The following is a 72,089-nucleotide window of genomic DNA, read 5'->3' on the forward strand; positions in this document are numbered from 1 at the left end:
ACAAATGAAAACACTTTTCCAAAAGCATATGCTCTTTAAAAGAAATTCTATCAGATATTCAAGTGGAAGGAAAGATGCTACAAGTTGAGAGTCTGAGATGGTAGAAGGAATGAAAAGCATGGAAGGCAAAAACAAACTAAAAAAGACATAGAAAGAGCCAAATACATGGATAAATTCTGATCAAATGCTGTCTACTTAGGGATTCCCTTCTAGCTCAGCTGGTAAAGACTCTGCCTGCAATGAAGGAGACCCTGGTTCAAGTCCTGAGTCGGGAAGATCTGCTGGAGAAGGGATGGGCTACCCACTCCAGTATTCTCGGGCTTCCCTAGTGGCTCAGCTGGTAAAGAATCTGCCTGCAGCAGGGGAGACCTGAGTTTGATTCCGGGGTTGGGAAGATCTCCTGGAAAAGCGAAAGGCTACCCACTCCAGTTTTCTGGCCTGGAGAATTCCATGGACTATATAGTAGCAGAGAGTCAGATATGACTGAGCCACTTTCACTTCACTTAACACGATAATAGTAGTAATGTGTTGTGAGTTAGAAAATGAAAATTTTCTTTTTCACTTTCAATAAACTGACCATGGACATGCCCACTACCCCTGCTTTGTCCCTGCAAATGAACAGCATAGAGGTGATGGAAAAACAAAAGAGAAGAAACCTGGATCCAATTTAGTGACTATTTAGTCTGTGTTTAGTGACTTGTATGGTATAGACCTCTTACTACAGACTGGTATGAGAGAAAAAGTGACTTCCAATGTCTTCAAATCATTGTATTATTTTAAGTAGACTGTGCTCAATTCTAAATTTAATGTTTATGTTCTAATCATTTAATTTTGATCACCCATTACTGACATATAATACTGCTTATTAATATTTTCTTCTTCCTTCCTACTTTATGGTAAGAACACTTAACTTGAGAGGTATCTTCTTTAAGTGCACAACACAGTATTGTTAATTATAGCCACACTGTTGTAAAATGCTTCTCTAGAATTTATTACAAAACTGAAACTTTAAACTCATTGAATGGCAACTTTCCATTTCCCCTTCCCCACTGCCTCTGGTAACAACCACTCTACCTTCTGCTGTGATGAATCTGACTACTTTAGCTGTAACTTATAAAAACAGAATCATGCAGCATCTGTCCTTCAGTGACTGACATTTCATTTAGCATAATGCCCTCCATACTTAGTCATGATGTAGCATTCTGCAGAATTTCCTTCTCTTTTGAGGCTGAATGATATTCCATTGCATGTATGTACCACAATATATTATAAATATTTTATAGAAGCCAGAAAATGTATATACCTAGTAGCATAAACTCATTTTTAAAAAATAAATAGGAGGTCTACAAACATGCAATAAATATTAATAAATAAATAAGGATTCAGATAGCTTTATCAATAATCAATAATTTTGAACTAGTGGACATATTTAAAGCATTATCACCAAAAAATGGTGCAATACACATAATGTTCAAGTGTATGTAGAAAATGAATATCTTAGCACTTCCAGTTAAAATTGTTAATTTTAAAATTTCCTTTTATTTCTTTCCTTTACCTTGTCACTGTTTGTATATTTTGAAATTATGTATTGCTATATTTTACTGTTTAGCATTTTTATACTATACACATGTCCATTCTATAAAATATTCATCCCCTGAAAATACACTATCTCAAATGGGCTAATAGTCATTTCAAGTCAGCTGAATCTTTAAGTGAATTAAGTAAGATTAAACTGAGTTTCTGTTATTCTTCTTGATTCTCAACAAAGTGTGAATGACCACTTCATGATTATTGTTTATCTGTGCTGTATCTTATTTTTCCCCTTCTCTCAATCCTCATCCTCTGCCACAATAATATAACAGCTATAGAATTTATACCACTTGCACTGGTATCCAATCTCTGACTTTAGCATCTTGATTGAACCATCAAGATGGTTCAATTAGTCTCTAACCATCAATTAGCCTCTCATTCATGTATCCATTTCAGCTGCAGGGTCCCTTTCACAAGAGGTTCAAGAGTTCCAGTTGGCTTAGAGTCAGGGCTTAAACTTAGAATCAGGGCTTAAACTGGCAAGCCTCCATCAGTTAACAACAGGGAAATCAGGTTTTATTATTTACCTCATTACTTTTCTTAATCTAAAGATTGTTAATTATGCTTAAAACATATATTAAAACACTGAACCTCATATTTAAATTTTTTAAGATATGTCAGTTTTCATTCCAATCCCAAAGAAAGGCAATGCCAAAGAATGCTCAAACTACTGCACAATTGCACGCATCTCACACACTAGTAAAGTAATGCTTAAAATTCTCCAAGCCAGGCTTCAGCAATACGTGAACTGTGAACTTCCAGATGTTCAAGCTGGTTTTAGAAAAGGCAGAGGGACCAGAGATCAAATTGCCAACATCCTCTGGATCATGGAAAAAGCAAGAGAGTTCCAAAAAAACATCTATTTCTGCTTTATTGACTATGCCAAAGCCTTTGACTGTGTGGATCACAATAAACTGTGGAAAATTCTGAAAGAGACAGAAATACCAGACCACCTGACCTGCCTCTTGAGAAACCTATATGCAGGTCAGGAAGCACCAGTTAGAACTGGACATGGAACAACCGACTGGTTCCAAATAGGAAAAGGAGTACGTCAAGGCTGTATATTGTCACCCTGCTTATTTAACTTATATGCAGAGTACATCATGAGAAATGCTGGGCTGGAAGAAGCACAAGCTGGAATCAAGATTGCCAGGAGAAATATCAATAACCTCAGATATGCAGATGACACCACCCTTATGGCAGAAAGTGAGGAGGAACTAAAAAGCCTCTGATGAAAGTGAAAGTGGAGAGTGAAAAAGTTGGCTTAAAGCTCAACATCCAGAAAATGAAGATCATGTCTTCTGGTCCCATCACTTCATGAGAAATAGATGGGGAAACAGTGGAAACAGCATCAGACTTTTTTTTTTTTTTTTGGCTCCAAAATCATTATAGATGGTGATTGCAGCCATGAAATTAAAAGACGCTTACTCCTTGGAAGAAAAGTTATGACCAACCTAGATAGCATATTAAAAAGCAGAGACATTACTTTGCCAACAAAGGTCCATCTAGTCAAGGCTATGGTTTTTCCAGTGCTCATGTATGGATGTGAGAGTTGGACTGTGAAGAAAGCTGAGCACTGAAGAATTGATGCTTTTGAACTGTGGTGTTGGAGAAGACTCTTGAGAGTCCCTTAGACTCTCATGATCAAGGAGATCCAACCAGTCCATTCTGAAGATCAGCCCTGGGTGTTCTTTGGAAGGAATGATGCTAAAGCTGAAACTCCAGTACTTTGGCCACCTCATGCAAAGTCTCATTGGAAAAGACTCTGATGCTGGGAAGGATTGAGGGCAGGAGGAAAAGGGGACAACAGAGGATGAGATGGCTGGATGGCATCACCGACTTGAAGGATGTGAACTCCAGGATATGGTGATGGACAGGGAGGCCTGGCGTGCTGCAATTCATGGGGTCGCAAAGAGTTGAACATGACTGAGCGACTGAACTGAACTGAACTGAAAGGTCAAAATGTTATTACAGAGCTATGTGTATAACTGGTAGGGATATAAAATGATATATGAGAAGATATCCTGGAAACTTTTGAGAAACTGGCATGACAAGTACATGCCATGCCTCATTGTCTTGTCAAACTTCTCACACTTGCTTCTATGGTCAAACTTCAACTATTGAGGCAGACTAGCTAAGATATCGGAGAAGGCAATGGCATCCCACTGCAGTACTGTTGCCTGGAAGATCCATGGATGGAGGAGCCTGATAGGCTGCAGTCCATGGGGTCGCAGAGTCGGACATGACTGAGCGACTTCACTTTCACTTTTCACTTTCATGCATTGGAGAAGGAAATGGCAACCCACTCCAGTATTCTTGCCTGGAGAATCCCAGGGATGGGAGAGCCTGGTGGGCTGCCGTCTCTGGGGTCGCACAGAGTCGGACACGACTGAAGTGACTTAACAGCAGCAGCAGCAGCAGCAGCTAAGATATCAGACTCTAAAAATAATTTATCCATCCATGATATCCATGATAACTGGGATTGGTTTTAGGTTTAAAGGTGAGTCACATAAGAAATATAGATATGCTGATGAGATTTCAAAGAGATTCACTGATTAAAAAGAAGGAAGTCATAGATCATTGACATTCACCAAGTATTAACGAATTGTTATAATACAGCTATAGAATCATCTAGTTCTACAGGAATAATTCCTTCTACAACCACAGAAAGACTTTTTTCCTTTGACAAATTCATTCAAGCTGAGAAACCGTTTGAATTAATAGAGAATGTATTCCTCCTCCAGATCATGACTAAATATGAAATGGGAAGTGAGGAATAAATTGTACATGTTGAATTTCTTATTGACTTGGTTAAAAGCTTTATAAATTTTTAAATTTATGTTAACATTTTAACTAGCATAATTAAACACTTAAAAATACATGTTCCTGTTTTAAGGTAATTTTATTTTTTATTAAATATATTTAAAATAATTTATATGTTAATTATATTACTTTCATTTCTGCCCAGGAAGAATTAACTTGCTGTCCCATCACAATCATTTAGAAACACAGATAAAATATTTGAACAACTGTTTTCAGGCATAACAACAGACAACAAAGGAAACTGATTCCTCAGTGAAGGGAAACAAGCTAAACAGTCTCCAAGACTATCCCTGGCTTACTGCCTGGAGGAATTCTCCAGGCTGCAGTGCCCACATGGGCAATTCAGAGCCCAGCAAGTCTTCTTGAGTTAGGAAACACAGATCAGAGTTCAGGGAAGTTTCAAGACAGAATAGTAAACAGAAGAAGCTACACAAAGAGCTCTGGAGACCTGCTGAGAGGTCCCTTCTAGTCTTTGCCTGAATACTGATCCATGCAAGTGTTGGATAAAACTTCACAAGGCCTCAGGAAGAACCACTAGAAATTAGTAGGCTCAGCAGTTCCCACAGCTAAAACAAGGTGGAGGATAGCTGGCATCTCACTAGCCAGGCAAATAGTGAATTAAAAAGCAGAGACATCACTTTACTGACAAAGGTCCATATAGTCAAAACTATAGATATGAGGGTTGGACCATAAAGAAGGCTGAGTGCCAAAGGACTGATGCTTTTGAGCTGTGGTGCTGGAAAAGATTATTGAGAGTCCCTTGGACTGCAAGGAGATTAAACCAGTGAATCCTAAAGGAAATCAACCCCAAATGTTCATTGAAAGGACTGCTGCTGAAGCTGAAGCTCCAATACTTTGGCTACTTGACGTAAAGAGCCAACTCACTGGGAAGACCCTGATGCTGGGAAAGAGTGAAGGCCAAAGGAGAAGGGAGTGGCAGAGGCTAAGGTGGTAAGATAGTATCACGAACTCAATGGACATGAATTTGAGTAAACTCTGGGAGAGAGTAGAGGACAGAGGAGCCTGGCATGCTACAGTCCATGGGGTTGCAAAGAGTCAGACACAACTTAGTGATTAAACAACAACATCAGTCAGAAGAGAGAGACTTCATTGTATGTGAGGCCTAAGGTAGAGTCCTGAGGAAGTTCCCTTACTATTGGGGTTATTGTCCTTTGAGTAAAGACTACCCTGGGGACTTCCCTGGTCCAGTTGTTAAGAATCTGCTTTGCAATGCAGGGGACATGTGTTCGATTCCTGGTGGGGAAACTGAAATCCCACGTGTCTCAGAGCAACTAAACTCACATGTGAAAACTACTGAGCCTGAGCTCTCTGGAGCTGGTGCCATAGCTAGAGAGTTGATATACCACAATGAAACATTGTGCATGATGCAACGAAGACCGGATGCAACCAAATAAATAAATATTTTTTAAAACTACTCTGTAACTATTATAAGTGATGGACAGGGAAGCCTGGTGTGCTGCAGTCCATGGGGTTGCAAAGAGTCAGACATGATTGAGCGACTGAACTGAATTATTATGCAGCTTAAAAAGAAAGCTTCAAAAAGACAGAACTAATTCCAAGTTACATGCAGTCATATACCAGAACAAAGTCCAACACTCTTGAAAGACATTCAACAAGATTACCCATTCAACAAGGTAAATATCACTAATGGTCATCATCCAATAAAAAATTACTAGGGTTATTGAAGTCCTTCCATATAGAAATGTGAGGCAATAGAAATGGAGCCCCCAACCACCCTTGCCTGCACTAAGAGATGTTAATCAATCATAAAATTACTTTAAAAAAATAACTAAGCTTATTTAAAAAGCAAGAAAATACAACCTTTATTCAGGAGAAAAGTCAATAGACAGAAATAGACCCAGAAATGATAGAAATAATGCAATCAGCAGATAAAGCCCTTAGGACTGACTTTTTAAATCTTATAAACAAGTGCAAAGATGTCAAAATATGGGAGGGAAAAGCAATAAAATACCAGTTATTTGGAGTTTTTTATTGTTGTGATTACAGTACAACCTACCAAAAATGTCCAGAATAGCCTTGTAAATTAGATATCATTATTCAATCTACTCACATTCTCCTACAAAAACATCTCTTTGATTCCCCATTACCTTCAAAATAAAACCCAAATTATAGGGTATTGTGTCTGAAAGAATGCTCTAGATCAGGAGTCATCAACCTTTTCTGTTAAGGACCAGAGAGTAGTGATTTTGGCTTTGCAAACCATATAATATCTGTTGTAACAACTCAACTCTGTTCTCACAGTGTGAAAATAAGCATAAACAATATGTAAACAGATGGGTATGGCTAGATTTGACCATCTGGGTGCCCTTTGTTGGCCCATGTTCAAGTGTGTCCAATACAAAAGCTACTAGCCACACATGGCTATTTCAATTGAAATTCAAATTACTTAAAATTAAACTAAGCAAAATTAAAACTCCATTTCCTTAACTGACATGTGGCAAATGTGGACAGAACAGATTTAGAACATTTTCATCATCACAGAGTTCTATTGGACAACGCTACTCTAGAAACTCCACGCATAAGAATTATTTGGTGTGCATTGTAAAGGCAAATTTCACCTCTCTAGACATGCTGAACTACATTCTTTCTGTCCCTGAAGGTATAATCCATATTTCTGCAGAATGAATCATTGTTGTTCCATTACTAAGTTGTGTCTGACTCTTTGCAACCCCATGGACTGTAGCACACCAGGGTTCCTTGTCCTTCACCATCTCCCAGAGTTTGCTAAAATTCATGTCCATTAAGTCAGTGATGCTATCTCACCATCTCATCCTCTGCTACCCTCTTCTCCTTTTACCTGCAATCTTTCCCAGCATCACAGTCTTTTCCAATGAGTCAGCTTTTTGCATTGGGTGGTCAAAGGATTAGAGCTTCAGCGTCAGTCTTTCCAAAGAATATTCAGGATTAATTTCCTTCAGGATTGACTGGTTTTATTTCCTTGCTATCCAGGGGACTCTCAAGACTCTTTTCAGCACAATTCGAAGGCATCAATTTTTTGGCACTCAGCCTTCTTTATGGTCCAACTCTCACAACCATAACTACTGGAAAAACAATAGCATTGATTATACAGACCTTTGTCAACAAAGTGATGTCTTTGTTTTTTAATATGCTGTCTAGGTTTGTCATAGTTTTCCTTCCAAGGAGTGAGCATCTTTTAATTTCATGGCAGCAGTCACTGTCCACAATGATGAGTCATATGTACTCAATATGGAGAACTTCCATATGAAAGGATGAAGTCCTTAACATAATCTCACTACAGGCTTAAAGTTTTAATTCTAACTATTTTTACGCCTTTTGATTATTCCTCTTGTATTCTGGCCTATTATTTTTACCAAATCAGCTATGTCACACATTAAAACTGAACCACATGAGTTAGCATGAATTATTACAGTAATGAGACAAATAGAAGAAAGACTTATTACTCTGAAGAAACCTGATCAATGACCTCTTACAAAATGCATGTAAAATTCTCTTCTTTTCTAAATTAAACTAACAGAAAAAAAATCTGTCTCAAGTTGAGCAAATATGGTAGACCCTGCTTTCTCCACTTAAGCCCTCTCCTTCTTTGGGTGTGTCCTTTAGTAAGTGAACAAATAATCCTACTCAGTATAAATTTGAAAGGTATGTGTGTTAGTCACTCAGTCGTGTCTGACTCTTTGCAACCCCACAGATTGTAGCCTGGCAGGCTCCTCTGTCCATGGGATTCTCCAGGCAAGAATCCTGGAGTGGTTTGCCATTTCTTCTCCAGAGGATCTTCCCGACCCAGGGATTGAACCTTGGTCTCCTGCATTGCAGGCAGATTCTTTACCATTTGAGCTACAGGGAAGTCCTTAATTTGAAAGGTAGTATGTGCAGAGTGTGGGATCTGCAGCCAGACTGCTTGGTTTGGATCCCCACTCTACCATTTACCCAGTGTGGACTTGAGCAAGTCACTCAACCTCTCTGTGCCTTGATTTTCTCATTTATCAACAGTAAAAACTGTTGCAACTACTACATCCTATGAAGATGATATGTTAATATATGTAAGAAACTTAGAACAGTTTCTGATATATAAAAGGTGTCTTATGAGTTAGCTACTACTATTTTCATTGTATTGGCATTAAGGTAAATTTTATAACACCAATAACATCAAACTGAACACACAGGACTCATCATAAACTGGACTCTTTTAGCCTGTATGCACGTCATGGATAGTAGAAATAACACTATTGTGAGAGTTCCCCATACAGGAAATACGTATTAACACAAATGTAAGCAAATGTTGAAGCCTAAAAGTATTACCAAAAATAGGTATCTCTTTTATGCTTGCATTAAAGCCACTTCCTACTTTTATCATGCTTCCTATTATTTTTTATTTTTAACAACTTGAAAATACTCTGATGGAATTTTATTAAGCTTGAATCCACATGTATGCATTTATGTGTCCACATTATTTTTGAACAGAAACTAAAGCAAAAGAAAAAGTGTGACATCTTACAAGTAAACTGGGGATGTTTATCCTTTCCACATGTTATCAGTTCTCTGTTGGCATGATAATACTACATAATAAAATCCCGCAAAACCTCAGGAGTATACAAAAATAAATAGTTATTTTTATTCATCACCCTTTTAATTGCCTTGAAATTATGCTGTACTGGGTAGGGCACAGCTACTGGTCAGGAGTCAACTTTGGATTTCATAGGCAGCTTCGTGAACTTGATTGGGCTCTTCCACATGTCTGGGGCCTCAATGGGACAACTGGGAATATTCAGCTTTATCCTATGTGTCTTATGATCCATCAGGCTACCCAGGCACTTATCTATGATGGAGGCAGAAAAGCAAGAGACAGCAAGCTTAATCTCGAAAACTTCTGTATTTTCTGTCATAGCATCCCATTTTAGCCAAGCCCAGAGTCAGTGTAGGAGGAACTACAAAGATATAGGACAAACAGCATGATAGAGGGACGCCGTTAACTGGGGCCGTGCAGTCCTCTACCACACTTTTCATAAATCTTAGCACTTCCTTTTCTTGGACTAAACTCATTTTCATTGTTTCATAATCACTAGAGTTTTTTATTTGACAAATGTTTCTCTCTTGAAATGCAGTACCCTTGTATCATTGAGCTGCCTGTGTCTATTTTTAAATAATTTAAATTCTAGTGTCTGCTATTAATAGTAACTGAGAGATTTCGGTTTTCCTACATTCTCACTCAATTCTACATGAAGTGGATTAACCTCTAATTAAACATGCCCCTTTCCAATTATTAAATTGTCTTTCCTCAAGAAAACCTGAGAGTATCATTGACAATCCAAAATAATCAAAGATTATATGATTTTTCAGTAATTGTCCAAGTAATTAAAAGTCAATTTGGCATTTTCCTAGGGTCTAAAAGTATTTTCTAATATAATAGTGAGTTTATCTGCCACCTTCATCTTTAAAACTATACTGTAACATCTCATTAGTTTATGAATCCTTACAATGAAACAAGAATACTCCATTTTTATTAGCTATTCCTATTGGATTATATGGGCTTCCCAGGTGGTGCAGTGGTAAAGAATCTGCTCGCCAATGCAGAAGATGCAAGTGACACGGATTTGATCCCAAGGCCAGGAAGATCCCGTGGAGAAGGAAATGGCAACCCACTCCAATATTCTTGTCTGGAAAATCCCATAAAGAGAGGAAGCCTGGCAGGCTACAGTCCATGCGGTTGCAAGCTGTAGTCATAACTGGGTGACTAAACACACTGGTATATGATTATACATAAAGCATTTGAGGCATGCTTTTGGCATAGAGAGAAAAAACCTTCAAAGTTTCCTTTTTTTTTTTCTATTCTAAGCAAATATCCATCAAGTATCCGTAAATACTATATTAGAGACTCTAAACACAAAAATTCATCTAAGGCAAATCATTGTTTTGTTTTCTGCATTCAAAGACTCTGAGTCTAAATGATGAATTGAGTAGAGAAAAGAGAATATTAGAAGTGATATTTATCATAATATTTTCAAATCTTTAATTATCATCACAGGGCAATTTTCTTATCTTGGAAATTTCTGCCCAGGCTCAACACATTCAGTCACTCAAACCACAGAGTGAATGATGCTGTGCCTGGGGAGATGCTGGTACAACACAGTTATCTGTGAATCAGAAGTTTCATTAGAGTGCAGCTTAAATTTTATTCAATTCACTGAAATATGCTTCCATTATGTCTTTGTTTCTGCTCAACACATTAACATTATACACACAAAGACTTACAAGTTTCTTTAAACTGGATGTGAATCCTCATAGTCTCCCTAAAATTTTATCCTCTGTTTTCCTGATTAGGTTATACATTTTAGTTGAAAGGCCTCAATAGTCCTCTAAAGCAATGTCTCTCAATCTTTAACATACATATCCATCACTTAGGGTTACATTTTACAAATGCAACTTCTGATTCAGTCAGTCTCAGATAAGACATGAAATTCTGCACTCTACAAATCTCCCAAGTGGTGTTGACTCTGCAGTTCCATGAACCCCACTTGGAGTAGCAAGTACTAGTCTTTAGGGCTTTTATCCCCCTATGGAGGCATTTCTCCTTCTCCCAAGATGATTCAGCCACTCTCAAACCCTTTTACTGTGTCATTTGAAGGAGTCTAAATATGAGATCTACGAATTCTCTCCATTCTAAACCCTCACTGAGTGTGTCTTTAATCTTCTTATAAAACATTTAGAATAATGCTTGATACATCTTTACTACTCCATAAATGTGAGTTGTTTTGTTAACTGAAAGCTGACCATTCCTTAAACACGTTGCTCTTAAGCAGAAACTTTTACTTTCATGATACATACACCTTGGTCACGAGAGATTTCGTTGCTCTTTTTGCTCCTCGTGGCCACTTTCAATTTCTCTTTTTTTGTCCTCCATCAAAAACAAGTGAATAAACAAAACAAACAACAAAAAAAGACAGCTCTCTGAAGCCTGTACCATCTAACTCTACTATCCAGTACTCTGCCTTGAAGTTTTCATCAGACAACATCCTCTCATTCCCCTAGCTCTCAACCACTACACCTGGTATCACCCTCAGTCACTTTCACATCTATGTGGATGAATCAGATGATACTCTGACCTCAGTTTCTGGAGTTTTGCACTTAAAACAGTATTACCCTTCACTCCTCTTCAAGCACCCATTCCATGAACAGATCTTAGCTCTTTTCATCCCCACCTTCAAAGCATCCATGTCAAACACCCTTACTATGTCCACTATAAACAGTACTTCTACCTCACCTGTTCAAAAACCCTCTGGCCACAATTCTTTGACCTCACTGCAACCTCTTGTTCATTGCAATGTTGTATACATAAAATAATTGTGCGTATATATATATATATACACACACATACACGTATACATATATTCAGTGAAGTTTTATATATAATAAAATTACATATATTTCATATAATGAAAATTTTTTGTACTCTTGCTTCAAGTAATTCTATTTTTCAGATCTATCTGTTCCTTCTAAGTAACACAAATAGTGATACAGAATCTATCAGAGTCAAGAACAAATGTGACCTACCTGAGGTTGAAACTTGAGCTCTATAGATGTGACTCTTATATCATTTATAAACAATTGTATCCTTAATTATGTATTTTTTAAGGGAAAGTGACCACAGATTTCAAATTCACAAAATGGTCAGGTTACAAGGAAAACATGTCAGGCAGGAAAAGCTACCTTTTCAGGAGAGTGAAGAGATGAGATTCTCTTGAAAGCAGGTGTCTTCCTAAATTCCTTTCCAATCCTAAATTTCACAGTAGATAGGCCCACTGAATTCAGTCTCTGTGCTATGAAAAGCCTTTACCTGAGTAAATACCTGGGGCCCAAAAGATGTAAGAAAAATGCAGCTTTCTTTGTTGCTTTCTTTTTCTCCTTTGCTATCATCTCCTTTATTGTAGACATAAATGGAAGCAAATGAACTCTCTATGAAGATAGGGTATGCATGGCTTCTTTTTGAAACTTTGGTTTCTTTTAAGGATGAAATTATTTCATAGACACTGAGAATACATTAAGCACATAGAAAGCACAGCACAATTTCATGAAAATGCAGACATGTATAATTTATAAATCATCAATTTTGTGTCATGATTCAAAATTCTAATCTTTTTATGAGCGCATGTCTTGGAAGAGATCTCTGATGATAAAAACTAGAGGAATTAAAGCCCTATTTTTGGTTTATCTTGACATAATAGGCATAGGTGCTGACATAAGAGGCACCTATTGAAATCATTTCCAAGTGAATACACTTTTCTGTACAGGTAAAACAATGTCCAATATTTGCTTACCTTCATTTGTTTCCTCTTGTAGGGAGCAAGGGCTCTTGATTAAAAAGCACATATCTGTTTAAATAATTCTCACCAAATTATGCAGGACTTCATTTTATATCTAAGAGGAGTTCAAACTTAAATACTAAGAGGAAATTGTTCCTTTAAAGAGAGAGATTATTTTAAAAAAACAGACATGATTATAGAACCTGATGGAGGAGCTTCTTCTTTTATACACAATTGGTCAATAATTTGTATTTAATGCCTCCAAAATTACTTTTTGCCTTCAGGAAAAATAGGACAGACATTCTTTTCTCAATTCTCTAATTTTGAGGTTAAAAAAATAAAACATGCAGGCTGTCATATGTGAGTCACTACTGTCAAACCAAAACTTAACACAAAATGGGAATTATCATTGGTTAGCCAATACTGGGATATCATTATTTTAGGTAAAGTAAGTGTGAATTCAGGCAAGTTACAGAACAATATAAATAATATTTTTATTAAGTCCAAGATTTTAGAAACATTTGCTTTACTTAGTTTTCCAAGCAGTCATAAAAACAATTTAGAGACTGGGCTTTAAAGTGAAAGGACCTAAGTTCAAATTCTAAAGGATAATGGGACCAATAATTTATCTTGAACTATGAGCTCCTCCAAACTCCAAATTCATATCCAACTGTCTACTCCACAACTTAACTTGGATATCTAACAGGCATCTCAGACTCAACATGTCAAAAGTCAAATAACTGGTATTTTTCCCCCAAATCTGCTCCTCCTGCAGTCTTCTCCATCTCAGTAAATAATACCTCCAGCCTTTTAGTAACTCAAGACAAAAACTAGAACAATTAAAATTACCCTCTTTTTTTCTTACATATAGCCTTCAGACAATAGACTACATAAGCCTTACACTCAAATACACACAGAATCTGACCAATTCAATTATCTCTACCATTCCCATGGTGATTGCAGGAATCATCATCTTATGCCCAAGTTATTGCAACAGGCTCTGAACTCCTTTCTCTCTGCTTCTACCTTTAGTTTCTTCAGTTATTCTCCATATACCATAGCAGCCAGAGCGATCCTAGCATATATAAATTAAATCACCCAATGGCTGCCGATCACATTCACTCCCTACAATGGCCTTCAAAGATCTTCTCCCTCCCTTCCTATTGCAAAGGAAATGGGGCTCACCAAAAAGTCTACTGCTCCACTACATTCCTCAAACTCCCTAGAATTAAGTGAGGCCAAAATATAGGACAGTTATGATACAATACTCTACCTGCCTACTTCACTTCTGTAACAATCAAGGTGTCTACACATTCCAAATATCACCACTATAAAATGATAAGGGGGCATCAGCTTAGATCCATAAGAAATGACATGGAATACAGTCCTCATCAACCCAAGATGGACACAGCATAAAATAAACTTTCATTTCATTACTCCAATAGGATTTGAAGTTAAAGATGCTATGGAAACGTAGCCTAGCGATGATTTCATTCATTCACTTTGTAGCCACATCAGCCTCCATGCCATTCTCTGAATATATTGAATACACTTCCTACTCGGGGACTGGCTAATCTACCTACTTGCAATGTTCTTTCTCTAAGTCTCAAGCTCTTTACTCAGTGCAGGATTATTCAGGTTTTCCATTTCTTCTTGAGTCAGTTTCAGTAGTCTGCATCTTTCTATGAATCTATCCACTTCATCTAAGTTATCTAATTTGCTGATAAAAACTGTTTATAGTACTCCCTTAGAATCCTTGGCACTCTGTCAAATTGTACACTTGAAATGTGTGTGTGCTAAGTCACTTCAGTCATGTCTGACTCTTTGTAACCCACCAGGCTCCTCTATCCATGGAATTCTCCAGGCAAGAATACTGGAGGGGTTGCCATGCCCTCCTCCAGGGAATCTTCCCAACCCAGGGATTAAAACCTACATCTCTTATGTCTTCTGCATTGACAGGCTGGTTCTTTACCACTAGTACACCTGGGAGGCCCACACTTGAAATAGTTAAATATAAATATCATGCCATGTAAATTTTACCACAATTAAAAATATATATGAAGGAGATATTGCTAGTCACATAAATCTGCCAATGACTGATTCATAGGAAGACAATCTACAAGTTCCTGGGGAGGAAGAGCATAGGGTAAGAGCTAAGGATACTACTTTAGGCCAAGGAATTCAAGAGCATCTGATAGTTTAGATAATTTCAGCTTTGATATTCCATCTGTCCTCTCCAGTTTTTCATAGTTTTGAGGGTGATAAGAACTGGTCCAAGTTATAACTGATCCTTTATTTATTAAACTACTTACAAATCATCTAAATCCTTCCTTGGCTTAAGGGAATATTGAAGCATGTTAGGCAAAATTTTAGAAGAATCCCTCTGAACTCATCTGAATTATGCTACAAATATGTTGCCTCTATCCACAGCGTCTTTTTCCCATAGTAATTCTAGAACCACAGCTAATTCTCCAGCTATTTTTTAAATCATATATAGTATGTATATTATCCATAAAATCTAGATCAGCTATCACTTGATTGTGTGAGGACGAATTGTCTGGAACTTTTACAAAAATATTTATGCAGAACATTGTATCTGGCAGTCCCATTTGCAGAGTAAATCTCTAGTACATGTACAAGCAGTGAATCATGGAGAAGGAAAAAAGTGTTCTGATAATGATCCCAAGGTAGTAGAGACATGGGAAAGGCTTAGAATTGTTATAAATTCACACTACTTGAGTGGTTTCAATACTCTAAGGGGACTGATGGTCCATGATAGTAGGAATAATAACAGAATACAACCAAATCAACAAGAAACTATAGTGTTGTTCAGTCATATTTCTAGGTCATGCTCCTTGTGAATTCAGGACAGGAAATGGTTGGGTACTAATATTTCCCCTGAAGTAGTGTCACTGGACATCTTTTGGAGAGCTGACCTTTTGTTTCTTAACTAATAGGGCACATTGACTCTTCCAATGAATCTTTCCTTTCAATGTCTTATAAGTGTCCTTATTTACGAGTCCTTAAGTCTTAGATAATAAAAAACTTTTGTTCTTAATTTTATCTCAGAGGCTGTAGTTTTATCTAAAGAGCTCAAAGTTTATTTTTATTTCCACATTGTTTGCTTTATTGTTATTCTTCATAAGTGTCTGCCACACTTAGAGATTTTCTAAATTGGCAATTTTCAATTCCAATGTATTTCTTTTTATTATTTCAGTCTTAGCCCATTGAAGAAATGAGAGGACGAAGCTTATTTTATTTTAGCTGTACAAGATACCTACAATTGCTTTTGAAAATTTCTTGAAGTCTATTTTAAACTCACCTATTTATTTTTCTTGATTTTATTTATAATTTATCATTTTTTACACCATCACTCAAGGAAAAGTCTTCTATAATGGCCTTTGTTTTGTATTTTCTTTTTTTTTTATTCTTTCAAAGTCAATTTTTCAATTATACACAGTTTGATTACTTAGATCCTCTCCTGGCCTTTCCCTCCTTGCTTCTTTTAACTGCTTCCCCCTGACTGAGAAGTTAGAAATGAACTAAATAATTGGTACAAATCTACTGTCCCAAATTTGATAGTTAGAAGTGTTTTTTAAAATGCTGAATTCTGCAATAAATACTTATTTTCTGTATTTCTGATGCTTAGAATAAATCTTTCACTATAGCTCATAATGCAACTTTAAACCAGTATTTAAGTTCAATGTCTATACAGCTACCTTCTTGTTTAGCAAAGCAATTATTCCATTCTTGAAAACCAGATAGTTATACAGCCCAGGCCCAATCACCCTCAACAAATCATACTGCTGATGTTAGAATTTTTGAGAAGTACCAAGTTTGGGGACTGACTGATTTTCAGATGTTTAAAGGGTTAATACCATCTATTAAAACATCAGTACTCAGGTTAGAGTGGTGCTTAGTTGTCACTCGGGTTGGGTTTAATAGAGTAAGTATGTTTAGGACTGGCTGATTTTCAGAAGCAAAGGTTGGCTTTCCAAAGTATACTTACTGATCCAAGTTGTTTTTGATCAGCTGAGCTGGTTTAAAACTTGTCTGATGCAATGAATGATCAGTCATTTGCAAGTGCTGTGAAAACTCACTATCTTACCCACCAGAATAGAAGCCCCTTGAGAGTATGTTTTCCTTACTGTTATATCCCAAAACTGGCACAGTGCCTGCCGTGTAATATTACTTACATTTGATGAATGAACGAATAAATGAATGAATCTAACCTAAGTTTTGTCATTTACTTATTCAATGAACTTCTGCCAATTGCATGATCTCATATGACTTCTGTTTCCTCTGAAAGAGGGTTAATTTTATTTACTTTACAGAATTGTTGTGAGGATTAAATCAGGTTGACATTTAATACACCTGGTCAAGTGTGCCTAATTGGGCTTTCTGGGTGCCTCGGATGGTAAATAATCTGCCTCCGGTGGGGAAGACCCAGGTTCAATCCCTGGTTGGGAAGATACCCTGGAGAAGGGAATGGCAACCCACGCCAGTATTCTTGCCTGGAGAATTCCATGGACAGTGGAGTCTGGTGAGCTATAGCCCACGGGGTTGCAAAGAGTCGGACACAATTGAGTAACTAACACACACACACAAGGTGCCCATTTATGTAGAAAGAATTCAATAAGCAGTGATAGTTATGTGGTAGTCTCTGTCTTTCTGGCTGCTGTTAGATAGCAGTGGGTGGTGGCAGTTTAGTCACCAAGTTGTGTCTGACTCTTGTGACCTCATGGACTGTAGCCTGCCAAGCTCTTCTGTCCATGGGATTTACCAGTCAAGAATACTGGAGTGGGTTGCCATTTCCTTCTCCAGGGGATCTTCCTGACCCAGGAATTGAACCCATGTCTCCGGCATTGCAGGTAGATTCTTTACCAACTGAGCTACAAGGGAAGGGTGAAATATATGAAATAATTTACTTTTGTCATCCTGCTTCCTAGTATCCTTACTTCATCTTGACATCCCATAACCAGAAACATGCTCCAGTCATTCTAACACCTCCTTATCCTTAAGTATTCAAAATACATCTTTTTTATGTCCCATTATCCTGGAGTCATAACTTAGCTCTTTTAAGAGCTAATAGTAGCTGATAATGCTATAAATTGATTTCCTTCAGAGGGCATCTCTCCTTGCCAAAACTCAAATTAATGACTAATGAACTTAAGAAGCTAAGGCAGCCTAGAGAAGCTTTTCAGTGTTGTCTACCACTCCTGAATTTACCGTCAGTAAGATGGGGAAGGAAGTGCTAATCCACTCCAGTACTCTTGCCTGGGAAATCCCATGGACAGAGGAGCCTGGTGGGCTACAGTCCCTGGTGGGGTCTGAGCGTCTGAGCACACATGCAAGATGGGGATGCCCAGAGTCTGCTCCAGGATGTCTGTCCCCTTTTCCACAGCGCCTCTCTCATGATGAGGAGTGTACTAGGCTCTCAGGCCAATCTGGGTTTGAGAGGAGAGGCTTATCTATGCAGAGATACATATTTGGAAGTCAGGTAAAACTAGTTCTCAAAAGCATCCCCAACCATCAGACCAGGTGTCACTCACCTGCCTAAGAGCAACCTAAATGACGCAGAAGCCAGACTAAGTCGTTTTGGGCACCACTGAGAACTGAGATAAGGCACTAAATTATTCCTTCAAGAAGTCTTTTATGATAAGATGTGATATAGTCAAAGAGTAAAACAAGGGTGGCAGTGATTATTGCCACATTTGTTTTCAAATGAGAGTAGTTCAAATTATTATAGTGTGCACGCTTGTGTGCTAAGCTGCATCAGTTCTGTCCGAATCCTTGCAACCCTATGGACTGTAGCCCGCCAGGCTCCTGAGTCTATGAGATTTCCCAGGCAAGAATACTGGAGTGAGTTGCCAGGCCCTCTTCCAGGGGAATCTTCCTGTCCCAGGAATTGAACCTGAGTCTCTTGTGTTTCCTGCATTAGCAAGCAAGCTCTTTCCCACTTGTGCCACCTGAGAAGCCCCCAAATTGGTATAGACTGAGGGGGAAAAAACAAAGTCATCTAAGAGTTTCCAAAAACCGATCAAGTAAACAACTGATTAAGCAAAATCTCAAAAAGGTAAGCATACTCTATTTAAAGAAATGGAAAGAAATGGCAATCATAATCAGGAATCACTAGAGATAATAATCTGTTAGATGAGCAGATTCCACAATGAATAGTTCCTTAATTTAATGCCATCTCAAATTTTTCATCCATGATATTCACAACCACTCAAAACCACTATGGATTTAAGAACACCCTCTAGTTTCTTCTCTTATGCTTCTAATAGTAATAATAAAACTGAAATTCTATAACTATGTATTACGTTAAGTGCTTTGCATTCATTGACTCATTTTTTCACCACAATAACACTATATGAAACATTATCTATAGAAGAAAATATCAAGGTTCTCAGAGGTAAATAGCTTGTTCAAGAGACACAGGTGGAAAGTGAAGTGATTGGGAATCAGTTGTAAGTATATAATCCAAAGACCCATACTCTTAAGCACTTTTCTACAAGAAACAAGTAGGGGTGAGTATCTGCCACTTATTCACTTTTTCTCATATTATTTCTTTTCAGAAGCTCTCTCCCAGTGTGTTTGATTATGGTGGGACTGACTATATGAGATGTCTTTTCTCTGCCGAAGCATCAGGCACGTGGCACATGACCTAAGCTGGCCAATCAGGCCCCTTAAGGTGGGATATGACTCAAGCTGAGCCAGTCTGACAGCTCTCAAGGACCACTCAGCTGGCATATGAAGGAAAACTATGTTCTTCCCTGGAGGCTTCTAAGATAGTGGTATTGGGGTTATAAGCTTTCCATTATATAAAGTCTATCTGAGATCAATCATCATAATTTACAACTCCATGCCTGAGGCTATCTTCCTCAGGACTTGAAAAGCCAATCATTTCTCTAATGTGTTGTGTTTAAGCCATTTAACTTAGGCTCCTGATACCTACAACTGAAATATCCCTAATAAAATAATGCACTGGAAAAAATAGAATATGAGGTCAAATTAAGATTCATGTTCCCATCTCCCTGAATTCCTATATCCTGGTATAGGACAAATATATCCTTGACTGGAAAAATTTCTTTGAATCTCAAAATCCTTGTCTAAAAACAGAAATAATAATATTGTATAAGAGAAAAGGCTTTTAAGGATAGTCTGTGCTCAAATCCTGACTCCAGCCTTATTTGCTGTGTGACCTTGTACAATTTATTTGCAACCTTTCTCCCTTTGTTCCTTCCTCCCAGCTTGCCTTCTTCCAGTTTGTATTCCTAAAAGAACCTAAGGATATGTACAACAATAATTCATTTGACAAATATTCATTGAAAACTTTTTATATGCCAGAAACTGAGCTACTTTCCAGGAATTCAAAAAGAACAAAATAGACACAATCTCAGCATTCGTAGGAAGAAGACAGATATTAAATAATAGTCATAGGCAGAGATGCAGTTTATCTGGCAGCTGAGGTTTTCATCTTTCAGCTCCTAATGAGTTGCCTTGAACTGACCCTCCCACTCACTCGCCTGCCATGATCACAACTGACGAAGTTCTTCCACCCTTTCTATGCGGGAAAGGGAAGAAACACTATCCTGGCTTCTTGGGGACCGGTTTTCTTATCTGCCCTTAATTCATGCACCACAATGATCCCTATATTGAACTGGACCACCTTATTCAGGTTTTACAACAAAATCATCTAACTCAAGCATTTGCAGGATTGACGGTCACTACCGAAGGTTTCAGATGAATCCCAAAAAGGGTCCCTTTGAATAGTGCACAACCTTCATCCAGTCTCAACACCTCATCCAGTGTCCCTTATTTTCCTCCTATTTTCATTCCATTATGGAGTAGAATTTATGGATTATAGAACTGAAAGTATGATAATTCAGCAGAAGTTCCAAATTCTTCTTCCTCTATCTCATGGGACAGATTTTCCCTTCTGCTGCAATCCTTAAGAGGCTTGCTTCAACTCCAAATGCATAATGAAGTATTCTCCCCCGTATAATTCTCTTCCTAAGGAGACTGCTGTGGCTACCTAATAAAGTAACAGGATATTTTTCCACCTTGTGTCATTGTTATATATTTTTAATAGTAACAAAAGATGAGAAAGAAATATGGAGTAGTATGAGAGTGTAAAACAAGTAATGAGAACCAATCCAATGGGTCAGGAAGTTGTTTCCTGGACTATCTGGAGAATGAATAGAAGTTAAACATCAACAGGAGAGGAGAGCATTCTTGAGAAAGGAAGTAATACATTTAGATTTTTTTAGTAAAAAAGAAAGAAAATTAGGGTGAAAGGTTAAGAAGGATAAGAAAATAAAGATGAACCCAGCTTTGCTGTCAAGAAAACAGTCAAGAAAATACATGCAATGAAGTCCTATGTAATTGACAGAGGTGAGTTACAAGTTCTAAAATGACTTTTCTACCAACCAATACAGGGAGGAAAACATTACCAATGGTATAACTGAATTTGCATAAAATAAAAACACACCAAGACATATTGCTGTTAGCACATGGCTAATGACTGATTAATAATGTGAAGATATACTTTGAAGGCTTCCTTGTCTCCTTTCATTCAATCATCACAAGAAGTCTCGATAGTAGTTGTTACTATTACCTGATTTCAGAGGTGAGGTTTAGAAAGGCTACATGAGCTGTGCATGGTTGCTTAACTGCTAAATGACAGGGCCAAGATTCCAATGAAGGCCATCACTTGGCCCCAGAGGCCCTCTCTTAACCACCATGTACACTGAACTCAGGTCCTCTGTGTTCTCTGCTCTCTTAGGACAATGCTGAATGACAGGACTTTAATTAATTTGCAGCTCATGAACAGCGACTCTTCCTTGACATCACTGAGTCACTGCTTGGTGTATATAAAACACTAGAAAAGTTCCCTGAATTCACAACGTTTGTTTTCCATTTGGTTGAACCAGGCTCCTCTTCACTGTAGATGTGCACAGAGAATTCTGTGATGTGTTTTTCATGTTGTTTTCTCAGTTATTGAAGCCATGAGAATTTGAACTTTGATGTGTTAAACATTTATGGTTTATGTGGAGGAGTCCTGGTTCAACATATAATGTCTTTTTAATAATGGTATTGACCATACCAGATAATAAGTTTTTAATCACTATTATGAATAAAAATTATAAAATTGCTCAGTTTTAAGAGACTTAATAGAAAAGACAACTCAGGTTTATATGGCTAAATACACAGAATATGGCAATTGTATTCAATTCATTCCTACTTGCATGCTACCTTTTTGAAGATTCCTGAAAAGAAATAGAAAAGTGACAAATTAAAACATTTAAATATTTTTAAGTGGTCAGTAATGTAAGGAGCTCAACATAAATTATCATCAGCCACTTGAATATGGATTCACACACTCAGTCCTCTGACAAGGTCTATATGATATGGCATGATATGGTATGATATGTTAGATAACAATCCTAGTCATTTCAGTCATTCATACACCTTGTGGGGGGCTTTGCAAGATTAATTCAGATATAGTCACCAAAAACTATGGAAAGCAAAGGACCACACATTCAACTTCTACAGGCCCTGCCCTACACCCAGGGGCTTCCCCTTCTTCTCGTTCTTTTTCTGTACTTGAAGTGCTTCTTCCTCTCATCAAGTTATTCTCCCTTCCCCGTGTAGAGTGCCTTGTGAAGAAAGCATTATAAGGCTAGATTGCCAACACACTGAATTTTTAAACCCTCTAAACAGGACATTAGTTCATAGCTTGAATGTTTTGAAATCTGATCAACATGCCGTTTCTCAATACATTAAGCAAAGCAAGCAGAATTAGTCTGCTTTATGTCAGGTGCTTAGCACAAATCCCTTAATAATGTGCTTGAGTGCAGAAGCCATTAATAAATGCATAATTCTCTAAGACAGGCTTGATTAATTAAGTCATATGTGTATCCTTCTAATTAAAAAAAGAACATTAGGCAGATGAGTGGAAATTCTGCGTACAAAATTCAAAGGCTTCCTCTGAATGCCTTTTGCCTTTCTCTTCAAGATGAAAGGAACGCTGCTGGTTATTGTAGCTGCCAACAAACAGTTATAGTGCGGGCACAAAGCACCCAGAACTCTGTGTCTTATTAAAAACAATTTGGTATTCATCTGCCAATTTGTAACTCAGTTCTCAATCAGGGGCCTGTCTGATTAAGTCAGGCAATTCAAATTTGAGGGGGCAGCTGGTGCTCCTATGCAAATAAACAGATGAGGAAGGAACGGGACCAATGAATCAACAAGCAGATGGTAAAAAGCCAAGGCCTGCAAAGAGCACTTGAGTTTCTTTTCCTCTCTGCTTCCCATCACCCTACATCTCACAGAATTTATATTCCAAGGAATTATAAAGATCATCACTTAGTTTGATGATCAATATAGAACAGTTTCTGTTTCCCTGTTTCATGCCGATCCCTTTAGCATGAAGGATTTACAGAAAGAAAATGTTGGTCAATGGATGCCATATTAAATGGTTGTCTGCTTCAATAAATTCCTCATTTTTTTCTTTAAACAATTAATCAATTAGCTACCCAATAGAACTAAGACTGTCATGTGTACTCATCTTTATTTCTGGCTAAGCATTTCCATGCAAAGCTGCCTGCTCTTCAAAGGAGGAAGAAAATCTTGCTCCCAGGCTGTGAGAGTCCTGGCAAGCAAGGCCCAAAGAGTGGCCCATGTCCTGAACCTGCTCATCACATCCGTCCTTCACTTCTTCATGACTGGGTCTGGGTGCATAGTTATACCCATTCTCGATCTTTTCTCTACAACTGGTTCAGATATTACTCATTTGTCCTTGTCTGAACTGGATCTCTTTAGGAAATGTCCACAGAGTCTATCTTTATTTCAGGACATCTCAAATGTCAGATACAGCTTTTAGCAGTTGTAGCATGCTGTCCAAGGTCTCAACAGAAACACCTTCATTAATTATGCCATTTATCTGCCAGAATCTTTTCTTTGGCCTGTTTTCTTTATTGTGATATTAAAGACAGCCAAATCATGTCATTTGTGGGGACAACAGGATGAGAACAGATATAGTTGAAAGTTGTTAAAAAAATTTGAAACAAGCCTGATATTCTTCATGACACATCTTTAAAATGTAGCATACTAGTTCTTCCCATGACTTGCTATAAACACTGAGAGATTGCTTTTAGCACTTTGACAGCTGAGAAGACTTTCTTTAGAATACGGTATCAAGTGACTGGTTTTATTGAGGGAGAAGAACTTTTCCATTTTTACAGGCAAATATTAACACAGGATCAATTCTGGACTTCAAGGACTGCTGAACTCAAAGATATATTTCTTGGTTATAATATATAAATCACAATATTTTAAAAATATTTTATGCTAAATATTTTTGACCTGGGTTTTTTAAATGCATTTCCTTTCTGCTTGGTTAAATAGAAAGGTTTTTCCATAGTCATATCATATTGTCTTGGAGTTCTGAATAGCATGATACTGACTGCTTTGGATTAGCTTTATATCAGATAGTGATTAGCCATGTTCTCTTGCATCAAGTAAGGCAAAGCCTAGGTCCATGCTTCTTTCATCATTAACTATGAAAAGACCCATGTAAGACATCCAATAGGCACATGAAAAGATATTCAACATCATCAATCATCAGAGTAGTGCAAATCAGAACCACAACGAGATATTACCTTACACCTGTCAGAATGGCTATCATCAAAGAGAACACAAATAACAAATGTTGGTAAGGATGTGGAGAAAAGGGAACCCTTTTGGTGGGAATGTAAACTGGTACAGCCACTGTGGAAAAGAGTTATGGAGGTTACCCAAAAAACTAAAAATAGAACTATGATGGTGGTGGTTTATGATCCAGCAATTCCACTCCTGGATATGTATCTGAAGAACATGAAAACACGAATTTGAAAAGATATATGCACCCCAATGCTCACAGCAGCATTATTTACAATAGTCAATATATGGAAGCAACCTAAGCGACCATCAACATATGAATGGATTTTTTAAAAGATGGTATAAAAAAGAGATGTGGTATATTTATACAATGGAATACTACTCAGTCATAGAAAGAGAATGGAAATTTTCCATTTCTAACAACATGGGAGGGATTGGGGGCAGGAGGAGAAGGGGACGACCGAGGATGAGATGGCTGGATGGCATCACGGACTCGATGGAGGTGAGTCTGAGTGAACTCCGGGAGTTGGTGATGGACAGGGAGGCCTGGCGTGCTGCAATTCATGGGGTCGCAAAGAGTCGGACACGACTGAGCCATTGAACTGAACTGAACAACATGGATGGACTTGGAGGGTATTATGTTTAATGAGATAAGTCAGAGAAAAACAAATACTGTATGATGTCACTTATATGTAGAATCTAAAACACTGTGAATATAACAAAAAAGAACAGATATAGAGAATAAGCTAGTAGTTACTAGCAGGGAGAGGAAAGGGGGCAGGGCAACATAGAAATAGGGAAGATTAAGAGTTGCAGACTACTATCTATAAAATCATTATGCTACCAGAATATAGTATATGGCACAGGGAATACAGCCAACATTTTATAATAACTATAAGTGGTATATAACCTTTAAAATTGTGAATCACTGTGTTGTATACTTGAAACAGATAATGTTGCAAATCAGCTATGTGCGTGCTCAGTCATGTCCAACTCTTTGTGATCCTGTGGACTGTAGCCCGCCAGGGTCTCCTGTCCATGGAATTTTCCAGACAAGAATACTGGAGTGAGTTGCCATTACCTACTCCAGGAGATCTTCCTGAGACTCAGGGATCAAACCTGAGACTCCTGTGTCTCCTACACTGGCAGGCAGACTCTGTACAATTTGAGCCACCTGGGAGGCCCCATGTCAGTTATACTTCAATTTTAAAAAATTTAAGAAAGCAAGACTCCTGTAAGCTAATATTACTTGTGAAAATGTCGTGAACAATGCTATGTAACATCTTTTTTCCTTGAAGAAAAAAAATCACTAAAGACCAAGGATAAAAATCCAACCTATAGAAATCTATGGCCAATGTACACACTTAAGTGTTAAAAAAGATGTTAGGAATGTCCACAAATACAGTCATTATGCACATACGTAGCAACATTCCAGGCAGATTTCTTACCATCTGAGCCACCAGGCAAGCCCTGCTTTGTCACTTTTGTGCCTGGAGACAGTCGGGTTTTTTTTAATTTTATCATGCTAATACAGCACTTCTTTAATATGTGGTTTGGTATATTTAACTAGCTGGAGAAGGAAATGACAACCCACTCCAGTATTCTTACTTGGAGAATTCCATGGACAGAAGAGTCTGGCAGGCTACAGTCCATGGGGCTGCAGAAAGTCAGACATGATTGAGCCACTGAGCATGATCATTAATTAGGTTTGAAAATTTGTCAACCATCATCTATTCAAATACTGCTTTGTCCAGTTTCCCCTTTTCTTTAAGACTCTGATTATAAATATATTAGATCTATTTTCTATGTTTCTGGCTGCTTTATGTATTTTCCATGTTTTTGTCACTCATTACCTCCTTCCGGATACTTCCTTCTGATCCACTTTCCAGTTTATGAACTTTCTCTTCATCTGAGTCTAGTATGTTTAGTACCCCCATCCACTGAATCCATAAATTTCACTTTAAAACTTTAAGTTCCAGAATTTCCATATAGTTTTTCAGTTTCCTTCTTTCTGCAAAAATTATGTCTTGTTTTGTATCTTCTTAAACATAATAAGAATTGCTGTTGTTGTTGTTGTTTAACTGCTAAGTCATGTCCAACTCCTTTGCAACCTCATGGACTGTACCCCACCAGACTCCTTCTGTCCATGGGATTTCCCTGGCAAGAATACTGAAGTGGATTGCCATTTCCTTCTCCAGGGGGTCTTTCCAATCCAGGGATAAACTCACATCTCCTGTACTGGGGAGGGGAGAGGTTTCTTTACCGCTGATCCAGCAGGAAAGCCCTTCATAACAACAGTTAAACTATTATCCAGTATCTAGAGCCTTGGTGGATTCATTTACACGGTCTGCTTTTTTCTGCCATGTTTTATTGTTTTCTTGTCATTTTAAGTATCTAGTTACTTTTTACTGTTTGCCAAACTCTGGACTTGAAAAATTGTTTTTAGAAATAATTTTAAATATAGAACATGTTATCTTCCTCCAGAAAGGTTTTAAAATCAACTTTGGTGTGCAGCGAGGGGAACTAGCAACATGGGTTCACTTCATTTTAATTTGAGAAATTGAAATGATGTACAGCTGAGCTGCAGATTTAAAAAGTCATGAGTTTTCCCAGTTTCCATTATTCTTAGGATTTGTCTATTTAAATTCCTAATCCAAAATATTAGGAGTTCACCTGTGACCCACCTCACCACTGGTGACTGAGGACTCCAGTTTCTGCCCCTGTCATTTGACACTGTCAAGACAATGTCAAGTCTCTCAGCTACACCCTGAAGAACAAGCAAATGGCCCTAGGAGGAGAGCAGTCACAAATTCCTCCTGGGCTTCTGAACTCTATATCCTAGCCCAGTATATTCTTTGCTCTTTCAAGGTTTTGTTTTTCCCTTTTCCTACAAGCAGACTTTTAAAAAAAATCTTCTGTCCAATTTTTCCAGTTGTCCTAGTTGGAAGAACTGGCCCACTAATTTAGCTTTGTCCTAACGCTGGCATTTGTGACTTCCTTCTCTTTATGTCACTGCCCCAACAAGCCTGACATGACAAACTCAGTTAAAAACTGATGATATTACAGGTTCTTTTTCCCACAAACCATTACAACACACACACACACACACACACATACACACACACACACACCCTAACAAGCCACATTATACCAACTTGCCATCTAAAAAAAAAGTGGTAGTACCAATGAAATTTGAAGTTTTGGATAAAATAAACAGTTCCCAGCCTACACTCACAACTTTAAATGAGTCTAGGTCCTCATGGAAATACGTACTGGAACATAGAAAAGGCAGCCTAGGCATTGGCCTTATCTCCAAAATTCCTCCAGACAATCACTCTATGCCTATTCTCTCACTGTACTTTTTCTCATGCCATCTCTGCCTTCAACTTCACCCGTTTATGTCTCTTTCTTGCCTCCAATTTCTTAACCAACCCCCGTAATTGAGAACTCCCTTGAACCCACAACAGCACCTTTGCCAGTATAAAACCTCTGGCGTTTTGTCCAGCTATATGGTCTTGGATAAGAATTACTTCACAGGTAAAACTCTTAACTGGCTCCATTAGACAGGCTTATGAAGTCATCGATCCCCATACAATGTTGCTCAAGGGAACAGGAGAGAAACATTTCTATACAATTTCCAAATTACTTAGTGTTCAAATAATGCAATGTTTAAACTCAAAATTACCATTTGCTTCAAATTATCTAAGATGTTTTAAACACTTTTATCCATATGATCTTAGAGATTAATAAAAGAATCCAAAAATATAGATAGCAGAGCAAATTGAGGAAGAACTTAAGTCAAATAAAATTACAAATCCTTCAGATCTTGAGAGACAAAGAAAGAAACAAATTTGGTTGATTCCATGAAAAAGGAGTCAGAAAATATTTCCATATCCAGCACAGACTGGGTATATTTTCTCAGTAGTGTATAATTTTGATCTTTAAGTTATGTGATTAAAGCTAGAGATATTGGTTTAAAAAAAAAAAAAACACAGCTGCCCTAAACTTACTTCAGGCTTTTGTTTATTTTCCCATAATTCAGTTTGGAAACAAAGCAATTTAAAAAAAAAGAAATGGAGCAAGCAATAACAATGAATAACTGTCACTTTCTCTCTCAGTAGTTTGAATGCCAAGGTTCCTCCCTTAAGGAAATCTGAGTTACAAATTTCTAAATATAGAGGTTTCTAATGGAGACAGCAACAGGGCAAAAGGCACCACTATAATTTGATAAGGACTCATTTAGTCAAGCCTATCATTTTAAATAGAATAAAATGTTTTAAACTTATTTGTTTAGAAATGATTTATTTAGACTACCACTGACGCCAGGAAGATTAAAGATAGCAGGGCTAGTTGTTTAGTTCAAGATCTCTCAAAAAAGAGGTGATAAATTTCTGATATAGATCTTACAATTGCTGCTGACGGAAGAATTAGATCCATATCATAATTCAATTGCTTTATCAGCCCGCCAGTAACTTCCCAGTTGCCTAGAATGTCCTCGTGGTGACTTCATAGTCACTAAAGATGCAACAATTATGTAGATAAATTCCAGGACCACCCCTCTGAGAAACTGCCCCTCTCCCTGCATTTTTGAAAGTTCTGGTAATTCATAACCTCATATTAATGTCAGGGTTCTCTGAAGAGCAATTATATAAATATTTTTAATTGCACTGTCCTCTTAAGCACACAAACCACAATTTGTCTTAAGCAGGTCAAGGTCGCCGGTTATCTCCACCAAAGTTTTAACATGATGTGGTAATCTTAAAGTTCTTCAGTTAAAACATTTGAGCAAGTTTAGGAGTTTCAAAAGGTCTCCTGCTGTTCCCATGAAATACAGAGTGTACTCATCTCTCATGGGCATTTTGTTTTTCCTTGTTGCCTGTGTTGGCTAACTCCATGGGATAATTTGCAAATTATATCAAAGGTATGGATTTAATTGTACAGGGAAACAATAGCCCGAGTGCTTATCCTTGCTTTATATATGCATACTTCCCCATACAAGGAAACCTGGGATGATAGTCTAAATTAAGTGAAATCCTCTGCTCTGTGTGAATAAGTACCTTCATTTTCCTCTTTCAAAAAAAAGAAAGGGTCTGTTTCAGTGCTTAGCCCTCATGAAAGAGGGCAAGAAATAGACAAAGGGTAAACTAAAAGGTGCCATACCTAGGACAATATCCTGAATGGTATATAAGGAATATAAAGAAGACTATCAGGAGATGTACATGGAAGTATAGAGTCCACTGCTCTAGCAAAGCAGGGAAAATTTTAAGGTAGTAGGAGACCTTTTTAACACCTTCCTTTTCAAAAAAGCTGGGATGTGTATAAATTCTCTTCTACTGCCACTGAAGAAAAGAGAGAACATAACAAGAGATACCATTAATTAACTAATAATTTCAAAGCTTAGGTTGGAGAGCAGATTTTACCAAATATATTAGCATTGTACTGGTCTGTTTAAAAGTGGGGCTAAAGATAGCCAGGGCTTTCAAAATATTATTAAAACTCTGTATTTGATCTATGAACTTTGAGCAATTATAGATATAGAGGCAGAAAATATGTGCTAATTAACATAAAACCTCTGATTCAAAGTCACGTTCACTCCAGCAGAGGCTGTCATAGAATAAGTCCCACACATCACATCAGATCAGCCAACAATACAGGAGAAAAGGAAATAGGAATCTGAGAACGATTATGACAGAGACATTCTCTTATCACTAGCTAATAATCTTATAAATTATCTAGGGAAACAGGAGTGATTTTTACAGTGTATCCAAATACTATATATATATATACCCAGAGAATTTGTCAACAGTACCCTTTATATAGTTATATTAAATACAAATATATATATATACCCTCTTAAGCTAACAATGCATTAAATTCACACAACACATGTTATTATTTAAATTATATCATTCTCTTTAAAATGCTTTCATTGTCTACATAAAGCCTCATATCAGAAGAAGCTGGCCAAGTCTTTTCAAATATGACCATTTTGGATATTCTCATTTGTCACTCTGATCCACTCTTCATTTACCCCCACCCTGCTTTCTGGCCTAGGAACCTGACTCCCATGGAGAGTAACACCATGATCTCTTGCCCTCTAGCTTCCAATTAGGTTCACTAGATGGGAAGTAACAGTATGGAGGGTGAGAGGAAAGAGGTTTGGGGGTATTTATTCCTCCAGCCACTTCCATGCCAGGCCTTGGGTTGGCAGCAGCTTGGGTCCGCTGCTGATGGTGAAAATTCATGCTAATTCTAGTTGGGCACTGCTCTTCTACAGCTGTAGAAGATTGGGAACCACATTCTTCGTTTCCCTTTCTGGCCTGCATTTGGTAAGGGCTCTCTAATCTTGCTACCTTGGGGAATGTCACCATTGCTTGCGGGCTCCCTGAACCCTGCCTGTGTGTCTACAAAGTCCTTTCATTGATCTTTTCCTTGTCTTACCCATTTGAGTGTGACATAACCCAGCTAATCTATGAAGTGAATGAAAACCAACTCAGAAAACATCGTCTTCACTTAAAGTGCTCCAATCCGAAAATATATCACATCTGCAGCATGTCCAGGTTCAACAAAATCAGCGGGGTCAACTCTTTACAAAATACGGTAACAGTGGGGTTTTTTGAGGTATAACTGATATATAACAGTATATTAGTTTCAGGTGTATAATATAATGATTTGATATCTGTGTACACTGCAAAATAATCACCACAATAAGTCCAGTTAACATTCGTCACCATATGTGGTTACAAAAGTTTCTTCTTGTAATGAGAACTTTCAAGATCTACTTTCTTAGCAACTTTCCAGTATGTAATGTAGCATTATTAATTACAGTCACCGCATTCTAACATGTATACTATCATGTAAGAATTGAATCGCCAGTCTATGTCTGATGCAGGATACAGCATGCTTGGAGCTGGTGCATGGGGATGACCCAGAGAGATGTTATGGGGAGGGAGGGTTCATGTTTGGGAATGCATGTAAGAATTAAAGATCTTAAAATTTAAAAAAATAAAAAAAATTTAAAAAAAATAATAATAATAATAATTACAGTCACCGTGCTGTGCATTACGCTCCCATATTTATTTTATAACGGAAGTTTGTGCCTTTGACGCCCTTCACCCGTTCCATGCCCCTCCCCCACTGCTGTCCCACCCCCACCTCTGGCAACCGCATGCCAGTGTTTTCTACTCCAACCCTTTAGACATGGCCTCACACAGTATTTCCTATTTCTGATTTATACATTGTTTATACAAAAGTTTTACAAAAATACAACAAGCAAAATAATAAGTCTGCAATTAAAGGCCAGTCTTTTTTCCCATAGCTAAATAACACATAAACAAGAGGAATGGAATGCATAAAGCTGAAAAACTTGGCTTTCATATACTTTAGGGACAGAGTAATGAGATGGTCTTTCCACAGATGTCTAGTCTTTGCCATATATTGAGATCGTGCCTGATTCATCTCCTTCTGCACCCCTGGTAAGTATTTCTTCTTTATATGAAAAGGCCAGACCAAACTTCTGTAAAAATATTTTGAATGTTTCTCATACAAAAGCCCAAAGAATACCTCCAGAAGAACTGAAACAAAATACAACAAAAAGGGGGAAACACAATGATAAAGGCAACAAAGTGCCTTCAACAAAGCAAGAGACTTCCCAAAAGGGGAAATAAGGGCTGATACAGTCAAACTCCCTTTATCTATATCCTAACAAATAACTCCTCCTGTGCCTTAAATATTTAATGTGAAATCTGTGGATTTATGCGGCTTACAAAATGCCAGGGGCTTATTATCTTTACAGTTGGCATGACAGGAATATTCATATTGCTCAATTCTGCAGCCTAAGACAACAGGAATTCCTCCAGGTGCTAATGGCAGATAACTTTCACGTGGCTTCAATAATCCACTAATTATGGAACCCCTCAGGTAGAACAATGTCATTAATCTGATTAAATTATTTATATTGCTGGAAAACTAAATCTTATTAGGTCTTCAGTATTTTATTTGGTTCTTCGGTATGGATATGCAAAGTGGCAAAACCATCTCTTTTCCACTGCATTTCCAGCTGAAGGAAAAGATCAACTGAGAAAGAAATAACCCCATGTTCAGTGCTCTGCTGCAAGATCACTAACCAGGAGCAAGGGTCTACCTCTCTCCTGGGCACCCTGAAGTTCAGAATTTTCCAAGTCCCTTTTGCAACTCCATTTCTGCTTTTGAGGTCTTCTTCCCATGTTTCAGCAAGAGGACCATAAGCCATGATAGGATTAAAGAGTCACTTACTCTATAACAGTACCTCTTAGGTACTGCCCAAATTAAAGTGAAGAGGTTTGATTTCTCCTGAAAAGATTGTGAAATCCCTTTTGCTAAATGGACTACCAAGTTACACTGAACCCACTTTGGGGTTTTTGACAACATACAGCCCATTTTCATATCTGTGCTAGTCTATCAGACATTTAGTTAGAGCATTAAAGAAGCCTGGAAATTTGATTAAATCCTGCTGAATTTGATAGGCTACTCAAAACACATACCATTTATCCAAGCACTCTGTGTGAGTACTAATTTGTAAACTACTTTATAACCCATATTTTAAGATATCATGGCTGATTCATCTATCATTTTCATTTTACAGAAAGAGGTACTTACTCTAGACATATTTTCATCAGAAAAGAAACACAAGACCTATAAGGAAAAGTGCATGTTTTACAAAATGGAAACAAAAATACAAAGTGTCATTTTATATTTGATCAAATCATTTGAGTTTTCACTTTATTGAAACTTTTCCTGAGTCTAACTGCCCCTTGTCTACTCGTATTTCTATTAAGTTTCTCACTTCCCAAATAATCTTCCTTCTTTCAAGGCTTCCAAAACATGAGAAGCTGTGATAAGTCCTTCTTGTATAGCCCAGGACTTTCTTTTAATAGATATGTGGTCAAGACACATAGCCAATCCAACTCCCTGCTAAATTTAAATCATACGATACTAGGAACAGAATTCATAACCTTGTGTTACAAAAACACCATCCTCTAATAGAATTCACAGGATTTCAAACAACTCTATTTTCTTCTTGGACCAGAATCTAGAAGGTAGCAGAGAAATAAGCCTATGCTCATCTCCAGCCCCAACCAACCATGATAACTTGGAGGTAGTAATAGCCAACATCTATCCCACCTGCATGAGTTTTGCAATTATGTTCTTGGAGACAGGCATTTGGGTCAAGTGTGTCCCAAGAGGCTTCAAGCCACACACAGTAAATCCTAGAGCAGTAGACTGGATGTCTGTCTGTCCCAGGATTTCCTTAGAAGTGACTATATATGTGTACCTGCACCAGAAAGATTCTTCTCTAGAAACAAAGGACTGGGTCTGCCACTATAGGAGGTGTTGCAGGCACACAGACCTCAGCTGTCAGCCCCCTGCAAGGACTGCCTCTGCTGAAGAGACCTTCCACACTCAAGATCATCTCCTCTTTCAGGGTGCACCACATCTAGGGAAAAACTGCTGTGGTGGTTGTAAAGGCCCTGCCTGTTGCCCAGATTCAGAGATCCCATGGGTTGGCTGAGGTGTCCATTGAGAATGCGCTGCTATTCAATTTCTCCTTCTGTCCAATCCTGCTTCCTTCTCTCACTTTCACAGCTTCTGATACCTAAAGCATTCCCTAAGAAACCTCATTTATGCTTATTTCTACTGAGTCTGCTTCCCAGGCAGCTCAATCTTGCTGATGTTCAGTCACTATACTTCTTAACAATTCTCTGGGTCAAGGAGCATGCCCACCTCTTCTGGTTCTCTGGGGCTGAGTCAGGATTTCTAGGACTAAATTTGCCCAGACTAGTATAATAAAATATAAGGAAAAAAATGACTCTATATGAAGGCAAGAAAAGAAGAACTGAAGCGGTAGCATACAAATGGGCACTAAGTGTATTATTTTCTTACAAGATGGACTTCTTTGAGGATAAATAAAATAAGAATGTCAAGGGTGCTTAACCTGAGATTAACTGGCAGGTGAGCACAGGGGACAACTTGGTGCTCAAAAGACCACTCTGTTTCCACTTCAGTCCTGGAGACAGAGGTGTTGTCAAGTACACACACAGCACTTCATATGTGTAGTACCAATCCCCTTAACAGCTAGGCTGGGCCAAGCTAAAATTCAAAACAAGAACTTTATGGTGCACCCCACTCCTGGAGACTCTCACTGGTACCCTGGCGTATGGAAATAGGAATGCCTGTATTCTGAGGCACCCAGAGAATTCCTCAACCATATCATTTACAACTGCTCTCCAATACTAAGTGTTCCAGGTCAGGTCTCCTAGAAGCAGAGTCTGAGGCAGGGATCATTGTGAAAGAGGGCATGCTTGCAGGTAAAATCTGTAAGGGAGGGATGGAAGAATGGGACAAGAGAAGAAGCTGAGATGCAGGTTCTGCTGAAGTCTACCCTTTGTCAGGGAACTTCAGAGCATGAATAGTACCACAAAGTTGTCTCACCTTGAGCAAGGAGCCCAGGCTTTTCCACCGTCATATCTGCAGTCATTGACTGTGGGCTGCCCTCAGATGGGGATGGGGGTGGCAGGAAGTATACCTCCCAAGCACTTCTAAATGAAAGAGCTTCCCAGGCCAAGAGCAGCCCACTCTCACAGCAGTGACAGACAGATGCACTGGCCCTAGAAAGGGATGGGACCAACAGTGTCTACGATACAAAGCAGCTATCATCATGGACAAGGTGCTGTGCGGGTGAGAAATATAAAGGTAAGACTGGATCCAACAAGCATTGCCTTGGTGTCCTCACATGTCCCCACATGCAGTCCAGGTTAGCCACAGGAGTTTCACCCCATCATTGGATTTCCCCTGAGAATAATCTCTGTTCCTGCTGGAAGGACCCTTGAAGGGATTTCTGCAGGTTGTAATAGAGGAGGATTCAGATGGGAAAATGAAAGGAGAGGAACATTATCTACTTGGCTCTTGGATCACACTAGATGTTGCACGGAGATCTGACCAGAAGTAAGAGAAAAACAGGAGGCCTGTAGGAGATGATGCTATAGCCTATCAGGAGATGGTGGTAGTCCAGTTAGGCTCTGGCTGTGGCAATGGGCAGAAGTGGAGAGAGGATGTATTTCAGAAGTGCTGACAAATATTTGATATATTGATTATAGTTTGGATATGGGGGATTGTTAAAAAAGAAGGAAGAGTCAATAATGACTCCTGGGTTTCTACCTTATGCAACAGAAAGAGAGTGATGCCATTTATTTGTGAAGACTGGTGAGTAAGAAGGAAAAATTGGGGGATAGAATCAAGAATTCATTCTTGTCAAATTAAGTTGCATAAGAGAAACCCAAGAATATATATCTAATAAGCAGTGAAATATATACATCTAGAGATCAGTGGAACGATGTTGTCCATTGATCATCATCATCATCATTAAGCAAGGCACTTAACCCTTTGGAGACTCAGTTTCTTCATTAAAAAAATGGGGATAATAATATCTACCTTCCTAATTCGTAGAATTGTGAGGATCAAAATGAAATACTATATGGATAAGCACTTTGCAGACATCCACATAAAGTATAAGCACTTTGCAGACATCCACATAAATGTATGAATATATGTGTATGGATAATATATGGGCATTGCAATGAAAAGCAATCCTTTACACAAGTTCCTACCAGCAATACTCACATGTGGTTTTCATGGATATAGTGACTGATCTATATTAATTCAATGAGAATTCTTCTTTTGTGAGTCTATAATGTGTAACTGGCTCTAGATTAGCATTTCCACATGTCTGTTCCCACCAGACACTTGGTATTTTTGAGGAGACTTAAGAAATAGGTTTTTCCTGTGGTCATGTATGGATGTGAGAGTTGGACTGTGAAGAAGGCTGAGCGCCGAAGAATTGATGCTTTTGAACTGTGGTGTTGGAGAAGACTCTTGAGAGTCCCTTAGACTGCAAGGAGATCCAACCAGTCCATTCTGAAGGAGATCAGCCCTGGGAATTCTTTGGAAGGAATGATGCTAAAGCTGAAACTCCAGTACTTTGGCCACCTCATGCGAAGACTTGACTCATTAGAAAAGACTGATGCTGGGAGGAATTGAGGGCAGGAGGAGAAGGGGATGACAGAGAATGAGATGGCTGGATGGCATCACGGACTCGATGGACGTGAGTCTGAGTGAACTCCGGGAGTTGGTGATGGACAGGGAGGCCTGGCGTGCTGCGATTCATGGGGTCTCAAAGAGTCGGACACGACTGAGCGACTGAACTGAATTGAACTGAAGAAATAGACATGTAAGTTGTACTGAGCATTGAAGAGAGAGTAACCAAAATAATTGCCAAACAAAGTTCACCAGTGCATGTCAAATAACAGTAAATATTAAGTAGTCAAAAACTAGAACTTTCTTCAATAGATAACAAGAGTCTATAGAAAAATACTCTTTCTTAGCCTTTGCTTCACTTTCCTCATCATTACTAATCCAACGAATCATACTTTCCAAGCAGAAACAATAAGCATTTTCCTGTTAGAATTTCCTGTAGATATAATGAACACTCCTTTGGCCTCTGAAAAACATCATTCCAGTAAGATGCAAAGTGAGTGTGGAAGTTCCAGTAACTTCTGTGGGGTTAACCCTATTTATACAGGGCTCTGTCTCTTTGAACAGACCTTCTGGAGTCATAACCAGGCTAATTAATCCTCTCCATGGAATCACTCTGGCAGACAGAGTCTGGTGCCAATGCTAAAAAAAATATAGACATAGACAAGAAAGGTACTGTAGTTGTACCACCAAATACCCTATACTGACAGCCAGATAAAGTAATCAATGATAATGAACCAACACTTCTGGAAATCTGTCACAGCAGCAGGAAATGTTTATCTCAATGACCAGTCTGCAATAGACTTGGTTAATTGGGGTCCTTTTTAAAACCAGTTAAAAGATAAAATGTATGATTGCAGCTCTTGTTGGTAGTAACAGACATTTTCAGTAACTTACTAATCTTTATCTTTGCTGTATGCTTTGAGGATACTTTTCAGAATATAAAATCAAAATATTAGAAATAAGATTATTGTATTTATTAAATTAAACTTTTTTTTTTGCTGTTTAATTGATTCCATTCTTTACTTAAAGATGGTCAGGACTAAGATCTTACCTAAATACTAAGTGTTAGAATTTATTATTGTGAAGACTTTCTAGTGTCTTTAAAAATGTTAAGCTTATGTGACTAGAATTTGAGATAGACAAGTAGAAGACCTTCTGAACTTGGGGTGATGTGAGTAGGAAAGATGAATCTCTGGGTGGGAAGGGGTGTCCCTGCAATTTTTTTCTTAGATGTATAGGCAGTATTAGGGCAAGAAAGGGTCTGCTTTGATCATTTTCCTTACTTTAGTGATGTCCAGAATGATGTACACAAAATCTTTTATTTACATTTATTTTTATTTACTCCTTTTCACTACTGTATATATTTAATGATGAGTATAGTACATTAAAGATCTAATTTAAGTATAAAATATATTTATATAAACACATATTATAACTATATATACACAGTATATTTACACACTTAGATGTTTTCATGATAATGATGAATCATTATGAATATTGGGAGACCCCTGCTCAGAGTCTCAGGTTATGATCAGTCATGTTTTAAATACCTATAAAAACTGACTTGCCCTAAAACGCTTTTCATACCTATTATAACCATTGCAAAGGCTCTAATTCAGCACCAAATCATACCTTTCTGCAAATTCAAAAAATGAGCTCTTCTTCCAGGTGGACTTGCTTGAAAATTACATTCTTGAGAACTGAGTGGGGGCTGGATTACAGCCCCCCTCATCCCTCAGCAGATACCCTCATGCACTGAAGAAACTGAGTAAACGTCCAAATGCGTGGGCCCTGCATGTTCCACTTTCAGAGACTGTGCTCAGAGCCATCACGCCCCCTGCCTCCATCTGGCTAAACTTCTAGGCAGTAGCCCCAGCAGCCTCACAAGACAGCAATCCCTTTGTGAATTTGTTTGATCACAATCCAAAGTCTGATTCTCAGTGTCACAGCCTCAGAAAGGAGATTTTTGTCAGCAATGGAGACCAATCCATTTGCTTTGACTGGGGTCGCTAAGTTATTGAATTTATTATTTTGTCTCAAGAAGTATGTGTCATGAAAGTCAGAATCCTCTGTAAAAGCACAATAAGCTCATCTCCTTATTACAAGCAAAATTATATGAGAAGGAAAGTGCTAATCATGAAGAAGGTACCCATCAAATGAATCAGAAGGAAATGGTGTCAAGTCAAGACAGCAGGCGTCTACAGCTAAGAGTAGAGGTGGAAAAGAAAGTGAAAGTGTTTGTCGCTCAGTCGTGTCCGACTCTTTGTGGCCCCGTGGACTGTAGCCCGCCAGGCTTCTCTGTCCGTGGAATTCTCCAGGCAAGAATACTGGAGTGGGTTGCCATTCCCTTCTCCAGGGGATCTTCCCGACCAGGTCTCCTGCATTGCAGGTAGATTCTTTACCATCTGAGCCACCAGGGGAATTACCAGTGGTAGAGGTGGTTGTACCAGTTAGTGTCCAAAGTGTTCTAGCTACAACTATTTGGACCCCTCTCCTTATTAGATGTAATCTTGACAAGAACGTAGGTGATTCAACCAGCATACGGAACTAAACAGCCACTGACTAGAACGTTCTCCCACACAGGGTTTTTAGAAAGGTACAATCTATGCGTGTCTCACTGATTCTCCTTGGTGCATCCTTGGATGATAAAACATGCCCTCTTTCTGACTGACATGCTAATTTTCTTTACATATATTATGACATTAAATTTGGCTTCAATCAGTCCTGGAGAGAAAGCTGTCTCTTTCAGGCTCCTGTAAATCACTGCTACTGGCCTGCATGCAAGTTTAATTTTCTGAGGTAAGTCCATTTTTTTTGCAACCTCTTTAGGATGCCAAACCATATCTCCAAGTGTTGAAACAACACGTTGCTCACACTGCCTCCAGGACTGCCATTACCTTTCATAGACAATGGTCAGATTCTCAGAGTTCAGATAGCCATCTCCACACGTGTAGATTCCCCAGTCAACTAATGCTGGTCATGTGACAGCATCAAGAGGTAACTAAACAGAACTAGGACACTTCTATGCTATATCCTCTCATAACCAAGAATGTCTGCATGGCAAACACTTCTTTCTGGTAAATTTATTATTATAACTTTGGCAGCTAATAGTGATAGAACAAGGGGAAAGCCATGTATTTAGACTCTACTGAAAATAAACTCCACCAGGGGAAAAAATGTGCCCATTCACGAAGATGCTTACACTAATAGGGCCCAGCAGAGGAAGAGTATTTATTTAAAGCCAAAACATTTCTCTGAATGATGTTTGACCTCAGTTTTGTGTCAGAGTTTAGTAGAAGAATGTTTCCCTATGTATTTTCATTTTCACATTAATATATGCTACACTGAGAGAAAATAAATAAGTAAAAATAAGTTAGGGAATTCAGTGAACTAATGTGAATGAGTTATTCATGTTTTAAAGTTGGCAACAAAAAATAATGGCCAGAAAGGACAGGGGCTCATAGATCCCCAAGGTCAGCTGTTTTCTGTAAACAGAGTTTCTAGACGGTTAATAACATGTCCTTGAACCAGAGTCTTGGGCCATTGCTCTGGTTTCCCATTAGATCCCCTGCAAGTGCATAAAATGTCTCTTCTCATTTTAGTGAGTGCGAATTGGCTGCCTATTCTTTATAATGATCATTTTTACCTTTGAACAGATTGTTAAATTTGTTATTGATCATGCATGAAAACAACTATCTGGCCTGAAACCTGGGAAAATTTATCAGACTTTACTAGTCAATTCTATTTTTAAAAGTAAAATACCATCTATTACTTAGAGCTGTACTAAACTATTTATTCATACCTCTTCAAAGAATTATGATATTCAGTTTCCTATTTACACAGAAAATAGTATTTTTTTTCTTTTATGCCAAAAGCACTGGGCTAGACAGTGGGAGAAAGGCTAAAGTGAATTAGACCTGGTTCCTGCCTCCAGGAATCTGACACTCTGCGCAGGGTTAGGTGAGACATGCACATAACTGGCTATAACATAAGGCAGCATGAAATGGGGGTCATGGAAAGAAGGACCAAGTAACCGAGGAATTCAAAGGGAGCCTCGCTTCCAGTGGGGCTGGTCAGGGATCACTGTCACCACAGAGGAGAAGGCATGTGAGTCGGGCATGAAGCCACGAGTCAGATTTCAGAAGGCACAGATGGGGGAATGAGGCATCACAGCAGATGGAATGGCATGAGCAAGGACAGAAGTAAAAAGTGCAGGGAACAAACAGTGATTCAATTTGGCTGGACCGTGTGTACTAGATTGGTTGGGCAGGGGGTGTGCTTGGGAGGTAAAGGTAAGCTGAGGTTACATTGTGAAGGGTTTTCAATGTAGGTTTACATGGTAAAATCTCCTTGGTGGGCAACTGAGGGAAAAGTGACTGTCTTTATCAGCATGTGTTTAACAGCAGTTCATCAGACTGTGCAATGTGGAACAGAGGTGAAGAGAGGACGGTGGAGGAGTTATGGTTGTCTCTTCCACGCATGAGACGGTTAGTGGGCTTCCCAGAAGACTGCAATGAACACAGAAGTCTGAAGGGCAGCAAGAAAGTCTCTGTGTGTCATTTTTTACTTAACCTATTTTCTTCTTCCCCTTTCTGAATATAGGAGTTAGAAAATCCAAACTCCATCAAGCTCGATGCTAAGCGTGAAATCTAGGGAGCTACAGAATTTTAAGGGGTCAGAGATGGACACTGAAATCAAGTTACAGAGCTAGACTTCTAGATCCAAAAAAATAAGGACAGGTGCAAATCAAGTCATTTTGGAGAAATTCGAGGGTGGGAAGAGTCTTCCAAACTGTCTAGAATGGAATTTTTTAACTCTGTGTTTTCTTTTTGATGATAATCTTAAAAAATTGTGAAAGGATACTTTCGTTCTCCTTATAAATGAGGAGTGCTTCTACTCTATTTTAGTTGCCTTCATTTTTCTATTGTATTAACACCAGATAGTACCATTTTAATTATCATGGGCAAATGCAGAGAAGTAAATAGTATAGAAATGACGTATCTATCCCAGTTAAAAGCCAAATGAAATTCTGCTGCTCTGAATGAACAACGAGTTCTTAATGGCTCTACTAAAGAAATGGGGAATTGAGTCCATGATCCAAAACTAAGCAGCACTAAAGACTCAGAGACCACTGTAATAAGCAACTACATTTTCCTAACTCCATTTAAATTTGGATTTCATTAGTTTGATAATTTCCTTGATATTTAAGTTGTAAATGTTTTGATTTTATAACTGTTTGCCATCTGTAAGTATGATGTGTGCAGACCTAGTTTCATTTGCACAAATGTAAGTATTACCATCTTAAAATGATATCAGTTAATTTGATGACAGAAGAATGTTTTTTCATTGAATTGGGCCCCTGCATTACTGATGTTTGGAGAACATTTGGCTCCTGGCTTGCTTTTATGGTAAAGGTACAGTAGAGGTGTGCAAAATGGTCAAGGCAGAGAGAATATTTAATATACTTATATTCTAAGAGCTAAGCTTGTCCATTTTTCAAGCCATAAACTTCCAAATTAATATACAGTATAAAAAAGTTTTATTTACCACCTATTCACGTGTGACAATGAACTAACTCATTTACTATGTGATTTAACCCGATAACTCCTCCTTTCCAGGCTATAAAATAAAACAGATTTTAAGAGTGATTTTTAAGAATGTGTATTATAATAACATTATAGAGCAACTCTACTCCAACAAAAAAAAATTAAGAAGAATGTGTATTACAGAAGAAAGTATCTATAATTTTTCAATTTTGTATTTGTTCTATCCTGATTTTAATAACAGGTAGAGTCAGAGAATATAAGATAATCTAATATATTCTTATGACAGCTAAGCAGGCAAATAAAATCAGCATATCAGTCACCACTGGGATTGCATTATTTTTAGCATGGCCGATGTGAAGTTAAGTTTAGTGGGATTCTCTATTACATTAATTGGCTACCAGTTCTGTTAAGTGTGATTAGCGCTTCTATTCATATCTCAGCTCATGTGTGAATCTGGCAGCACTGTCAGAATAACACACCTGTTTTCCTACCTGTGATATCAACTGAGCAACAACTAACTGATACCTTGAATTACATTAAATATATTTAGTAGTATTTCTGATATGTGTTCAGAGAAGACAGTGTTGAGGTGTTGTTCCTCACGAGTAATATTATATAAAGAAGTATGTAATTTTTCATGAGATTTACAAACTGTTAATTAAGTCATCTTTAATATACTTCCATAAGATATTCTTCCCATTATCTCCATAGTATAAGTTTGGGAACAAAGGTCAAAATGTCCAAAGCTTTAAGACTCTTCAACTAAGCACATTTTTATAGTGTCTTCCTTGTGAATAAACGCATAGTAAATGTTCCCGGTAAGTGGTGGACAATTTAAGTTCTAGGGTAGGAGAAATCCATGGAGAATATTAGATTAGTATTTATATGAAAATAAAGGTTTAAAATAAAGCAAGTTATTAAACACAGCATAAATACAGAATCCAAGTAATGCCAGTTCAGTTCAGTTCAGCTGTGCAGTCATGTCCAACTCAGGCTTCCCTGTCCATCACCAACTCTGAGTTTGCTCAACTCATGTCCATTCAGTCAGTGATGCCTTACAACCATCTCATCCTGTGTCTTCCCCTTCTCTTCCTGCCTTCAATCTTTCCCAGCATCAGGGTCTTTTCCAAAGAGTCAGTTCTTCGCATCAGGTGGCCAGAGTATAGGAGTTTCAGCTTTAGCATCAGTCCTTCCAATGAATATTCGGGACTGATTTCCTTTAGGACTGACTGGTTGGATCTCCTTGCAATCCAAGGGACTCTCAAGAGTCTCCTCCAACACCACAGTTTAAAAGCATCAATCCTTCATTGCTAAGTGTTCTTTATAGTCCAGCTCTCACATCTATACATGACTACTGGAAAAACCATAGCCTTGACTAGACAGATGTTTGTCAGCAAAGTAATGTGTCTGCTTTCTAATATGCTCTCTAGGTTGGTCATAATTTTTCTTCCAAGGAGCAAGCATCTTTTAATTTCATAGGTACAGTTACCATCCACAGTGATTTTGGAGCCCAAGAAAATAAAATCTCTCACTGTTTCCATTGCTTCCCCATCTATTTGCCATGGAGTAATGGGACCAGATGCCATGATCATTGTTTTTTGAATGTTGAGTTTTAAGCCAGCTTTTTCACTCTCTTCTTTCACTTTCATCAAGAGGCTCTTCAGTTCCTTTTCACTTTCTGCCATAAGGGTACTGTTATCTGTGTATCTGAGGTTACTGATATTCCTCCCAGCAGTCTTGATTCCAGCTTGTGCTTCCTCCAGTCCAGCATTTCCCATGATGTACTCTGCATAGAAGTTAAATAAGCAGGGTGACAATATACAGCCTTGAAGTACTCGTTTCCCAATTTGGAACCGGTCTGTTGTTCTGCGTCCAGTTCTAACTATTGCTTTCTGACCTGCATACAGACTTCTCAGGAGGCAGGTCAGATGGTCTGGTATTCTCATCTCTTTTAAGAATTTTCTATAGTTTGTTGTGATCCATACAGTCAAAGGCTTTCGTGTAATCAATAAAGCAGAAGTACATGTTTTTCTGGAATTCTTTTGCTTTTTCTATGTTCCAGTGGATGTTGGCAATTTGATCTCTGGTTCCTCTGCCTTTTCTAAATCCTGCCTAAACATCTGGAAGCTCTTGGTTCACATACTTTTAAAGCCTGGCTTGGAGAATTTTGAGCATGACTTGGCTAGCATGTGAAATGAGTACAATTGTGCGGTAGTTTGAACATTCTTTGGCATTGCCCTTCTTTGGGAATGGAATGAAAACTGATCTTTTCCAGTTCTGTGGCCACTGCTGAGTTTTCCAAATTTGCTGGCATACTGAATGCAGCACTTCCACATCATCATCTTTTAGGATTTGAAACAGCTCAACTGGAATTCATCACCTCCACTAGCTTTTTTCATAGTGATGCTTCCTACGGCCCAGAGTGAATTAGTGAACTCAAATGCACTGGAATGGGTGAATTTAATTCAGATGACCATTATATCTACTACTGCAGGCAAGAATCCCTTAGAAGAAATGGAGTAGCCCTCCTAGTCAGCAAAAGAGTCTGAAATGCCGTACGTGTATGCAATCTCAAAACTGACAGAATGGTTTCTGTCCATTTCCAAATAATGGAAAATAATCACAAATTTCTATAATGTTTTAATTTAAGAACATTATAGCTTTCTATCTCATCTTTTGACTGCTAATGATGCCCTCTCAGTCTCTCAACCATTGCCATGCTTATATGCCAGTTAACTGGTCTACACCTGAAAGGGGCATCACATATTCAAGCCATTTCTTCTTGTTTCTCTAAGAAGCAAATTTCCACTCAGCTCTATTCCCTCTTTTGGAAGCAAACACAGTAACTGTTCTTTCCAGATCCCTAATTTGTTTTATACAAAACAATCACAGCAAGTTTCCAATCAACTGTCCCTCTCTACCAACTCTGCAAGATTCAGGAAACTGCTTCCCTAACAGGGGCAGCTTATTTTCAAACACAACAACACACCCCTAGAATCATGATGAATAGTCCTAAAATCCACCAGCTCTCTCTTCAATGTGAATTAAGTAAGGCATCTCAAGCCCTGCCTACAGCTCCAAAATGACATGTCTTTTTTATCTACCTGCCTAATTGCCAGAAACATTATCATTAGTCCTAATTTGGAGGGATGGAGCATTACACCATGAAAAACCCTATTAAACTGTGACTAGTAAAAGAAACACATTAATCCATTGATTATTCAGCAGAAATATGCAACAGAACCATCCGGTGGAGTTTTCAAAATATATATACTGAGCTTTGCCCTCCAGAAGGTATTGCTCAGAAGGCAGGGCTAAGAGGAAGGGCACGTGGAGAAAGCCCACAGAGCCACGCTGATGTCTCAGTGTCCAATGCACTGCAATAATTCCTCATTAAGCATCCAAACATAATGCAATAGGTTCACCTTTTTTTTTAAGTGTCATGAAAAAATACAAAATAGAAGGAATAAGGAAGTTTGATGGTGAGACGGCAGTTAGGAAAGAAAAAGTAGGACAGAATGTTTTGCTTCAAGAAAAAAAATCTGAGAATCAAGGGGACAACATGAAGAAACTGGGTCCCGGAAGGAGTGTGGGGGATTGGGAGAGGTAAACGGAAGAAAAGTTTTGAAACTACTTCCTAATTTAACCAGAGACAGACTCCAGTATTGAAATTTCCAGCCTTAAGTTCTCTATAACTGTGATAAACAGTTGGTGGTTCCTTAAAAAGTTAAACATAAAATTACCAAATGGCACAGCAATTCTATTCCTAGATATACACCCACAAGAATTGAGAACAGGTGTTCAAACAAATACTTGTACATGAATGCTCAGAGCACTACCATCCACAGGAGCCAAAAGGTGGAAACAACCAAAATGCTCATCAATCAATGAATGAATAAATATATACAATATATCTATACAATAGAATATTATTTAGCCATAGAAAGCCATGAAGTACGATACATCCTACAAATATTATGCTGGGTGAAAGAAGCCAGACACAAAAGGCCATGTACTTGTGTGTGATTCCATTCACATGAAATGTCCCTTACAATCTATCAAGACAGAAGCAGGTTAATAGCTGTTAGGGCTGGGGAGGAGGCAGGGATCCGCAGAAATGGGAAGTGATGCTAATGGGTACAGGGTATTCTTCTGGGGTGATGAAAAAGTCCCAGAACAAGATGGTGGCAATGGTTGTACAACATTGTGAATGTACTTAATGCCACTGAATTGTACACTTTAAAATGGTGAAATTGGTGAATTTTATGACATGTGGATTTTAACACAGTTTTATTAAGTGCTTTAGAAGCATGTTGTTTTTTATTCAAACTCTGCCACATCCTACAAGTACTCTGAAGAAATGCACTTGCCAGCAAGCTACACATGGACCTGATGGTGCTTTTGCAGCCTTCTGTCTCCCTTCTACATTGAACTTACAGATAGAGCCAAGTGTGTGTCAATAGGAAAAATTGGTCAAGTACAGCATCTCAAGTTACTCTGTGCCTTAGATGAGGAGATGAGTAGAGGAAGGGGGCAAGGACATTAGAACAGCGTGGGTTCCTAAATGTCACTGGGTTTTAGGTCACTAAACCTCACAGACTCTCTGGAAAATTTCATAAATTGGCAGGTGATGACCACAATAGGTGTCCTGTGATTTCAACCAGTCCCATCACTTCATGGCAAATAGATGGGGAAAAAGTGGAAACAGTGTCGGATTTCATTTTCTTGGGCTCCAAAATCACTGTGGATGATGACTGTAGCCATGAAATTAAAAGACACTTGCTCCTTGGAAGAAAAGCTATGACCAACCTAGACAGTGTATTAAAAAGCAGAGATATTACTTTGCCAACAAAGGTCCATCTAGTCAAAGCTATGGTTTTTCCAGTAGTCATGTATAGATGTGAGAGTTGGACTATAAAGAGAGCTGAGTGCTGAAGAATTGATGGCTTTTGAACTGTGATGTTGGAGGAGACACTTGAGAGTCCCTTGGACTGCAAGGAGATCAAGCCAATCAATCCTAAAGGAAATCAGTCCTGAATATTCATTGGAAGGACTGATGCTGAAGCTGAAACTCCAATACTTTGCCCACCTGATGTGAAGAACTGACTCTTTGGAAATGACCCTGATGCTGGGAAAGATTGAAGACAGGAGGAGAAGGAGAAGATAGAGGATAAGATAGTTGGATGGCATCAGTGACTCAATGGACATGAGTTTGAGCAAGCTCCTGGAGTTGGTGATGGACAGGGAAGCCTGTTATGCTGCAGTCCATGGGGTCGGAAAGAGTTGGACGTGACTGAGTGACTGAACTGAACTGACAATGTAGGAATGTGAAAAAAAAATGAAGCCATTTTTTGGGGAATTTGGAGAATTCCCTAACTACCTAATTACTGGCCTCCAAAGTATTCAACTCTGAGACTTGAACAGTGGAGGAAAGTATGTTTCTCTAAGGGGAATTTGTCTTCTGACTATAGACACTGGTAATTCCTAATGTCATTCTCTGTGGCTGGTCTCTCTGGGTTTACAGTCACCAGGTCTTCAATACATAGCTTATCACAGTTGATTATCTTTGTTCTCAGTTTAGATAACTTAGAAAGAAGAATACACTCCCTAAGTATCATTGTAGCAGACATAAGCAAAAGAGAAAAATCTGTAGGTAGGACTCAAGTTTTGTAAATACATTTTAAGAGAGTGTTGGATGGAATGTGATTCAACAACATGTTTACACAGATTGCTTCCAGGTGACTATTGGTAATATATGGCTGTTTTTCTTTTCTTTATTTAATGTGTTCCTGTATTTCTGAATTTTCTGTAGTAGGTACATATTTATTATTTTTAGTGAAATAAAAGAAAAAGCATCATTTTATTTTTGAGTTGGCCTAATGGTGGAGAGTGAAAAAGTTGGCTTAAAGCTCAACATTCAGAAAACTAACATCATGGCATCTGGTCCCATCACTTCATGGGAAATAGATGTGGAAACAGTGGAAACAATGTCAGACTTAATTTTGGGGGGCTCCAAAATCACTGCAGATGGTGATTGCAGCCATGAAATTAAAAGACGCTTACTCCTTGGAAGAAAAGTTATGACCAACCTAGACAGTATATTCAAAAGCAGAGACGTTACTTTCCCAACAAAGTTCCACCTAGTCAAGGCTATGGTTTTTCTAGTGGTTCTGTATGGATGCGAGAGTTGGACTGTGCAGAAAGCTGAGCACCGAAGAATTGATGCTTTTGAACTGTGGTGTTGGAGAAGACTCTTGAGAGTCCCTTGGACTGCAAGGAGATCCAACCAGTCCATTCTGAAGGAGATCAACCCTGGGTGTTCTTTGGAAGGAATGATGCTAAAGCTGAAACTCCAGTACTCTGGCCACCTCATGCGAAGACTTGGAAAAGACTCTGATGCTGGGAGGGATCGGGGGCAGGAGGAGAAGGGGACGACCGAGGATGAGATGGCTGGATGGCATCACCGACTTGATGGACGTGAGTCTGAGTGAACTCCGGGAGTTGGTGATGGACAAGGAGGCCTGGCGTGCTGCGATTCATGGGGTCGCAAAGTCAGACATGACTGAGCGACTGAACTGAACTGAATGTTAAGTAAAAGTATGTTAATGTTGAAGCTCAAGCAAATTGCTATCATTGCTGTTCTGTCTGGTAACTTTACCTGCCTCTAACTGGTTTTCATCTTTCTGGTTATTTTCTCAATAGTAACTTCTAAACTTTTGACATTATTGTTATCTTTGATAGCTATCAGAGCTTTTTTTAGAGTTGAGGTCAATAAACTAGTATATAGGTCTAAAAAATAGTAATATGCAAATGGAACAGAGTCCAATGGAAAAATCAACAAAATTTTCTTTTATAGGCTTTTTACTGAAGTATGATATACATAAAGAAGAATGCATAAATCAAAAGTGTCAAGCTCAATCACAAAATGAACATAACATCATCCAAGTAATGAAACAAATTATTACCAGCCCCTGGAGGGCCCCCACATGCCTCCTCCAAATCCCAACTCCATCTTCCTCTCTAAGGCTAACTGCCATCCTCATCTCCAGCAACACAGACCTGCTTTGCCTATTTTAAAATATTACATGAATGAATCATATACTAAAGGCTTGGGTGTCTGACTACTTTTCATGTAACCCAATGTTTGTTAAGTCTGTGTTGTGTGTAGCAGTAGTTTCATTTTTGTTGTTTTATAATATCCAACCGTCAGGGTGGGGAGCAGATCATTTTAACGTATCCTGGATAGATGTGATCAGAACTAGAACACAGTCCCTGTGGTGGATGGTTTATATTTAGGTCATTTACTTTAAGATTTAGTCCTTCAACATCTAAAATGAAAGCCTGAGGTGACCACTAAGACTCTTTCCCTTCAGTGAGCCAGTGAAAGTTGCTCAGTCATGTCCGACTCTTTTGTGACCCCATAGACTGTGGCCCGCAAGGCTCGTCTGTCCATGGAATTCTCCAGGCAAGAATACTGGAGTGGGTTGCCATTACCTTCTCCATGGGAACTTCTTGACCCAGGGATCAAACCTGGGTCTCCCACATTACAGGCAGATTCTTTACTTTCTGAGCCACCAGACAAGCCTTTTCTCTTGGTAGGCCTTAATTCCAGTTATTTCATCCCAGCGTTGTGAGCATGCTGAAATGTCTGCTCAGCTTTTCAGCTCCTTCATTACTATTTACCAATCCGCAGACACGTCTGGTGCAGAAGTCATGTGGGACCAAGGGTCCTCTCTGTCTGTAAGCCAACTGGAAACAGATAAAGATAGGAGAAAACAGAACAATTGGAACAAAAGAATAGAACTAAAACAACAGCAATTTGTTTAAGCTTCCACATACATTTACTTTTTAAAATATCAGGCCCTGTATGCAAGACAGGAAAAAAGACACAGATGTGTATAACGGACTTTTGGACTCAGAGGGAGAGGGAGAGGGTGGGATGATTTGGGAGAATGGGAATTCTAACTTGTATACTGTCATGTAAGAATTGAATCGCCAGTCCATGTCTGACGTAGGGTGCAGCTTGCTTGGGGCAGGTGCATGGGGATGACCCAGAGAGATGTTGTGGGGAGGGAGGTGGGAGAGGGGTTCATGTTTGGGAACGCATGTAAGAATTAAAGATTTTAAAATTTAAAAAAAAAAAAAAAATATCAGGCCAAAAATAACATGGTGCTTTTATAACATTATAATTTTATAAATTATCATACTTTGAAAAGGCTTAGAAATAACCACTATTCCATCATCAACAGGTATTCTAACACTTAGACTGCAGTTTCTAAATACCTTTTCCCACCAAAGTTCATTCTATGCCTATGGCACGAAATATGCCAAATAAACTTGGAACATTTTGTCAAGCTAGGAGGCAAAGAAACTATTAAAGAGTATCACGATTGTCAAAACAGCCCAGAAGCCAACTTGAAAAGGATTCCATGGCAAAAGATGGGACAATTTGAACATTAATAGTAATTATAACTTCAAGGCATTAAAACATATTATATACATTAAACGCATTAGATTGTTATGCTAGGGAATGAATTCAATACTCTGAAAACTGGTAAACAACAAAAAAGAATCAAGCATTTATCTTGCCTTTTTTTCCTTTCTTTCTTTCTTTCTTTCTTTCTTTCTTTTTTCTTTTTTTTTTCCATTTGGCTATGCAGCTTGGACAACAAGGAGATCAAACCAGTCAGTCCTAAAGGAAATCAACCCTGAATATTCACAGGACTGATACTGAAGCTGAAGCTCCAGTACTTTGCCTACCAGATGAGAAGAGCCAACTCATTGGAAAAGACCCTGATGCCGGGAAAGACTGAGAGCAGGAGGAGAAGGAGGCAACAGAAGATGAGATGGTTGGATGGCATCACCAATTCAATGGACATGAGTTGAGCAAGTGAAGGACAGGAAAGCCTGATGCGCTGCAGTCCATGGGGTCCCAAATAGTCAGACACAACTTAGCAAATGAATAACAATACAGCTTCCAGGATCTTAGTTCCCCAACCAGGAACTAAACCATGCCTGTGGGAGTGAAGCACAGAGTCTTAACCATTGGACAGCCAGGGAATTCCTACCTTGCCTTTCCTATATTAAAATTACTAGGGGATAACCAAACAGTTGATGAGGGCAAGTATTTATTTATACAATCATTCCAACTTATAAATTAGGAAGCAGTTTTAGGGTTAAATTATCATTATTTTTCAAGCCTGATAAACTAGCAAATGCATGAAAATATTATATCATTAATGGCTCCTAATGTCACCAAAAGAGATATAACCAGATATGTGCCCCCTACCATAAGTAGACACAATCATCTAAAAATAAAATTTTCTATATCTAACTTTCAGTTTCTAATAGATATAAAGGAAAGAGGATTTCATTGAATGATAGCTTGAGGTACAATGAGCAAAATAAAAACTGTGGAAGCCTAGACATAACAAATGACTTAGCTTCTTCAATGAATAAGTTACAAGATAAAAAAACAAGGGGAGCAGGGGCGAGCCTGTAAATTAAAAGAAAATTAAGAGTCATATCAACAAATTGTAATGCACAAACCCTACTTGAATTCTGATTTTAACAATTGTTTTAAAAAAATGTCATGCAATCTGGGAGATGTGACCACTGAGTAGTTATTTGTTGATATTAATATACTATTATTAATGATTTAGGTATGACAATGTGATTATGCTGTCTTAAAAGAGTTCTTAGCTTTTAGAGATACATACTGAAATATTATAAATAGAATGATTTGACACCTTGGAGTTGCTTCAAAATGATCCATCTGCAGTTGGCAGCAGGATTTGCCATGAGTTGAAAATTGATCAGGACAGGTGATAGGTGTGGGTCCTCTCTGTACTAATACTTCTTCCATTTGTGTAAGAATAATAAAAAGTTCAAAATTCTAGAACATCTACAAATATCCCCAAACTTTGCACCTAAGATATAAACATTTTCTTTCTCAGGTGAGTATCAAAACTTAGAAACACCTGACTATTTTATAGCAAAAGAGGAAGATATCACAGGGCTGGAGAAGAGGTAGCCAGGTGGAGCTTAGCCATGTCAAACAGGCCAGCAGAACTACATTTCAGTCCATGTCTTTAAAAGGATGATTTTTCAGAGTGAGTTCAACGTTGATTTTCTGATCAACCTAGGGGCAGTAATGCAAAGCTTCTATTTCATTCTGCTACTTCTTAACACAAATACTTCGTGAAATTTTATAACCAAGAGTTGAAAAATGGGTGGATATTATTTCAAAGGATCTTGGTAGAATTTCTCATAGGAACAGAATTGTCTTTTGTTAAGCAAAATACCTTAATGAGCCATTTAGATAGAACAATGGTGGTCATCTAGAAGAAGAGGGTAAAAGAAAAAAATACCTTTTTATATTTCTGTTAAAATGAAAAGAATCTGCATGGTACACAGGGAGCCTCTAAAGAGGTAGGTGGCCTTAAAAGAAAGAAGAGGAGTACATGGACAGGGAAGGAACCCAGCATTCTGGAGGAAAGTGTCCATAAAGAACTCAGCAGTGCTAGCCGTGACTGTGGAGCTATTTAGAACAGCGATGGCTAAATTTCAATTTTGAAGTATCTGTGGTGTTGTTAGGTGATATGATCCCCCAACCCCTCATTAGTGCCAAACCATAAGTAAAAGCAACTGCCCACACAGCCATATGTGGGTGGTTCCTGGAAGAGAACCAAAGGCAAGACAGCTGCTCTTTATGCTGAGTTAATGTGGGCAGAAGTGGGAGTCCAAAGAAGAGATGTGTGCTCAGTGGAATTAGAGTAACGCATTCATTGCGGGTATGGACAACCCTCAAGAATTCTGAGATATGGGGCAGGCGGGTAGGAAACCTAGGGGTAAAGGCTTGAGCCAGCTCATTTGACTCTTACAAGAAAAAATAAATAATAAAGGATGATTCCACAAAGACTAGAAGATTTGGGGGTGTCTATGATGCTATGTCTATGATGCTAACTCTGTAATCCTGTAATGTTACTTCTGGAAATGACCCTTATCACTCAGAACAGCCTTTTTGAACTCCATCCACAAAGCCCCTGGTTTTTCAGAGGTGGCCCAGGGACTTCCAGAAGGAGCATGGATTAGAGCCCCTAATTCTTGATTAATCTGAAAGAGTTACTCTACATTACCTATAAGAATTCCATTGGGGACCTTATTTTTTTAAGATTGTTGCTGCTAAAAAGAAGAAAAGGGCATTGATATTATCTAACTGCTTCATGTTATAAGAAGGCAGAGGACTGAAAAAATGCTAGGGAACTTGCCCATCATCACATAGCAGAGCAGATGTTAGAAACCAGTTCTTCTGATTCCCAGTCCATTCCATCCTCCTCTTGACTGAGAAGCGAACAAAGGTGCCAATGGAAAATGTATGTACACTCAGAACTGGGTTGGCCTCTGCAGTTTTATAGATTCTCAGCATCACATAGAAGTCACTGGAGGCCAGACAACGGGAGTCTTCTCCACAGCAAAAACCACGTGATTGAGAAAGCTCTGCAGGCTAGAGGATACCTTTTCCCTGTCTCTTCCTGCTGCAAATATCCACCTAATCCTGTTTCAAGGGCCTGAAGAAAGCCTATGGCTGACAGAAAATTCCCAGCTTCATCTGTCCACCTCTTTTGCTCCCATTCCATGAGACAGTCTGAGCTGCCTTCTCTTGTATTGCCCTATTTTTTTCTTCCAGTTTTTTGAGATATAATTGATACATAACATTGTGTAAGTTTAAGATGTACATCATGACTTGACCCGAGTCTGTTTCTAACAGAGTCAACTACCATCTCTCTACCAAATTCTATCTCAAAAGCCAAAAGTGAAATTTCAGGAAAGTCTCAAGCAGAGTGGAAGGAGGACAGGACTGAGAAAGAAAATTTCCAGGTCAACAGGACAGTTCTACCAATTAGCTAGTGGCTGGAAGTAAATTAATTAACTCTTCATCTGTAAAATGATTCAAATAATACTTACTTCATAGGGGTATTGCATAAAGATAAAATGAAGTAAACCACTTAAAACATCTACCCCGGGACATGTTAGTCATTCAGTAAATATTGGTTCAGTTCAGTTCAGTTCAGTCGCTCAGTCGTGTCAGACTCTTTGCGATCCCATGAATGGCAGCACGCCAGGCCTCCCTGTCCATCACCATCTCCCGGAGTTCACTCAGACTCACGTCCATCGAGTTGGTGATGCCATCCAGCCGTCTCATCCTCTGTTGTCCCCTTCTCCTCCTGCCCCCAATCCCTCCCAGCATCTGAGTCTTTTCCAATGAGTCAACTCTTTGCATGAGGTGGCCAAAGTACTGGAGTTTCAGCTTTAGCATCCTTCCTTCCAAAGAAATCCCAGGGTTGATCTCCTTCAGAATGGACTGGTTGGATCTCCTTGCAGTCCAAGGGACTCTCAAGAGTCTTCTCCAACACCACAGTTCAAAGGCATCAATTCTTCAGTGCTCAGTCTTCTTCACAGTCCAACTCTCACATCCATACATGACCACAGGAAAAACCATAGCCTTGACTAGATGGACCTTAGTCAGCAAAGTAATGTCTCTGCTTTTCAATATGCTATCTAGGTTGGTCATAACTTTTCTTCCAAGGAGTAAGTGTCTTTTAATTTCATGGCTGCAATCACCATCTGCAGTGATTTTGGAGCCCAAAAAAATAAAGTCTGACACTGTTTCCACTGCTTCCCCATCTATTTCCCATGAAGTGATGGAACCGGATGCCATGATCTTCGTTTTCTGAATGTTGAGCTTTAAGCCAACTTTTTCACTCTCCTCTTTCACTTTCATCAAGAGGCTTTTTAGCTCCTCTTCACTTTCTGCCATAAGGGTGGTGTCATCGGCATATCTGAGGTTATTGCTATTTCTCCCGGCAATCTTGATTCCACCTTGTGTTTCTTCCAGTCCAGCATTTCTCAGGATGTCCTCTGCATATAAGATAAATAAGCAGGGTGACAATATACAGCCTTGATGCACTCCTTTTCCTATTTGGAACCAGTCTGTTGTTCCATGTCCAGTTCTAACTGGTGCATCCTGACCTGCATATCAGTTTCTCAAGAGGCAGGTCAGGTGGTCTGGTATTCCCATCTCTTTCAGAATTTTCCACAGTTTATTGTGATCCACACAGTCAAAGGCTTTGGCATAGTCAATAAAGAAGAAATAGATGTTTTTCTGGAACTCTCTTGCTTTTTCGATGATCCAGCAGATGTTGGCAATTTGATCTCTGGTTCCTCTGCCTTTTCTAAAACCAACTTGAACATCAGGGAGTTCACGGTTCATGTATTGCTGAAGCCTGGCTTGGAGAATTCAGAGCATTACTTTACTAGCATGTGAGATGAGTGCAACTGTGCGGTAGTTTGAGCATTCTTTGGCATTGCCTTTGTTTGGGACTGGAATGAAACCTGGACTTTTCCAGTCCTGTGGCCACTGCTGAGTTTTCCAAATTTGCTGACATATTGAGTGCAGCACTTTCACGTCATCATCTTCCAGTTGAAACAGCTCAACTGGAATTCCATCACCTCCACTAACTTTGTTCCTAGTGATGCTTTCTAAGGCCCACCTGACTTCACTTTCCAAGATGTCTAGCTCTAGATTAGTGATCACATCATCATGATTATCTGGGTCGTGAAGATTTTTTTGTACAGTTCTTCCGTGTATTCTTGCCACCTCTTCTTAATATCTTCTGCTTCTGTTAGGTCCATACCATTTCTGTCCTTTATCGAGCCCATCTTTGCATGAAATGTTCCCTTGGTATCTCTAATTTTCTTGAAGAGATCTCTAGTCTTTCCCATTCTGTTGTTTTCCTCTATTTCTTTGCATTGATCACTGAAGAAGGCTTTCTTATCTCTTCTTGCTATTCTTTGAAACTCTGCATTCAGATGCTTATATCTTTCCTTTTCTCCTTTGCTTTTCATCTCTCTTCTTTTCACGGCTATTTGTAAGGCCTCCCCAGACAGCCATTTTGCTTTTTTGCATTTCTTTCCCTTGGGGATGGTCTTGATCCCTGTCTCCTGTACAATGTCACGAACCTCATTCCATAGTTCATCAGGCACTCTATCTATCAGATCTAGGCCCTTAAATCTATTTCTCACTTCCACTGTATAATTATAAGGGATTTGATTTAGGTCATACCTGAATGGTCTAGCAGTTTTCCCTACTTTCTTCAATTTGAGTCTGAATTTGGTAATAAAGAGTTCATGATCTGAGCCACAGTCAGCTCCTGATCTTGTTTTTGTTGACTGTATACAGCTTCTCCATCTTTGGCTGCAAAGAATATAATCAATCTGATTTTGGTGTTGACCATCGGGTGATGTCCATGTGTAGAGTCTTCTCTTGTGTTGTTGGAAGAGGGTGTTTGCTATGACCAGTGCATTTTCTTGGCAAAACTCTATTAGTCTTTGCCCTGCTTCATTCCACATTTCAAGGCCAAATTTGCCTGTTACTCCAGGTGTTTCTTGACTTCCTACTTTTGCATTCCAGTCCCCTAGAATGAAAAGGACATCTTTTGTGGGTGTTAGTTCTAAAAGGTCTTGTAGGTCTTCATAAAACCGTTCAACTTCAGCTTCTTCAGCATTGCTGATTGGGGCATAGACTTGGATAACTGTGATATTGAATGGTTTGCCTTGGACACAAACAGAGATCATTCTGTCGATTTTGAGATTGCATCCAAGTACTACATTTTGGACTCTTTTGTTGACCATGATGGCTACTCCATTTCTTCTGAGGGATTCCTGCCCGCAGAAGTAAATATAATGGTCATCTGAGTTAAATTCACCCATTCCAGTCCATTTTAGTTCACTGATTCCTAGAATGTCAACGTTCACCCTTGCCATCTCTTGTTTGACCACTTCCAATTTGCCTTGATTCATGGACCTGACATTCCAGGTTCCTATGCAATATTGCTCTTTACAACATCAGACCTTGCTTCTATCACTAGTCACATCCACAACTGGGTATTGTTTTTGCTCTGGCTCCATCCCTTCATTCTTTCTGGAGTTATTTCTCCACTGATCTCCAGTAGCATATTGGGCACCTACTGACCTGGGGAGTTCCTCTTTTGGTATCCTATCATTTTGCCTTTTTGTACACAGCAAAGGCAAGAAAGGTCTTGAAGATGAATTTCTTGTCTATGACTAAATTCAGGATGGTTTTCCTAGGACACTGCTGTGTCCACAGTAAAAACCAAAGTTATTGCCGTCCAGAAAATATGATCTGAAAAAAATGGCAGAGTTTTTATGTGGTCACAGTTGACTATCTGCCCAGGCCACTCTTCCCCTGGTGGTCTCTTGGGATTTAGGGAAAATGCTGGCATCTTAGAAAATATTTTATTCTGTTGGTTCAAATTTGTAGGGGAGTCAGCCACACAGATCTTCCTCAAGCAGGTGAATTCAACCAACTCTGAAGGAAACTCAGCTCCCTCCCTTCACATAAAACATTTTAGATCAGTACCCCCCACAACCTTCTATGGCAGCATCTATGGATGCTCTCATCCTTCTATTCCACCAGGCCCCGTGACAGCATTCTTCCTCAAATGCACACACTCAGTTCACTGACTTAATTTAAACAGTGGCTGTAAATTCCCCACAGTGGAGGATCTGCCCCATCTCCCCATAATGCAGGTCCAGGAGCCCACTTGTCTCATATGCAGTCATTCTGTAACCTTATACATGGATTTCCTGGTAGCTCAGCTAGTAAAGAATCCACCTGCAATGCAGGAGACCCTAGTTCAATTCCTGGGTCAGGAAGATCCCCTGGAGAAGGGATAGGCTAGCCACTCCAGTATTCTTGGGCTTCCCTGGTGGCTCAGATGGTAGAGAATCTGCCTGCAATGCGGGAGACCTGTGTTCAATTCTTGGGTTGGGAAGATCCTCTGGAGGTGGGCATGGCAACCCACTCTAGTATTCTGGCATGGAGAAGTCCATGGACAGAGGAGCCTGGCAGGCTACAGTCCATTGGGTCACAAAGAGTCAGACACAACTGAGCGACTAAGCATACAACCTTATACATAATCTTTTCCTGCTCTCAGATGATAGTCTTCCTTCCTAATCACAAATTCACTATTTTGAATAAACTAAAGGCCTAATTCTAACAGTTTTTCTGAGAGTTTCACCTAACTTACAACTCCCCAAACAGCTTCAATTTATAAGCACAAGTTCAGGAGAAAAAAAACTGTACAAAAGTTGAGACACATTGATGATTGTATCCATCAGCAACTGTCACAATAATGCTAAGTCACAAACCAAGGAGAACTTAGTGACTACACCATAGGCTCTTCTCTAGACAGAAGGCAGGTGGGACAACTCTATTCCATGAGCACTCATCCTGGGTCCCTGGCTGAGGAGGCAGCAGCCATTACCGTGGGAAGAGGTCAGAACCCCCAGGGGTTCATGTGGACATACAAGACATCTAAAGGCCCAGGACTGGAACTCATGCACTGTCACTTCCTACTATATTTCATTAGCCGAAGCAAATCACAATGCCAAGTCCACACTGGTAGCGTGGGAAGTATATTTCTCCAATGCAGGCAGTGGTGAGCAAGAGAAGGAATATTTGCTCAACAGTGGTCTACTCCACAGGGTTTCACCTATGGCTCAGCAGTAAATAATCCACCCGTGACACAGGAGACATGGGGTTCGATCTCCTGGAGGAGGAGATGGCAATTTACTGCAGTATTCTTGCCAAGAAAATCCCATAGACAGAGGAGCCTGGTGGGCTACAGTCTACGGGAAAGAGTTGGACACGACTGAGCACACACCCAAGCATGATCTACTTCACAACACCTGTGCACATGCCAACCCTTTCTTCATTCCTTGCATGCTCAGTGTTCCCGTGCATCTCAATATTAATATCTTCCTTGCCCAGAGTTACAAGTTAGATAACACAATACTTCTACAAATCAGAAAATTGTCTATCACAACAAAACCTGCCTGAGGTCTAACCACTGTTGCCTACTTAGCACTAGGTAAGAGATCTGGACTAAGACATTCTGCTAGTTGTGTGTAGCAATCACTAGAAATAAAGGCATGTATAAATGATGTGCAGTTTAAACACACATACACACACTCACAAACCACAGACATTTTTGTAAACTCACCAGTGCCACGGGGAACCTCTAGCTTGTGGTCTGGCCTTTCATGTGGAGTTTCACTTGAGTATTTACTTTGGAATTTGATAAACACAGCTATTCACAGGGCCATCACCACATGGTACATTTGCTACCACAGAAACACAGAACTTCTTCTGTAGGAACATCCCCTATTCATCCTTTAAGCTGAATCCCTGCCGTTTCCTAAAGATCCCACAAAATGACTGCACATATCACAGGGTAATTTGGAACAGAGGGTAATCATTCATTCTGCACAGTTCTTCTTTGGCCTCCTTCCTCTGGCAAAGTTACCATCATCATGTTTTACTTTAAAACTTAAAAAAGAGAGAGAGGGGGAAAATATGGTCTCACTTGAACAACTGAGAAGTTGAAGTGGCAGGAATGAAGACCTGGCTAGGGTGGGAACTTTGCTTTTGCTACGAAATTACATCTTAAGGTGTAGAAAAAAGGAACAATGAACAGGAATTAACCTCAGAACTTGCCTGTCATTTAATTTTTTCTTGTAATGATGAAGGAGAACAATCATGTCTGTCCCTTTCCTATGTGCTCAGAATTTAAGCTGAGAGAGATTCAGCAGGAGACCGGATAGAAAGTGCAACACCAGTCTTAAAGCCCTAGAAGAGCACACAGAGAAGAAAGTGCCCCAGCTCTGTAATCAGACAGATGCAGGTTTCCATCCAGACTTGCTCCTTCCTCTGTCTTCGGGCAAAACTGCTGAAGTTACTTTTTGCTGCATAATAAACCACCTCAAAATTCAGTGGTTTAAAATGACAACCATCTGACCACAATCACAGTTTTGTGGGTTAGTACACAGCGGAGACAGACTCTCTGCTCCACAATGTCTTTGGTCAGAGGATAGCACAGAGGGCTGGGAATGACTAGGATGACCCCACTCTGGTCACAGGTGGGGTCCCAGATTCTGGCTTCGGTTAGTCTTCTTGATTCTTCTCCAAATAGTATCTAATGGGGCTGGAATGACCAAGATGACTTCTGGGCTAAGAGGAGCAGAAGATTGGTGCTGGCCAAGTATGCCTGTCTGTCTGTCTCTCGCCCTCTCCTCCACTGCCCCTTCCTCCTCTTTCTCTTCTTCTCCCTCTCCCTCTCTTTCTCTTCTTCTCCCTCTCCCTCTCTTTCTCTTTCATTCCCTCTGCCCCTCTCTCCTTCCCTCTGCCCCTCCTCCAGCTAGGAAGCCTCTCCATATGGTTGACTTGAGCTTACTCAAAGCATGACAGTCTCAGAGTACTTGAACTTCTTACTTGACATCTAGAACAGAAGCAAAAACTATCAGGTCCTTAAAGATTAGACCCAGAGAAGGCAATGTCACTTCTATCACATGCTATTAGTCAAACCAACCAGTCTCAAGGGCCAATTCAGATGCAAGGGAAGAGAGAACAATACCCAACCTCTCAATAGAAGGGTACCAAAGAATTGTAGACATTTCTAATCTATCCCAGACTCAATTTCCTCATTTATGAAACAAAGGCAACAACCATAGGAAGAAGTTTTATAAAATGAATATATGACTGTTTTGATTTTTGTAAAATATTCGACATTTAGGTAGCATTTCAAATGGTAGCATTTACTACCAAGAGAGTTTATCTGAACAAGGAATATCTAAAACTCCCAGGATCAGATGTTGGTCTTACTGATGTGAAGGAAAGAGAGAACAAAACTTTTCAGAGATGTAAACATGTAGCCAAGATAAAATATCATGTATAATAAATATACCCATTCTAGTGTTTCCTTTTGATTTGCTCCTGTTATTACTAGCCTTCTACTGTTTTCATGGTTCAGATGAATCTAATAGCAATTTCTTACGGTAGAACAGAAAACCACTATGATGGAACTGTGTTATAATCTGAGTGGGGTGAGTTGGGTAAGGAATATCCTGGTGGTGAGAGCAGGTGTTTAGAATGAAGTCCTGTTGTTGGAACCTGATTGTGCATGCAAGCCTTCTTCTACAGCCCTACAATGGATGAAAAGAACTGACCTCCTATGGAGATAGAGCTTCCCCTGGGCTTGTGGATAAGGCACGGTAGAGCAGAGAACAGTAGTCAGAGAAGAGAACTCAAGTTGAAATTTCAGCTCTGATACTCACCACAGAAGACAAGTTCCTTACCTCTCTACCTCCATATCTTCAACACAGAGGTATGGAGTATGAGGTATGGCACACCCAAAGCACATCAAAGTCCCTTCTTTCAGGAACTAGTCATGTCAGTGGACACAACCACTGAGTGCCCCAGATTTTGTATGTGTTCGCTACTTTAAACTTTCCTAAGTACTTCCTAAGTACTTTCATACTGACAGCACAGATGGTTTTGTTTTGGATTGAAGAGTTAACTCACTTAATTCTCAGGTGGTACAGGTGGCTCAATGGTAAAGAATCTGCCTGCAAATGTAGGACATGTGGGATCTGATCCCTGGGTCAGGGAGATCACTTGAAGAAGAAACTGGCAACCCACTCCAGTATCCTGGGCAATCCCATAGACAGAGGAACCTGGCAGGCTACAGCCCATGGGGCCAAAAAATAGCCAGACACAAGTTACCAACTTAACACACAGCCTGGAGGTAACTTGAGAAACTGAGTCTCCAGAGGAGAAGGCATATCCAAGTAGACTCATTTGACTGACTAGCTCAGTAGCTCCCAAGCTTTTGCTAAATTCACAAGCAACACCATACAGGTTAACATTGATTTTATCTTTATCTACATCATTTTTACTCCCTCAGACCATAAGTTCCTTGAAGCAGGGTCCATGGACTCTATTTTGTACAAGTTTCACATTTTTTTCCAGCAGTAGGATGAAAGGCAGCCTGGTGTACTAGAAAAAGTGCAAGGTTTGGACTCAAATGGCCCCTTCATTTTACCATGTATTAGCTGGTGACACTGAACTAATCCTTAAATCTCTCTAAACCAGTGGTTTCCAAACATGGCTGCACATTTGAATCATTTTTATTAGTGTGTTTTTTTTTTCCCCCAAATACTAATAATGCCCAGCTTCTACCCCCAGGCATTCTGATGTACTGGAATGGGTTGCTGCCTAGGCACCACACTTTCTGAAACTCCCCAGGGAATTTTATAGCTGGGTTTGGAAATCATTCCTCTAAACTATTAATACAAATTCCCTCCTCTATAAAACAGTGGTGAAAATTATCCCAATTATAAACAGCTAATGAAACATTTTAACAAGATCATAGATGGTAAAGGGTTGGCATATTATACATGATCTGAGAATAATATTCAGCCTTGTTAGCTGGTGGTGGCGGAAGTCGTGAGCCACGGTACAATGAAGACTCATGAGGACTCTCCCAGCCTAGCTAGCTATGGAGCATATTTAGATCCCTTTAAATGTCAGTCCAATTTCTATTTCTATGCATCTGGAACTTTTTCTGACTTGTAGAAAAAGTCAGAGGCATCACTGCAGAGGCATCTTTTGTTTGGATTTACCTGCGAGTGACATGGACACTTGACTGTCTCACCTTGCATAGCAATGAGATGACTTGTCCTATGAGTCTAATTACTTACTAGAGAAACTTTTGTGGGGTCATCAAATTTTACAGGGCTAACTTAAACATGTGAGGAGAAAATTTTGGTATCAAGTTGCATCTGAGCCTTTGAAACTATTTTGGGTCAGCTACATAGCAGAAGTTTGGGCCTGGCAGAGAGCCGTAAAACTGGGCCAAAAATAAACCAAAGACCATTATAAAAATGTTCCAAGTGCCAAATGCGTGAGATGCTAAAATTGCAATATAATGGAGTAAAAATTTACAAAAAAGGCTTTCCAATGGTGGTACTAAGTGTTCCAACCCAGAGAAAGAGAGTTCAGGGGAAGAAGTCGGGGGAGTGAACTCAGTCCCTGGAAAGAAGCCTTCCAGAGTGCCATGAGTGCCCCCGTCCTGGCTATTTACAATTTATTACCCATCAGGCACCACAGGCATTGATTTTCTCCTCTCTATCAGAGAGCACAGGCTGAATAGCCAGGGTACGGGGAAGAGTTTTCATAAAAATTAATTGGGCCACTCAGCTTTTCACAGTATTTAGCAAATGCTGCTCCATTTGCCCTTCTCCTGGCCTGGACCTGCTCTTCCTGCTTCTCTCATATTCAGTGCATCCATAATGTACTTGGGCACATCCACACATTATTTATTTATAGTCTTATTTTCCTGAACTCCAGAAAAGGTGGTGATTTATCCCTGGTACAGGTCTGTGGCAGAGGTTTCAGGAAAGGTGGCAGCAAGCACGGGGCTACTTCCTCCTGGTTCTTCTCTGCCTGCCAGTCTCAGTCTCCTCTGCTCAGTCCATACCCCTCCCTCCTTTTCCTTAATTAGGAACTGCTACCAATTGTACAGGGACAGATTTATGCGTGGCTGGGGACCAGCTAGTCTCCCACTGATTGTCTAAAAGAAGAGTATGTTCTATGTCAAAAATCCTTTGCGTGGAGTCCAACTGTTTTCTTGGAAATAGCTCCTTTGACCCAGGCCCATAATTTTTTTTAGGTTTGAATTTTATGGGCCTGATGCAAAGTCTGTCAACATTTTCTTTCTGAGACTTATTCAGGGTACAGCATATTTTTGAAATGTGCCAAAGTTTGGGGATATTTCTGTCATCTGGTGCCAAGAGAATGTATTAGAAAAGAAGAGGGTGGGAGAGGCAGAGCAGTATGCTTAATGACCACTTACTAAGGGATTTTTGAACACCAAGGCAGAAATGACATTCAGATCAGAGGTGCGTGCGTATGCCTGCGTGTGCATACTTATATACATGTGAGGATATAATATTCTGTTGTTAAACATGGTAATAATACTTTAATAATACCTCTTGTTTCTAGTTTTGTGTGTAAAGAGCTTGGAAGGCATGACACTGTCTGAACAATAAATACAAGCTGAACAGACTGAAAAATCAGCAACTCTTCTTGGCTCTGGATTCGTAAGAGACAGGAGGACACAGTCAAAACACTGCCCCCAAAGCTGGAGAAACAGATATGTGAATACAGTGTTAGGATCTTGTCCATGCACTTTACGTATAGTAGCTCACGATCTCTCAGATCCAGTAAAGTGGGTTATTATCATCCTCAATGTAGAGATGGGGAAACTGAGACAGAGGTATTCAAGTATTTTGCCTACAGTAACACAACTAACTAAGTAAATGAGTCAGGTTTTGAAGTAATGCAGTCTAGCTCCAGAGCCTATGTCTTAATTATTATACCTGACTACCTCTCTAAAGTCCAGGACAATTTCCAAGTTGATGCACATAGCATAGAAGATATATTTCTAGATACTTCAAACCATAGCACTTGGTAGATACATCTTATTACGCTATATAATACTGACCTTGGAGTGCTTCATGTTATATCTATAGATAATTCTCTGGAGTAATTTGGTACCTTTAATCACAGAATCCATTGTCAAGAAGACATAAGTCTCTTAAATGTTATGTCAAATTGAGGTGTTATTTGCCTCTATGGTTGAATGAGTCATACTAACTTTGAAACCTGGTAGTAGAGGCAGCAATAGTAGCAGAAATACAAATACTAGTACTACTACTAATAATAACAACAATAGTAGCAAGAGTCAAATGGCACTCTGTTGATCAATTATTATTTACCATGCATCATGCTTAGTTTTCATATTCATTATATTTTTTAATCCTCAATAAACCCTCTAAAATAGGTATTATTATCCTCACTTTACAGGTAAAAAAACTAAGAATTACAGAGAGGTTAAGTAAATTCTGTAAGGTCACAGACAAGTAAGAGGATGAGATTTGCACCTAGGTCTTAGCCTTAGGCTGCACGATCCTTTGTTGCCAATTTAATCTTCTGATAAGTTTGTTCACCTGTAAAATGAAGGAAGTTGAATTCCAAGGTGGCTTCTAGCTCCATAGTGAAAGGACTGAGTGCCATTGAAGACATATAAATTGAGTGTGAGGAGGAAAGTAAGTAGAGGTGGGATGATTTCATTAGATAAAGATCAAAGATGCTCAGGACTTCCCTGATGGTCCACTGATTAAGAATCCACCTTGCAATGCTAGGGACACAGTTTTCATTCCTGGTCAGGGAACTAAAATCCCACAAGCCACAGATCAACTAAGGCTGCACTATAACTACTGAGCCTGAGCACCACAACTGGAGAGTCCATGCATGGCAACAAAAGATTCCTGCATGACACAATGAAAATCCCACATGCCACAGCGAAGACCCAATACAGCCAAATAAATAAATTTAAAAGAAAAGATTAAAACTATTCTTCATGGAAAGGATATAAAGCATTTCTGTCTAAGAAAACCTCACCTCTAGACACAGAAACCAAAATGTCATGGTGACCAGTGGCCAGAATAGACAGACTCTAAATCAGAGAGTAGATTCTCAGATAGTTGGATGTGGAAGAAACAGCATGATGTTGGAGGTTAATGTTTACCAACACTGGGACTCTGTACCCATATTTAAACATGATTTCTTCTTTATAGAAATGTATTTTAATGAAATGTATGAGTCAAATTAGAGGTAAATATTGTGTAAAAAAGTTTTAAATAATATGCAGATATGTCAGAAACAATAAAACTATTACGTACAACTGAATTTAGGAACACGGATAGTCTAGAACTCACTCTGATATTAACTAGATGTGAAACAACAAAGCTCTCCAATCTTTAGTTCTCCCATTTAAAAATATGAGAGTTAAATTAATTTCCAAATATCTCTTACAACTCAAGTAAAGTTTCACTTTTAAAAACTGTTCATAAATAAATTTTAAAATGTATCCACATTAGATTTTCTTATACCTTTCACTGAGTCAAGTGTGCTTGCCCATCCCATAATTAGCCAATAGGTTATTTTTCTGTTAAAAGCTGTTTGACCTATTTATTAAGTATCTCTAATCTTGAATGGTCATCTGTTCGAAGCAGTTTAGGAAAAATGATTCTGAATCTCCTTCTCAATCTAATTTTACACTCTCATAACAAATTTCAAGTCAATGATACAAAGACTTCCTGTTTTTAAATGGCAAGATTGACTGAGACATCAGGGAAGCCCAAATGTATAGTTATGTATAAATTATGACATATGCAATCAATAAACAGTAAGCAATCATAAAATTAAAGAAAACATTAAGATATCTCCACCCTCCATTCCTCCTTGAAATTACCTAAAAGCAAGACATTTGAGAGGTAGAGAAGCAAAACTCAACTGGAATGAAGTCTGTAATTGAGAACCAAACTGTATGAGAAAGAGCCCCCAGATTTGGCGAATAGTAGGCCAGAGCACAGAACAATGCTAGGTAACAATTGCACCTGGAGGTCACAGACTCCAAACCAGGTGGTGCCCTCTAAGGAGAAGCAACAGAACAAGATGTGCAGTGATGATGGGCCCTTCCCTGGACCCTTTTTAGCAGCCAAGAATAACAAGAAAGGCTAGGATAAAAAGGGAACACGTGCACTTGCCATCGTTCCTTGAAGGAATATGGTATTAACACAGGAGAGAGAAGAGGTTCTAAAGTTTGAGTAGATGTTAAACTCTGGTCAGCTTCAGAGATAAAAGTATCAACTAGTTGACCCTCAAAACCCTAAATCATAAGGAGTTTTACCATGCACCAGCGAGGATTCCTGGCTATCCCAGAACTCTGCTAACACAAAACACCCCAAATATCTGGCTCATCATTCAAAAATGAGTGACAATAAAAAGGAATTTGCAAAAGATCTAGTCAAAGATATCGTGGTAAAATATCCACTATGGAGAGCAGTATAGAGGTTCCTTAAAAAAACGAAAAGTAAAGCAACAAGATAACCCTGAAATCCCACTCCTGGGTATATATCCAGAGAAGAACATGGTCTGAGAGGATCACACCCCAGTGTTCACTGCAGCACTGTTCACAATAGCAAAGACATGGAAACAACCTAAACATCCATCAGCAGAGGAAAGAACATGTGGTACATATATGCAACGGAATATTTAGTTCAGTTCAGTCGCTCAGTCGTGTCCAACTCTCTGCGACCCCATGAATCGCAGCACGCCAGGCCTCCCTGTCCATCACCAACTCCTGGAGTTCACTCAGGCTCACGTCCATTGAGTCAGTGATGCCATCCAGCCATCTCATCCTCTGTCGTCCCCTTCTCCTCCTGCCCCCAATTCCTCCCAGCATCAGAGTCTTTTCCAATGAGTCAGCTCTTCACATGAGGTGGCCAAAGTACTGGAGTTTCAGCTTCAGCATCATTCTCTCCAAAGAAATCCCAGGGCTGATCTCCTTCAGAATGGACTGGTTGGATCTCCTTGCAGTCCAAGGGACTCTCAAGTCTTCTCCAACACCACAGTTCAAAAGCAACAATTCTTTGGCGCTCAGCTTTCTTCACTGTCCAACTCTCACATCCATACATGACCACTGGAAAAACCATAGCCTTGACTAGATGGACCTTAGTTGGCAAAGTAATGTCTCTGCTTTTGAATATGCTATCTAGGTTGGTCATAACTTTTCTTCCAAGGAGTAAGCGTCTTTTAATTTCACGGCTGCAATCACCATCTGCAGTGATTTTGGAGCCCCAAAAATAAAGTCTGACACTGTTTCCACCGTTTCCCCATCTAATTCCCATGAAGTGATGAGACCAGATGCCATGATCTTCGTTTTCTGAATACTGAGCTTTAAGCCAACCTTTTCTCTCTCCACTTTCACTTTCATCAAGAGGCTTTTTAGCTCCTCTTCACTTTCTGCCATAAGGGTGGTGTCATCTGTATATCTGAGGTTATTGATATTTCTCCCGGCAATCTTGATTCCAGCTTGTGTTTCTTCCAGCCCAGCGTTTCTCATGATGTACTCTGCATAGGAGCTAGATAAGCAGGGTGACAATATACAGCCTTGACGTACTCCTTTTCCTATCTGGAACCAGTCTGTTGTCCCATGTCCAGTTCTAACTGTTGCTTCCTGACCTGCATATAGGTTTTTCAAGAGGCAGGTCATGTGGAATATTACTCAGCCATTAAAAATACTCCACCATGAAATAACACCATTTGCTGCAACATGGATGGACTTAGAGATTACCATACTGAATGAAGTTTAGAGAAAGAGAAATATCATATGGTATCCCTTATATGCAGAATCTAAAAAGACATAATATAAATGAATGTATTTACAAAACAGAAACTGACTCACAGACTTAGAGAATGAACTTATGATTACCTGGGGGGAGGGTTGGGGTAAGGGATAGTTAGGGAGTTTGAGATCAGTGTATATATACATATACTATATATATCAGTATATATTGTTATCAGATACAGCAATATACACTGCTAAATTTAAACTGGATAACCAACAAGGACCTACTGTATGGCACAGGAAACTCTGCTCAATATTAAGTGGCAGCCTTGATGGGAGGGGAGTTTGGGGGAGAATGGATACATGTGCAGGTATGGCTGAGTCACTTTTCTGTGTGCCTGAAACTAGCATGACATTGTTAATTGGCTGTACTCCAAAATAAAATTAGAAGTTTTTTTAAAAACGCAAAAGAAGAGAAACAAAAAAGCACGTCATAAAAAATATTACAAAGAAGCAGACAGAAATATCAATACATATCTAGGATCTCAGAGAATTAAATAGAAAAAAAAATCATTTTAGAACAAGAGCACAAAGAAAAGATACAAATATTCAAAAGGGAAAAAAAGTGATCAGACCTCAGAAGGAAAATACATATGAAATATCCAGGACTCAGGAAAGAAGTCAAAGAGAAAAAAAAAACCCATCAGAGAAATCAAGACTGTTATGGAAATATCAAAAAGTACAACTCACACTGCAGAAAAAATAGAACTGAGAAAGGAGAACAAAATAAAATGTATGTACTAAAGATTTTTACAGGACTAGAGAGGAAACAGAAAATATAAAACCAAAGAGATCCTAAATTTAAATATTTTTGTTCTTGAAAAAAAGAGAATCAATTGAAGAGAAAAAAATCAAAGATATAATTCAAGATAATTATCCTAAATCAAATTAGAGTTAGAACTACTGATTGAGAGGTTATACCATATACCAAGAAATAATGAATCAGAGAGATAAATATCAAGACATACTTCAGTAATGTAATTAAAGTTAAAGAAATAGTTATTTGGGTAGTGATCCAAAAATAGCAATCATGAAACTGCCAATATTTTGTCATTTTAGCCTGTGAAAAATGAAACAATTTCTTCTGGTTTTATTTAATAACAAAGGCTTGGAGATAAGGGCTGAAATGGAGAACGGAGTGCAAATATATTGGTAGAAATCAAAATATATCATCTAATTCTGATTAATCTGGTAATAGAAATATGCCTCTGGAAAGGTTCAAAGTAAACACTAAGAAGACAGAAAAAGATATCACAATCAGCTAAAATCAGGGTAATCAGGAAGAAGAAAAGTTCAATAAAAATTGCTAGGAATACTTATTTCTTTGTTCATAAAAGTGAAAATTAATTATATCACTTTAGACTATAACTATAAGGATAATCATGACAAATTGAAAATAACATAAAACATCAAGTTATCATATGAATTGAATATATAACCAGCAAAGTACAAACAGAACAGAAAATAAATGAGAAACAAAACAAGGAAAACTTTAACTTTTTCTACCATATAATACAGGCTTCCCTGGTGGCTCAGATGGTAAAGAATCTATCTGTAATGCATGAGACTCTGGTTGGATCCCTGGGTCAGGGAGATCCCCTGGAGATGGGAATAACAACTCACTCCAATATTCTTGCCTGGAGAATTCCAGGAACAGAGGAGCCTGGTGGGCTACAGTCCTTGGGGTTGCAAAGAGTCGGACATGACTGAAGCAACTTTGCACACACACAGCACAATGCTATACCAGCAATAAGTCCAAAAATATCATTAATAAGTGTACATGTTAAAATCTTATATACTCAAAATACACTCAGATACTCATAACAAGGCAAAATCCAGCCATTAAGTGGGACATAAGACCTACCTCTGAAACAGTCATTCCAGGCACTCCCGCCAACAGGGCCCACAAGCTGTGGTCGTGGTGTCAGCCTGCACATGTGGGCATCCGCCATGCCCTGTGGGCTATGTGGCTAAGAACTGGTGACATCTGGATGCTGAGCACCAGCCTGCTCTGCTCTTCATGGGTAAATCACACACCTGAATGATATCAACAAAAAATGGTATTAAATCATAGAAATCTGCAATTTGGCACAGAAAGCTTTGGGAAATGTCATTTAGCGTAGGCAGCCTGAATTTGGGACAAAACTGAACAAGAGGAGTTCAGTGCTTTGCAAAGTGTGAAAGCTGCTGGTGAACTTTATTCTCCTCTATCAGATGTAACTGAAATGAATGAAGCTCTAGCAGAAAACTCAGGATTTGTCAGCTTGCTAGGAAAATGGCTGACTGATCAAGATGGCACTCAGTAACACTTCAGAACTAACAAGTGAAGAAGCATGTGAGAAATTCACAAAATCTATTTAGGACTATTTATTTACACAAATGAAATAAACTAATTTGAAAGAACTTAATCTAGCATACTTAAGTTAGTTGGGGGGAAGAGATCCCTTTAAAAGCAACTTTTGCAAAAGAAACTACTTGCAACAAAATGGTACCAGAAAAAAAAAAAAATACTCCTTAAATTCTTAATGACTTCAGATAAACAGTATGAGTCTTTTTCACAGCACCTTATGATTTTTAGGCTAGGCTCCCATTGTAATACTCAGAATTCCTGAAATTAGTTGTGGTAAAAACCAGTTATAAAAATTATGCAAATCAAAGATAACACTGTTATCTTAAGCCTTATATAATATTGTAATGTGTTTATATACATCCCTGGATTAGAGTCAAAATACTTAATGATCTTCCCATTGGAAATAACTGGCAGTGGAGAAAAATTTTTGCTAGTTACACACTGTTAGATAAAGAACAATACTATCAGAATTTTGCTAGGAGTTTCCCTGGTGGCTCAGTGGTGAAGAATGGCTGCCAAAGCAGGAGACACAGATTCTATCCCTGATCCGTGAAGATCCTACATGCCTCAGAGCAACGAAAACCCTGCACCAGAACCACTGAGCTGTGCTCTAGAGTCTGGGAACCCTAATTACTGAGCCCATGTGCAGCAAGTGCTGAAGCCTGCAGACCTTAGAGCCTGTGCACTGCAACAAGAGAAGCCCCTGCAATGAGAAGCCCACGCACTGTAACTAGAGCGTGGCCTCCATTCTCCGCAACTAGAGAGATGCCCACGCAGCAAGCGACACCCAACACAGTCAGAAACAAATAAATGAGTAAATTATTCTCTTTAATTTGCTATACATTGTGTTTGCTAGTCCTATTTTTATACAGTGAAGCAAGAGCCATGAAAGAAAATAAGAAACAGTTTAATAGTAAAATATTCAACCTCTTAATTTAAAAAATAGAGCAATTCCAAAGTGATGAAAGGAAACCTGGAAAATGAAAGAGAATAATGCTGGAGACAAAGAAGGAAAAGAAAGAGAAAAAAAATAGAGAGGGAGGAAGGGGAGGAAGAAGAAGAAAAGGTTATGATCCCAATATTTTTAATGTATTCATAGTGTTAAAAAGTTTCTTACTGCAAAGGTTACACCCCATAAAGGTCTAGCAGGCAGAGTATCTATGCCTAGTAATATAGCATCAAGAAAACTCATAAAGACAACACTAAAGCGAGAGGGGGGCATAAGTTTTTGGATCTCTCACAATCTCCACATAAAAACAAAAGAAGTAGATGGTAAACTCAAATATTCACAGGCAACAATTACAACAAACCACAAATGCCAAAATATAAATGGGTAGGGAAAAACCACCAGCAGTCATGAAATCTGCCAAAACAAAAAAGTGTCTCAAGACTGAAGAACTCAAGAATCCTAAAAAAACCAACAGGCATTCACTGAAAAGCAAGCTGTTCCTGTCTCCAATCCCAAAGAAGGGCAATGCCAAAGAATGTTCACACTACTGTACAATTGCGCTCATTTCACATGCTAGCAAGGTAATGATCAAAA

The sequence above is a fragment of the Capra hircus genome, chromosome 8 (assembly GCF_001704415.2).
Source record: "Capra hircus breed San Clemente chromosome 8, ASM170441v1, whole genome shotgun sequence".
NCBI lineage: Eukaryota > Metazoa > Chordata > Mammalia > Artiodactyla > Bovidae > Capra > Capra hircus.